The 60,948-nt window shown below is 50.1% G+C and overlaps 1 protein-coding gene across 1 annotated transcript; it reads right to left on the bottom strand.

The window, feature by feature from the left end:
* Nucleotides 1–1,253: 1,253 nt before the first annotated feature.
* On the bottom strand, nt 1,254–48,718 carry RNF165 (ring finger protein 165). Its single transcript, XM_037374251.1, has 8 exons — nt 48,553–48,718; nt 12,436–12,745; nt 10,260–10,385; nt 6,707–6,836; nt 5,589–5,693; nt 4,967–5,062; nt 3,657–3,763; nt 1,254–2,479 (listed from the first exon to the last, which is right to left on the bottom strand). Exons 1-8 carry the CDS (start codon nt 48,611–48,613, stop codon nt 2,362–2,364), a joined length of 1,053 nt encoding a protein of 350 aa, XP_037230148.1. The 5' UTR covers nt 48,614–48,718; the 3' UTR covers nt 1,254–2,361.
* Nucleotides 48,719–60,948: the final 12,230 nt, after the last annotated feature.

The following is a 60,948-nucleotide window of genomic DNA, read 5'->3' as shown; positions in this document are numbered from 1 at the left end:
CTTGTTCATTAGGCAAATAGTAATACTTTCGCATAGACTTTAAGAAAACACGCAGTTTGGAAGCAGTCCTCCTTCACTCCCTGCCCGGCCAGGGTCCCAGTCGCCCCGTTCCTCTCCCTGCTTCACACCCAGCTCATGCCTGGACAGACCAGACAGGCTTACAGTGTATTTTACCAGCAAAACCTTGCTTTGCTTGTCGATATGATTAGTAATATTAGTATTTTTAATGCTGCTTCAATCTGCTGCTGCTGGAGCAAGCCCCATAGGTATCGATGGAGCACTCCTTGACCTATGGACATCAGGGCTGGGACCACCACATCCCCCAAGAAGCAATTGCTTGTGCTGGGTGGCAAATATATCGTAGAACCACAGAACGGTTTGTGTGGGAAGGGACCCTCAAAGTCCCTCCAGCCCAGCCCCCTGCCATGGGCAGGGACACCTTCAGCTGGATCAGGTTGCTCAGAGCCCGTCCAGCCTGGCCTTGGATGTTCCCAGGGATGGGCCATCGGGCACCTCTCTGGGCAGCTGTGCCAGTGCCTCACCACCCTCAGCGTAAAACATTTTTTTCTTGCATCTTCCTCGTGTGCCACCATGTGTCCCCCTCCACTCCCTCCTACCTACATGGACACAGCAAGGACCCTCCTCCTCACAGGGCTCCCCTCTTCCTCTGCCCTTTCCAGTTGGGAAAAAAAAAAACAACCAAAAAACCAACTCTCTGGGATGCCTCTGGGACTCACAATTACTGCTCGCAGGAATCCCGCAGTCTCTCAGATGGCAATTTATGATTGTTTCTACTTGGAGAGCATCACTTGGCTCCAGTGAAACAGATACTCAGGGGAGACAAATTATTCCCTCCACATCACCATTTTCAATATATAATGTTCCTGACTAATTCCCCTTGCTCCTCTGCTCCCCTAGCATGGGGAAAAAAAAAAATAAAAAAGGGGGGGGTTGATTGTGAATGTCAGTTCTCCAGACGGTTTTCAGCTCAGTCACTGCGGTTGATGTGCTGAGTTCTTTATTTCAAGGAGAGCTTGGATTGCAACAGCTTGCTCCTTCAGGGACCACCTCCTAATTCTTTTCTGAGCATTAATGCAATTAAGTTTCATTTTAACAGCCACTGAATTCTCCCTGTGGGTACAACCTGAAACATTTACACAAACACACATGGGTGCAGGTGCACATGCATTGGGGCAGGGTCACAACCCAACCCCTTCTAAAAGCAGAAAACCGACACCCCCCCCCCCCCTCCAACCCCCCTTCCCCTCCCACACCGAAATGCTCACGGCCTCAGCAATGCCTTGTGAGCATCGAGTTTTCCCCCGTCCTGCTCTTTTGCATGGGCGAGGAGTCAGCAGCGTACATCGCTCAGCACCTCTCCCGCGTTACTCTACCGCAAAGCACAGCTATAGGTGCCGACTTTAGTAACCATCATTTTAGACCCTGGCTGGCAGCAGCTGCCGAAGCCAACCAGCCTCACAGCTCACAGGAGAAAGCATCATGGGCAGCGGCAATCACGAAGACAGCCCTTCCTTGGATTTTGATATGCCAAGCTACTTCATTAAGATACGGAAAGCAAAGAAATAACACCTACTCCAATATTTTGCCCCTACAGAAAGTGTCCAGCACCAGCAGATAAGCAGGAACGAAGCTTCTCCCTATTGCTTCATTCATTTAATTCCCAATTTTTATTATTTTTTTTAAGCTTCTCTAAATTTGCAACACACTGTAAACACAAGGAAAGGAAGCACACGCGGCTGAGGCAAAGAGCGCAACCCTTCTGACTGTAAACAGGATTTTGCTTTTTCGCCTCTTCCCCCCTCAAGGGTGGGAAAGGCTGACCTCTTTCTTGCCCCTCTGCAATGTATTAATCAGGCACCAAAATAAGGAATCTATGAAAAAATATTTGGTGCAAATTAGGTAACAGCAACATGTCCACCACAAGATGAGTAGGGCATCAAACACAACATTTCTTAAGCTAACATGCTCCAGCTGCCATCCATAGAAATAGCTAAAGGACCCCTAACATGTTTCTACATATTCGAGAGGTATATATACAATCCTCATGAAATGCAGGATTGACAGGCCAGACTATCACAACTAGTTCCTTCATGTTCAACACTAAATCTTCTGCAGCACGGGGTCTCTGAGCTCCGGGAATGCCAGCTCCCTTTCATCGGGCCCGTATCCTGCGTTATGTGCAATATCTCCTACCACTAGATATTGTACCGCCGCCTCCTCCTCACTAACGTGCCTGCAGACTTTTCCTCTCAATCAAATGGCTCAGAAGGCAAAAATTTTGCTGCAAGGGTTTATGGCCATATGACCTGGTAAGGAAAATGGTGTGTCCAGCCAGTCCTTTCAGCTGTCCGAGCCGAGCTGTGTTTCAATGTCCACCCTGCAAATCGGGCACTTCTTGCTGGTGGCCAGCCACTGGTCCACGCACACTTGGTGGAAGAGATGCATACAGGGCAACCGCCTGCAGAGAAAGAAGTACCACCCTGTTAGGATGGAGGAGGTCCAGGAGACCAGGAAGAGCCAGAAAGCAGCAGCCGGGGCTGCTTCAGACATGGGGAAGCACTGATGCAGTGACACCAGTGCTACCGAGGTCCTACAGCCTTCCCCAGCCAAGCCAGCTCATACAGGGCAGTAGGTCAGAGATGGTGTCCTTCTTGGCTCAAAGCCTTTTAGAAACCCCCACACCCTCCTGAATTGTTTTGTTCCAGTTATTAATTACTCTGCCTTCCTCTTTTTAATCTTTCAGGAGTATCAGTTTATACTCCAGAGCCTCTTGATTTTTCATCGTTGTGGCTCATTAGCAGTCAGGTGGGTCCCCACTGCTCCTATGTGGGTGGCTGCTGTGCCCCAGGGAATGTGGCTGCTCTTTGCCTACATCACCTTTGTTATCTCTTTGCTCACGCTCATGAGTTGGAAGGACCATGAACCACAAGGATCCACAACATGAGGATCAGAGTTTTTCTTGATGGTTTAAGGCAACGAAATGGCGAGGAGCAGAGGCAGGTAATACAGCTGCACTGCCCACCTGCAGCTCCTTCAGCCATGGTAGCTCAGCCCCTTGGAACTGCTTGTCCTCATCCCCTGTCACAAGCAGAGATCTGACCCAGACAAGAGCCTGGGGACATCTGAGGGATAACTGGGGCTTAGCTGTTGGCTCAGGATGGCTCATGGTGACTGTGCAGGCACAGTAACCTCACTTACTCTACAATAAACAGCTCTGTCCTGGCCGCAAGCCGAACTCCCCTGGCCTTCAAACCCACACTCCCTTTTATCATACTTTGGTCATCTGTCAAGCTCAAATGTTGACATCCCCGAGCTCCAGATGGCTGGCTGAGACTTGGGACCCATCCTTCTCTGACACTTGCCACCTGGCCCATTGGCACAGCCTTGAAGCAGGTGATCCAAACCTGGGAGATACTATAAAAACTTGGCCTTCCTCCTGCTGCAGAGTTCTTCGTACCTACAGCCCACACCAATGTCCATCTAAATAGCATTTGGTTTCCCAGACCTTGAAATAGCCCAAATGAGTTTGTCAGGACAAGAACAGGGACAGTCCCACCAGCTCACGGCAGTGTTAATCCCGATTAACACAACTCAGATGGCATCAAGAGGCAGAGGAGCAGATGGGAACATCGTACCTGACATCTTCTCCATCTTCAAGCATGGACAGACAGATTGTGCATTTCTCGTCGGTGTCTGACTCCTCTCCATCCTCTTGCTCAGCTTTGCCCTCCTGTGGTCTTCTCTACAGCAAGGTTCAAGACATTATTTGGTTAGGACTTGACTTTCTAATGCTATTGCAAGCCTGGGTAGTTGCAGGAAGGCAAATAACAAGAGCTTCGTCTATCAGTCAGATCCTCCGGCTTGGGGAAGCCAGCCCAGCCAAAACAGCCAGTGAGGGGAGGATGCCACCAACACGCTGCTGGTCAGCACATCTCCTGGGGCTGGTGGCAGTGTGGCTGGTGGTAGTGTCCCAAGGAGCAGCCAGTCCTCTGCTGCCCTAACACAGCCCCACACCACCTCCTCCATCCTCCTTGCAGTGGGGTTGGCCCGATGGTCTCCTTTGCTGGAGGCTTCTCCTGGAGACCCTAAATCATGTGGGGCCACCACTGCCAGGAAGGGCAACCACTGTGCCCCATTCCAACTTGACCACCGGCCCAGCCCCACGCTGCACCATGGGAAGAGCTGACAGGCTAAGCACTGCCCCTTTCCTCTTCCTCCCACACATCCATTCCTATTAATGTCATTTTTCTGGATCCACTGGAGATGCAGTCAGAGATAAGCGCAGCGGGAGTTGACTCACTTCCAACCTGGGCAATGCAACATCCTCACTTGTCACTGCTCAGCCGGGAATGACCAGCATGTGAAATCACTGCCCAGGCAAGCATTTTCCCCATTTTCTACTTAGCACAACCCAAAAATGAGGCACCCATCTCCTTACGGGCAGGGGATCGGCTCCAACAGAGGAGACACCCCTTGCAGAATGAGGGGAGGACAACCTCCCCCACGCCATGGAGCCAGCACCCTCACGGTGGGGCGTGTGGGCATCACCACTCGCATGCAGAACAGGGTGGGTTTGCATGCACGAAGCCCCCTTGGCATGTGCACTTTCTTACCAGGTGCAGACAGGGGGGAAATTGCACCCGCTGGGTGGGAGAAGGTTGAGACCCTTTTGAAAATTTGGCCCGCAGCTTCCTAGCCTAGAAGTGAGAAACAGCCAGCTGAGCTACACCACCACTTCGGCCCGGGACCCCCACAAGATATTAAAGCACTAATTCTGGATTTTACATTCCTCCCCCATTTTGGGGAATATTTTGATTGATGGCACCAGTTTGCCAACCCTGAGGACTGCAACCCACCAAAGTCCTTCCTTCTGTCTGCTCCATGCCCACAGCCCTTGGCCAGCTGAGAGGGGCTGGCAGCCATGCCACGGTTTTGGAGCACTCACCTTCTTGTACTTGTGGGGGAAGGTGAACCTCTCGATGGTGTTCTGGACGGCACCCCGACTCACACTGCCCAGCCTGTCCTCCAGCTGCAGCAGCTCCTGCAGCACAGGATCAGCAGCAAACACCATCAGCATTGCTCCTGGGGCACGAGGTCCCACCACCCCACCCTACCTGCTGGTGACCAAGGCTCCCTCCTGCCCTTTCCACGGAGGAAATATCCATGAAACCTAAATCAGTCATACTTTCATGATGGATCTGAGCCCTGGCACTTGGATCAATAACTAAGGGCTCAGGCAAAGAGTTGAGTATCCAATATTTCAGAAATTAGGATGGAATTTGAGCTCAGTTTGACAGGCTGGGAAACAAAACCCTGTAGAAATGGAGCAGTTTTCTCACAGACATGAAGGGAGACAGAGTCAATCCAAGCCAGATCCAGGCACCTTGGAGTAAACCAATTTCTACCAAACCCACTCAACCCCTTCACCTCCCAGCTATGACTAAAATTGCTGCAAGACTCAATGCAAGTGCCATGCCACAAAACAGCGTTACAAGGTTATGCCAGAACTCACTTAGATTCCCAGCACTTAAAAATTTAATAATAATTCCAGTCCCCAAGATACATACTTCATAGCTCTCCCGCACAGCAGACGTGTGCCTGCTTGGGTTCAGTCCCTGAAGAGCAAGTAACTGAAGCTGAGGGTAAGGGTAATTTCTGATTTCGTGAACAACCTGCAAGAAGCGAGGGAGAAAAATAAAGCTACCTGTACCTGCACATAGAAATCCATCGTGTACCCTGATCTAAATCTAGTGCTTTAAAAATTAAAAATGAAAGAGCAGACTGACACCTTCCCCCATGGAAGCCTTTTAATAACCAAAAAATGAAGTTTTATTAAATAGATCTCCTATAAATGATAACTGAGAACATGCATTTCTTCTGAATAAACTATCTGTTGTAATAATTCCTGTTGCATCTATAAAATTGCGGTTCCAAACTCTCAACATGGATTAGCTTAAAAAGAGATTTTATTTTATTTAGTTTGAAATGGGTGGGTCTGTCTTCATCTAAGCTTTGATTTCCTTAAGCCTCACTGCAGTACATGGGTGTCAGGGTATGTGACTATGGGCACAAGGGAAAAACACCCTTGTGGGATTTCTGGGGATGCTTCAAGGTTTAGGAGTGCTGGGCATGGCTCAGCTCCAAATACGGCACTCTGCTAGGAGAAGGGCCAGCAAATGACCCCAGTCAGACCATCTTCCTGTCAGACCCCATCTCCAGCTGTGCAAGAGGTCATGCAAAACCTTTATGGATGGCATCAAGGCTGATGTAGAGAGCAATGATGCGATGAGGGATGGTCCTCCGCTGGGCCCAGGGAAGGGAGTCACCTACTGCCAATTCTTCTGCATACAAAAAGTCCTGGAAGCCCACAGTTTGTTCCCGTATTAATAATATTTTCAGTAATAACTACCGAGTCTCTGCCATCCTGCCCAGGTTTTGCAGACCAGCTTGTGAGCGTGGTGCTGCACACCATGGACCGAATCTTTCCAGAGCAGCTGAGCTTTTCTTTCCTTTCCCTAATCCAGAGTGCAGTGATGCAACATTATCCTTTCAGACACTCCCTCCCACGGCCGGAGATAAGTGTGATTCACAGAAGACAGGTGATAGAAAGATAGCAGCCTTTATTTTGACTGCCTTCTGGCAGACAATGCATAAAACATTTCTCGGTAAAAGCGTTTTCACTTACCATCTGTGTCGAGGATGTGCTTCTGGGGAAATGGTGCATCCGAGGTGTAGCTAAGTAATGCTGATAGGGCTGAGGGACCGGCCGGACCTGGAACTGGGCGTGAGTCAGTCCTGCATCCACGCTGAGGTCCCTGTGGGCGTGAGGATGAGGACACAGCTTTGGTTGCATGGTTTTATTGCATGGCGCACAGCAAGTCAGATCATGCTCACGCAGCAACCTCCACTGGTGGGCTCTGGGCTGCGGTGGGTTCCTCAGCCTGGGGTGATGCTACTGCTTGGAAGGGAGTTTTCTCCAATGTGGGCCAGCACAAAGGAGTATGGGGTTGTTTTTATGCCAATTAGCATTTGTGTTAGCCAGGTCAAGAGCTGCATGGGTGCAGCCTGCTAATTTCAGAGCAAGAGTGTTTTGGTGGCTCCGATCGATACCCAGGCTCAGTAACTCAGCCCAGCCAGACCAGGTCCTGTCTGTGCTGCCATCACTGCAGACAGCTACATTTTGTCTTGAATATTTTGCAGGAACCCAGTAGAGGGAACACACAGCTGAACCATCCTGGCTAGCTGTTAGGAGCCAGCTAGGCACCATCTGGGGGCTTTTTGATGTGCCTGTGCTTTCCTTGGAGGTACCCCAGCCCAGGTCATGGTAGGAGACTGCACCTCACCTGAACCCAGCCTCAGGGAGCTCCAAAGCTGCTCTTTGTACAGAAAATAAAAAGGTTTAAAGAAATTTCTGCATGGGACTGCTGTAGGAAAGGGTGTCACACAACCAGCAGGCCAACACCAATGAAGCTGGACAACCCAAAGGTCCTGCTTGCCTGCACGCAGCCTGGCCTGGGCCAGCAGAGCTGGGGCTCTGCTTGGTGAGTTTGGGCACTTCTGTCCTCCAGGAAAATAACCCAGATCAATCCCAGGACTTGGCATGACCAAGATCCCGGCAAATGCCACAGCTGTGCCAGCGCAGCACACAAACTGCAGCCCATCCCCACGCCGTGTGGAGGGATGGGAGGAGACCTAACGCGGCATCTCCATTTATAATCCAATTAGCTCATCCCTCCTCTGTCCAGCCAAAGAGTCTCTCAGCAAACAAGTGCTTTGAATGTCATTCACTTTATCATGATTACGAAAGTCGGTGCTCTAGCAACCATTGTCTTCACATTTGCCAAAGCAAAGCTAATTAGAACACAGGGGTGGCTTCCCATTCCAGCCTCCAACTTCTCTTCCCCTAGGCGGAGGACAGTGGCAGCAAGCACCGCGGCTTGTTAGGAGCAACCCAGACGTAAAATTACTTTCGCTCAACAGCAGATAACGGATGTGAGGGAACGGTAAATGTAGAAAACCTTTACCCAGAACAGCCTGGGTACCAGGCAGCAGCTCTAGTGTTCTAGTACCCCCTAATAAGACCCCCCACACCAAGCCGAAGCAAAGAGAGGGACTATCTTTGCTGACCTCGTGCTAGCCATGTGCTAGACAGACAAAACCTGGCAGAGGATAAACCACAGCAGGCGACTGACAGGAACACAACCAGAGCAAGAATCTGCGGGGCTGGGCATTTTCCAGCCCCTGTGTCACAATTTTGGATATTTATCCAGTTGCTGAAGACTGTTCCCAGGTGGATGGAAGGCTCAACTGGAAATCGGGAGGCTTTGGGTCCATTCCCAGGCCTGATGCATGACCCTGACCGCTTCCTCTCTGCCTCCCCATGTTCCCTGTCAGCAAAATAGACATGATAATCAACAGAGTGCTTTGAAATCAAGGACTGAAGAGATCTCTCAAAGATGAATGGCCATTATTAACTTGCACAAGTAATTGTGATAACAGCAGTGCTGAACTGTTTGTGCACAGATGCATTTAGAGGCTTAAAATTGGATGTTGAGGCTCCTGAAGCAATGCTGTGGGTCTACAGAAGGGTGCAAAGCAGAATACTGCATGGAACGGTGTTTTCCCAGGGTGTGGGGGTGAATAAGCAGAGCACATTAGCTGAAGAAAACCAAAACCAACCACCCCCTTCCAGCCTGTGCTACATGGACAACTTGGTGCTTAGATATGAGGTTTAAGAGTTGTGATTGCTTACGGTACACGGGCCGCTGACAGCTGAAAAGTGAAGGATAAGGCTCCGGGTAACAGGTTGGATGGTCTTCACTAAATGCATATGCAGAAGATGATTTAAGGAACCAAATGGGAGTTTGTTTATTCTTCACCAGAAGATTTTAATCGAGGTTGAGCTGTCTAAGATGACTGATCACCTTCAGATCTTCTTTCCATCCCCATTTCCTGTGACGGTGCCTACCACCCACCTCCTCCGAGTGAGCGCCGCTGCTGCTTATGCGGTGGTAACACATTAGAGGAAAGTTTTTATATCTGTCACTGGGCAAAACTGTACATGTGCCCCGAGGGGAAATGAGTCACCCAAATATATATACACAGTATATGATTTCTGTCATCCCGGCTCCTTAGGTTTTATAAGGCTATGGAGAAACACAGGGTGAAAAGGGAGGGAGGGAGGAGGGGAACATAAAGTGATGCTTTATCAGATCTTTCTAATGATTATAATTAAACACTCTGCACCGAAAGAGAGGCAGAAAGAATGGCTCTATCCAGATGGTACATGAACCACTTTACAAACTGATCTAACAATGTCATCCCGGACAGATTCAACTCACAGCAGTGCCACTAACACCTGAGAAGAAAATGGCAGAGGGATCTGGCCACATTTTAGGTTGTATATTATTACCCTGGGCGGGGGAAAATCCCTCCCTGTGTTAAAAGGACTCTCCATTTGCAGAGTGAAGCACTCAGATGTTAGGAAATGCCATAATTAAGATTTCCTGTGCCATTTAATTTCAGTCCCCTTGTGCATACACATTGCGACTGTCTCTAATAACATGTTCACATGCTGGTTTTTCTGTTCCGTGCACAGAATGGACTTTGCTCAGCTAACAAGCAGCTACTCAGAAGCAAGCTTTTATTTTCTTATTCTTCCAAGTAGGGCCCCATACCTTATTCACTGTGCAAGAGCTCCAAACCTGCTCTGAAAATGAAACAATCGGTTCCCTGCTCCGATTTTCCAGGGTATCAAACACTGCAGTGGGATTAAGAACAAATAGTTCATCCACACCACCCTGCAGGGTGGGGCAGGGCAGGATGGTGCTTCCTAATATAGACCACAGGAAAAGCTGCAGCCACTGGGGTTTTGAGTGCCTGGTGGACAGCAGAAGATCTAGTTCAGGCAGAGATGTTGGTCTACAGGAAAAAGATCCTGACTGTGCCCTGAAGCAGGAAGATTAATGCTTGGCTGCAGTCTGCATCCATGGATGAAGAGTTATGGGCAATACCAATGCCTCGATGTTATCACATACATGCACAAAGGCTTTAGCACGCACTCATGGCCCTCCCAGAGATGATTATCCCATTGCACACTCCCCACTTTGTATGTGTTGAGATGAACCATTACCTTTCGCGAAACCATTGATCCATGATGACATCCACCAACCCTTACAGATTTCACAGGACTTTTTAAACACCTCATTTAATGCAGTAGTGCAATGTGGAAGACTTACCAGTCCGTCCCTTCGGCTAAATACCTGGGCTGGGGCCCCATGGGTTGTGGAGTCTGCAGTTGGTGGCTGAAGTCAAAGCTGGGGTGCAGACGGTGAGGCTGAACAGACATGCGCTCTTGAGCCCGCCTGCGGGAAGGAGACCGGCAAGCCAGTTAGCCACACAGTGGGCATTGGTACATACAGCTCCTGATCCCAGCCTGTGTCAATAAACCAGGGGAAAACCCAAGCGGCTGGGCTTCTGAATCTGTGTCCAAGAGGAAAGAGTCCCAGCAGGTGTCAGGGATGATGGGAAGAGGAACCCAGAGCTATGTCATGCACTCATGGTCACCACGGACATAACACAGACCTCCACTCTCACCCTCTGTGGCATCCACATACACTCAGTTTACAGGAGATGCTATTCGGTGGCAGCATGGAAAGAAAAGGAGGAAACCAAACAACTTCTTCCTTAGCAGCTTTGTGCCTTTCGCACTATTTTATGTTTCTCCACTGTCAGCCCCATAAACAACACACAAGATAAAAGATGTCCCTGCCTCAGCCATTATCCATCATCATAAAGAAGCTGCAGGTTGTCTCGTCTCCCCATGCAGTCCATAAACTCCTGGGGAACCTCATTCATAACAGGATTACTCAGGAGTAGCTGGAAGCAGAATTTACTCTTGCTGGCCTTTGCCAACATTTCTCTGCATGATGGACGGGCCAGGCTAGGATACAGCTCCTTTTCCCACAGCTCCACCACCTTGGCAGGGAAAGTGGTAGGGAAAGTGGTAGAAAATACAGCAAGGTTCTTCCAGCGGTTTGAGTCTTTTCTCATGCTTATTGCTTATTTGAACTGCTCAGGAGAAGAGCACATGCTGCGTGATCAGTGTCCACTTTTGGAAACAAGGTGGATGCACAAACAGGATTTGCATTACAGGATCACACCCCTTGCTCCCTGACGAGTCTTTGCTTACCAGTTGGAGCCATCACAAAGCAAATCTACAGGAAAACACCAGAGCAAACAAAGCAGGGAACTGCCAGATAAAGGATTTTTCATGCAGCCACAGTTCAGAGGCTTCAATTTTAAAATGCACGACCCAGATTCCCATTACTGGGAGCTCATGCCCCACACCGGTAAGGTTTCTGACACCCTCCTCCGATGCAGCTGTGCTTTCAGAAACAGTCTGTGGGACCGGGCAGGAGGTTCCTGCCCTTTTCCACATCACAAACCACTTGCAAATGTAATACCAACAGCATTTACCAAGCAGCCTCTGCGTGGAATTGGGCTGCGTGCTTTTATTTGAATTCAGCTTATGACTAAGAGAGAAACACTTGTGTCATTGGTGCATCAGCCTTGCACGTCTTTGCTACACAATTATTATCTAAACATTAAATACACCTAAAATCCAATTTATGCAAAACAAAACAAGGATGAGAGGAACACACAATTTTCAGACAGAAAGGGTATGGAAAGACAGTGTTTTCCCTCTGTAGCATTCTTTCCAAATGAAGCATTATTGCAAAGACTCACCCTCTGATTCCTGGTGCATGGGTACAACCCACAAAGAGCTTCCATATGTCTCCAAAAAAATCACTCCTCTCCTACGTGCTATCTAAACCCCTCTCTCAAGAAACACAATCAGGAGGACAAGGCCAGGCATCCATTTCCACCTCTGCTGAGTTATAGTAATTCTCTTGCAGTCATCAGCCCAGTTTGAATTTAGGCTGCTTTCCGTGGCTGAATGTGCTGCAGGTCAATGCCATCATTCCCTCACAGAGCTGGGAAGACCACCAAGAGGAGAAAGCCCTCCATGTGCAAACCTGATGGATACAACCTCTTACATGGTTTTGAAACAGCAGCTACAAGGAGGTAGCTCATGCACGAGGTCTGTCATGCTCTCTGCTGTTGCAGGACAGGTTCACTGTAACACCAAGGTGTGTCACCCTACGAGTGACAACAATAGGTGACCTTGGGATGCCGAGCACTGTACGGATCCCCATGGGAAAGGTACACCTGCAGGTGCAACCTTCCCTGCAGCCTCCCTTCTGGTGGCTGCATTTTGGGGCTACCCAGATGAACTTGTGAAGAAAACCCAACGTTACCAGCACTTATTGCTGGGATTTTGCAGGAGCTGCTTGCTGAAGTGAGGCTGAGGTAGATTCTGAGCATCCTTCTGGAAGAGTAAGATCCTCTTACCTGGGATGGGGCATGAGCCGGCGCTGCTGTGCCTCGAGGAGCTGCTGCTGGAGGAGGTATTGCTGGTGTAGCGCCTGAGGTAGGAAGGAGGGTCCGGCCACGTCCTGGAAGGGCAGGGCTGGCACCGGCGCCAGGGGCTGGTGCAGGGGGCCGCTGTGCTGGTGCGCGGGGGCCATGTGGGGGGTCAGCCCCGGCTGGGGCTGCACTGCGTGAGGCAGGGTGAAGTCAGTGGAGAGCTGAGGCTGGGGACCCAGGTGGAAGTGGCGGCAGGAGGTAGCATGGGGATGCTGAGACCTTTGAAAAGGAGCACCTGCAAGAGAGAAGCACGGCCGTCACAGGGGCTAGAGGTGGCCAGGGCAGCCCAGCCCTCTGGTTGCCCATCCGGGACAACAACTGGGCAAAGAGCTGTTTCTCTCTGCTGCCAAAAGGGTTAAAAATCAGAGAACAGGTCAGTTAATGCTGATTACATGGAAAAATGCTCATTTGGACTAATAAATTTTCTCCTCCAAAAACCATTGGAATGAAAACCTAGATTTAGATTCAAAGTGATTTTTGGCTCCAAATTGAAGTGTATACTGATGTAAACTGCTTCCGCTTGTTTGGGTTTGCCTGTTTTGAAGAGAAAAAGAACAAAAGTTCTGGTAGGGCCAGTAGCGATAGGACAAGGGGGAAAAGTTTTAAACTGAAAGAGGGGAGATTCAGGCTAAACATAAGGAAGGTGTTTTTTTTACAAGGAGGGTGGTGAGGCACTGGCACAGGTGGCCCAGAGAGGTGCCCGATGGCCCATCCCTGGGAACATCCAAGGCCAGGCTGGATGGGCTCTGAGCAACCTGATCCAGCTGAAGGTGTCCCTGCCCATGGCAGGGTCTGGACTGGAGGGACTTTGAAGGTCCCTTCCAACCCAAACTGTTCATGATTCTACGAAAAAACCTCAACCTTTCAGAAAAAAAGAGAAAAAAAATCTGTTCTATAAAATCTGTTTTCATGGGTTATGATCTCACCAAAGTTTTCAAAGCTTGCTGACTTTCCATGCAATTCAAGGTATTTCTTTGCCTCTCTAAAAATGTCTCGTAGGCAAGGAAATAATCTCTGCTCTAAGAAACTGTCTCTCACTGACTGTGGGACGTGAACGTGACACCTTCCACCTCTGAGAGCCAGGATTAAGACCATGCATCTTTGCTGAGGCCCTTCAACAGCCCGTCCTCACCAGCTGCACGCAGGGAGGGAACGGCTGCAGGAAGCAACACAGACTGCTATGAGACCAGCCATGAAACTGATGGGAACGAGGAAGAAATGAGGTGTGAAAGATATCCGTAGTGGAGGCTTTTTGCAAAACATCTGGCACTGGCTTGCACCTCACTCAAGATCCTTGCTTGAATGGGCCTTTGGCTGGATCCAGCACATTAATTCCTACATTCCTGGAGCATTTACAGGCATCATGGCAAAACTTCTGTCTCTTAAAGTAGGGAAAGAGTAAACTCAGAGGTGAAGGATGAGACTTCAGCTAGGCTATAAAAGATGCCTCTTTTCTGAGGATCAGCCCCAGGATAGGACATCTACCCCTTTATGCAGTCTTTTGGAGACCTCTCCTTCCTAAAATGCTCCTCTTTCTTTTTTAATTCTTGGGAATGGCACAAGATACCCAGGAACAACAGCACCGAGAGACATTGAGTGTCATCCCAAGACACATCACGTCTTCTTCACTGAGATCCCTTCTGCTTACACCTCCCTTCTGCTGGCAGGCAGGGCCAGCCCGTCAGAGCAGCTCAGGGAGCCCTGAGCACTTTCTGTTCATGCCCATATGGAAACAGAAGATGCACAACACAAGCCAGATGCCAGCAAGAGAAACAACGGGAGGGGACCTAACAGAAACGAATGATTTGCAAAACTGTGCATAAGTAATTACACACAGCGTCTCTTAAATACAAAATATTCCTCTGTAATGCCCCTCTGAGAGAGGCAGTGGGTAACAAACACGTGTGCCACCAGCAGCAGAACTTCTTAAGGTGTTAATTTCTCATGCTGTCACATAACAGCGTGATTTGACTTTGCTATTAATTAAAGCCAGAGGAGGTGGGATCAGACCCGCCATTCCTCAGTAACGGAGCTGCAAACCCAGAGCCAAGAGCCATCCACTTACCCCATTCCCCCAGTACTGCAGGTTGCACTTGCCGCTGTCTGTGTGGCCACAATTCACCGTACCCCACCAACAGGTCAAGGGTGAGTAATGAAATGGGGATCCTGTGCTGCCCTGGTGCATTGCTAAAGCTGAGCAACCCCATAATCATGGGGAGATGCCTCGTAACTGCTGTGTTTGCTGTGTACTTGCAAAGTAACTCACGGTGAATTGCTCAGCTTCTAATGGCCACGGGTCCTCCCAAGGGAAAACTGTTACAGCAAGTCACTGGTGAGTGGTTTTACACCTCCAGGTCTTCTTGGGGCCTGAAGACAAGGTGGGAGAGCAGGTTCAAGTGCTAATCCCTCTGCACACCCAAGCACACCAGCCTGTGCCACCAGCCAGCAGTTTAGCTGTATTTCAGACAAAGATGGCTTTGGGCATCACAGGACAGTGAAGATCAGAGATATTCCCCCACATTTACTGGGCTGCGTTTTGTAGCACCTAAGTAAAGCAGAAAATGCCAGTCTCTCGTCTTCTGCACCTCTCTTGTCTCTTGATGCCTGGCGCAACCTTTAGCTAAGGTCTTACAGCCTTTTGCTCCGTCCTGGGAGGCCTTAGTCTGATTTAGTGAAATGTCTGCAGGACCTTTGATGACAGAGCCATGACGAACTAGAGAGTGCAGGGTAGGCACATCATCTTGTCAGAGCTTTGGACTTGAATTTTTCCTCCCATACCAAGATAGTCCTTGTGAGAAACTTGGTCATATACTTCCCTGCAGCCCAGAAGGTGCAAACTTCTTCTCTGATATCTGGGCATAAAGACATGCAGAGCTAGCATAACGTAAAGTAAAAGCCTAACCTATTTTGTTTTGGTACAAAGAGTTGATTTGCTGTACTTTTAGGCACTAGTCAATTAAATCAAGCATTTTTTAGTATTTTTTCTGGTACCTATGGGTGCAATGATGCATTTCCCTCCATAGGAAAAACACTATCGAGATGTGACCAGGACCATACGATTAAATAAACCCCATCAATCTGTCTTAACATAATACACTGTCTGGGGTTGTAACTGTTCATTCCCTACAACTAATCCAATCGCTGATGAGGATTTTGACAGCAAAGCAAAGACTTTGGGGAATACTTCAGCAAATCTATGCTTATTAGCAGCCATCAAATTATACAGCTGGCATAACCGAACCAGCTTGCACAACAAAAGGCCAGTCCCTGCCAAGGATGGTACTGGTGAACCTCAGAGAGCCCTGGCAAACAAATAACAGCACAAAACAGAGCATGACATTTCCAAGCTACCTACTGTCAAATTTACCCTCCCCTGCTAATTGCATCCAGCTGCAAAGGGCCTTGCTGGAGCCTGCTTTCCAAGTCCATGAGGGTCTTGCATACACAAGGTAATCCCGGTGTCACCCGGCTCGCACCAGCTGAGCAGCCTTACTCCAGGTCAATCACTATGAGCAACACCAAAATCTGGCTCACAGGCAGTCACCCCTGTTCAACACAATGGAGGATCTCATGTTAGCAGCGTCTATAAACGATTGCTCTGCTAGGACATCTTCCTTCTCTTTCCCAAGCCATAGGTTGGTCCTAGATCACATTTGCATTGGAAATGACAAGCGTTGCCTATAAATGCTTCAAGAAAATTTGATTCATGTATTTAATCTGCTTTTTGCCTGGACAGTAATGTCTGCCCACAGCAGAGAGAAATCCATGACTGAAAATGAGTCCCTATACTGGATTCCAGCTTATAGTTTCGCTCCCCAGAACAAGGACAGGGCTGACATTTTCATTAGCTAAGCTTTGAGGACATTTCTGCAGCAAAGACAATGAGGTTGGAAAGTGTGCCTGTTAAGCTCCCAAGCCACTAATTGCATCCTCCATGAGCCACATGCCCACCACCTGCTCCAGTGGTGGCTGTGGCAAGGTGATGTTGCTCTGGGATCTGCAAGGCAGAGACCTTCTCCCAGCTCAGTGAGCTCAAGTTTTGGTCCTTATCCTACAGAAGGACTCTCCTCTATTGGGATACTTTGATTCTGCAGGAAGAGGGCTCTGCTAGCTCTTGGATATTTTTTATGGATTACCCCAAAGGCACCTAGCAGGTTTATCGGCTTCAGTGGCCTTTGCTGCAAACATCTGTCTTCTCCAGCTGAAGAGGAAGGGCGAAGCCCGGTGTCCTTGCTGTAGAGGCAATGCAGTCCTCACCAGCCCTGAAAGGCTTTTGACCAGGGGCCAATTTGGAAACACATGTCCCCATGTCCAGCCTGCTGGTCAGGTGGAGAAGGTCCACCTTGCTGTGTGAGGCTCGTTGATGTGCTCCTCCTGGCGGCACGAGTATCTCCAGCCATGGAGGACTGATTTCTCTGGGCTTACTGTCAGGCTTCCTACCAGCCAGAAATCCTTCTTTCCTCATCCTGTTGTTTCTTCCTTTCATTTAAACGCTGTTGCTGCGACAGATGATGATAGCTCAGAGCAACATCAGATCAGCAGCTCTGAGATGAGCAATGCATCACATCTGTGTCAGCAAAGCAAACAACTTACTCCAGTTCTGTGCAGTCTCCCATTAATTGGTTGAGGCCAAGTGCCATTGAGATCAGAGACCTCTGTCTCAGTGCAAGCGTCTAAACTGAGTTATTTCTCAGCAGAGAAGGGGTGTGTTTCCCCCCTCCCCTTCTTTGCATTTCTTCTCCTGCTGCGTATTAGATCCTCATGCTCTTCTGTTGACCGTACACATTTGCCAGGTCTGCTGTCTTCCTCAGCCTGCCCACCCACGCACCCCAGCTTGGACAAGCCTTGGTGCCCTACCCCCACCTGGCCTCAGCTAAGCCACAAAGGCAGCTAATGCCTGAGCTTAGCTAGGATAATCCAGGTCTAAGAAGTGCCTTGCAAATCTAAATTTTGCCTTAAAACATGGAGGCAAAAATGGGAACCAGTGGAGGAGTGAATCAAGTCTTGGGCAAACCAAGCTATCTGTGGGGTGGAAAAGGGGAGCTATGTGGTTCTCTGACATGCCTGGGGTCAAGCCTGGTCCAAAAGAAGATATGACATAGCTTCAGATGGTGTAGGACCTTGTGGTCACTGATGCCCCACCCGCCTTGTGCCTTTGGGTGAGCACCAGCAGCACCTCTCTGCCTTATGTAACTGTTCTGACAGCCACCACCCCACCCCCCTTCAGCTTCTTCTATCACATCCCAAAGCCAAGGTCAGCGCCAGGGACCAAGGGGTGGGAGAACTGGCGCTTCAATAATTCCTGCCGCTGCCAGAACATGAGTGCAGATCAGTAGCTGCCCCCACCAGTCTGGCTCACCTCTGGTACCGTGATGGGCACCGTGGCTTCACGCCGTGATGCCAAGGACCCACTACATAGTGGGTCTTCAGCTACCCAGCTTGGAGATGCCGTGCTTCTCCCTGCTTGCTCCGTGAAGACAACATTCAACTAAAAATCCCACTGGGAGGATTGCTTAACAGCTATTTACAAAGCATCCAAAACGCTTAGCTGGAAGGTGGTGTTACAGGCTGCAGTCTCAAACCGGGGAGGTATGAATTAGTTTTTAGCAAGCCAACAGATGATGCTGGCATGTGGATAGCTGAACCTGTTGGGCTGCTCGCCACCACACCGTTTCCACCCTTCGCTCACACAGGCTTCGAACACAGTGGAAACCCACAGGGAAACTCATCACATCCTCCTCGCCGACACTTTCTCACTTCCACAGCTTTTTCTTTCTTTCCCCCCCCCCCTCAGTTCTACAGTTATATTTACTGTTTCTATACATTATCTGAAGCAGCCTGGACTTCTTCTCATTAAAAGAAATGCTCCTGCTTCCTTCGCACCCCCAGGTAAACCTCACAAATGATAAATTCATTTATTTTTGCAGGTTAACATGTGACAACGAGTCACCAAAATGTACTGGTCTGATACTGGGTGTTTCTGACACTGGGATTCTCCTTTAGCATCAGTCAAGATTTGACTATGCGTGTGCGCATGCAAATTTATCCATCCAGCAACATTTCACCCAGGAAGGCTCAAGGGATCCACATGCTCATTAAACACTGACCCATCTCAGAGATGCAAAGCCCCTGGGTAATCCCTGCAGAGAGACAGGGGATGCTATGGGCTTCATGAAAAGAAAAACCCAGAAAGCAGAACAATTAATTTCCACCCCTTTTCCTTGTGGCAACAGTATTTTTGATGCAGTCAGGCTACTAGAAAGGGATGCAGGATCAGGCCCAGAGCTGGTGCTGGGAGTAGGTATCTCGAGCAGACCGCTGCAGCCCAGGGAGCCCAGCCGCCTTCGAAAGGAAAACAAAATCTGTCTTATGCTGTTAAGCTGCCTGCGATGCATGTGAATTTTTCCCTTGGGTAAGGCAACCTGGCTGGCTTTTCGAGGCATTCATGTTCTGCGTGCGAGCATGTGGGAGCCAGGGGAGCGGTGGGGAGGCTGGAGCTGTTTATACATCTTGATCCCATCGTGGTGGAGAGAGAGATGGCGGCTCCTGGAGAGCCCTGGCTTCACTCACTGACAGATTTTGCAGCCGCGGAAGATCTGCCCGTCACAATCGGCTGAGCTGGGGGCCAGAGCCATGGCGTCTCAGCCGTTTCGCCCCGATTAGAGCCCCCACAACCCCTCCGCCTCCTCTGGGAAGGCAGATAAACCCCATCAACAGGAGCCTCTCCAAACACCGAGCTCTGCAGAGAGCCTGCCAGGCTTTTAATAGCTCGGGAGCCCTGCACGTGCATTAAAATTTCCCTCGGAGACAGCAATGCAGTGGGAAGTTAGCATCAGTCCGACAGTATGCAGCGAGTAAAGGTTAAAATCATGGGAGCGGCTCCAGCTTCAGGCAGCACACCGAGAAGGACTGCCACAGGGACTCACACTGCGTTTACAAACAAGTTACTAACCACTTGGTGCCACCAGCCACGTGTTAACCCTTTGCAAATTATTTGTGAACATATCCTTATTAAAGAAGTTACACTGACTTACTAATAGGTGGCAATGCACATGGAAAACAAAAAAATAAAAAATAATAAGCTCCCAGGGCAAATCTCCTGTATATTCAGCTGCATAAAAATTTACCAGTCTTGCAGATAGGGAGATATCACAGCATCTCACTTACAGAACAGCAAATGCAGGGTAAGGAGATCGGGGCAAGGAGGATAGCAGAGGAGGAGGAAAGAATTTGAGAAAAATTCATCAGATGAGGAGAAGGAATCTGTCTCATATTCAGCACCTTTGCCAACAGCTTTCTCATTTCATTTAGCAAATGGCAAGAACCATGCCAAAAATAATAGGCAACCAGCTCAAATCCAGCCCAGGGTGCAGCCTGCCATCCCACACGTCTAGTGCTGTGCAGTGGGTAGCAGACCCAGCACCAGCCCATGGCCGGGCAAGGACCAGCCCCGGCACACATCAGCAATGGATGAGGATCATTTACATTTGCCTTATTTGCTTGGCCAGGCCATGCAGCACCAGGGACTAAGTCAGGATTGAGCCCTTGCAGTGGGCAAAGGGCTGGTCTGTATGGTTGGTGGAGCACGGTTGGGTCCTGGGGGGAAACATGAGGTTTGGGAGGTTTATCATCCTCCTGCTCAGTCTTGCACGTTTGATGGAAAAAAGCTGCAAAGGAGTTTAGGGGAATGGGGCTGAGATGGGCTTCCCCATGGGAAATTAATGACTTGATAGTCAGTGCCACCCAACAGCTCTTATTGCCCCCTGCCTCTATGGACCTCTGTGCAGGCACAGCGAAACACAGCTCAGCTTGTCCTGAAAAATACGTAAACACAGACCTCAGAGACCGCAGGTCGCCCTTGCCTGCTTGTACAATCCCCATTCAACATCCTCCCACCCTAAAGAAGCCTCTCATGAATTGCTGAGTGCCGTGAGCTGGCGTGGCTGGAGCAGAAGCTCATACACACACCCGTGGCCCCTAATGCTGAGCAGAGCATCTCCTCTCCTGCACACCGTAGGGAAACATGCACAGTCCTGATGCACCCAAAAAAAGCCAAGGCAGGACTCCTTCCAGAGCCTAGATTCAGCATTCAACAACAAAACCCACACAACTGGCAATAACCAGCATATTTACAGCAGGGGTGAAGTGATGCTGAGTGGTGGGGATGGGGAGCAGCAAGAGCTGGTGACAGGATAGGGCCAGGCAGCCCGGACCCATCACAGGGGCGGGATGGCTGTTTATACAGCACTGGATGAGGTTTTTTTTTCCTGAAATCCTTTTCCACTAGCTTCAAGGGAAAGAAAAAAAAAAGTTTTGTGGAAGATGATGTTTCACAGGAACGTGTTGAATTCAGCAATATTTTCCGAGGAGGAAGGAGAAACACTTCGGCAGCATTGCTACACTTAAATCTGTCTTTTTGCTTTTATACTTCACACTATGTTTTAATTATAGCTTTATTCTCATGTATGGCATTCAAGGGTGCATTTATGATTTTTGGATCATCACACACCAAAAAAAAAAAAAAAAAAAAATTCAAATTGCACTGAAAGAAAATGTTTTCTGAGATTTAATGGCCCCAGTTTCACTCCTCCCCTCCCAGGCTCTCACGTGCCTGGAGGGATGGGTGGCCCTGGCAGCCTGGCATGATGTTTCCTACCCAGCCCAGCTCTTCCTCCCCAAACTGTCCCATTTCTCATGATTCTGAGTCCAGCTTCATACATCTGCCAGGAAAAGGCACCGGAGAAAACGTGGCTTTGGAGATGTTGCAAAACCCCTCTGTGACTTTTTTATAACCCTTCTTGCTTCTGTTTGGACTGAAGGCATCGGGAAGGATGGAGAACCAATGGCCAACAGGAATGGCTCACCCTCAATGCCCAAGCTAAAAAGCAGGGGTCACATCTGAGGTCTAAATGACACTTTTGGGTGCTCAGCCCTTTGCAGGGCTTATGCCTGAGCAAAACCAGGGCATTTCCAAGGGCAGAAAGGGTTTGGCTGGTATCTGAACTTCAAAGCAACTCTTGGAGCTTTGCCCAGCAGCCATGCCACCTGATGTGCTCACCCATCCCTTCTCCCCCACCATCACCCCAGCCAGCCTCTGTGTGTAACCCAAGCCCATTTTATGTGCCATACAGTGGGGAAGGCAAACAAAATTGGAGCTTTTCCCAGTTTATTGGCAGGTGCCTGGGCTCAACAGCTCTTCTCCAGGGTTTGGATTGTTAGCTCAATTTAAAAAAAAGTTGAAAATGGAGTTGGAGGGGCCCAGGGGCCCCTTTGGTTAAAAGAGGGAAGAGAGCTCATCTTTTCGTGGTTATACATTGCTAGCAGGGTCTTACAGCTACATCAATTAATCCCTAACCTGGAAATGAGAAAATTAAATAGGGGAAGGAATTCATCCTCATTTTAAAAATAAACCTGACATGACAGCTGACTATGACTTGGCTCTGCCTGTAGAGAGCAACGGGGAAGCACTTGGAGCAAGCCCTGTCCCTGCCCTTGGGAATGTAAAACGTGCTGACTTGTGCACGCAGGAGCCCTGACTTTGATGGGCAGCGATATGCTGCAGCCAGTTGCTTGGAAAGGGAAATTCAATACTTGGGTTTCCAATGTTTCCTTGCTTTCACTGTGTCCAAAGCCCTCGAGATATTTGGAAGTGCTCAACACCTGCCTTAAAGCACTTTTAACTGTTCTTAATGACCGGCCCGGGGGCGGGGGGCTTGCAGCAGCTCCCTCCTAGCAGTAATGATAGGCTGGACATCCAGAAACAGGGGAAAAAACAAAACCATGAAAAAAAAAAACAACCCCGAACCACCACCAGCTAGACCTGGCAGGATCTTGGGTGTTGCGCTGCATTGTGCACAGACTCTCAATTCTGCGATAGCTCAAACCAAAACCCCCCACCCAAACACTGACAAACCTGGTGGGTCTGAAATCCAAACACAGCTCTAACCCTTCCCCAGAGAAGGTGTTAGGAAAGAGCCAATGCCCCCAGCTGTCTCTTGTCCCTGTTTAAGCCCCCTGGTCTCAAACCTGCATCTGCTCAGCATTAACCCATGCCACGCCGCAGTGGCTCAGAGGGGAGCAGAGTCTGTCCGTATGCCTGGACCTCATGGACACTCGGGAACCAGGGCTTATCCGCAGTCCTGGCACAGGCTGTCCTGCCAGGTTGTGGGGATGCAGCCACAGCACCCCAATCCTGTGTGGGCCCCAGCATCCTCTCCCTCCTCAGCAGCATTCGGTGAGGACCAGTGGCACCGATGCCAGCCCTTTCCTCTACACACATTTTATATCCCCTGTCCATAGGGATTTTCAGTGAAGATTTCCATCCTGCTCACCCCTTACCATCCAAGAGGGGCAAGATGCTTTTTGGGGCACGGTTTGCCTGACCTGCTTTAAACCTCCCTGCTAGAATGGGAGCAGCATGTGAAACCTGTCCTAAAAACACAGAGGAGGCTGGTTTGGGCAGGTTATTCCACATCAGTCCCATCCATCTCCATTTTGCATGCATTGATTTTTCCCCCTATCCTGTGTTTTAAGTAGGACTGTAATAACCAGATGTGTTTTCCTGGTGGATTTATTTATCTGCAGCTTAAGCCCGGAGGTGGGAGATCCCATCCAACATGTCTGCACAGCTTCAGAGTGAGTGGCAGTGATCTGGGGGGCGGGTTTAGGAAACTGGTGAATGTTTCACCATTTCTGGGAACAGCACATCAGATTGGATGGGGAACGTTTTGCAGTCCAGCCTTTCTTCTTTGCTGGCTCTCTGGCAAATCAGCCCCAAAGCCAGAACTTTTTGAGGCACAGCACTGAGTTTCATTTCTCCTAGCATCTGCAGAAATGTGCCACCAAAACCAGCTATCTGACCTTGTGGAGAGAGCACAGCGCTGGGGAGCAGCAAGAAGTCAGGCTGGCTATTAAAGAAAGGGAGGTGGCAAGTGCTGGGTGTGTTGTTAGTGCTGCTATTAATGCTGAGGGCTAATGAAGTTTGTAGTGGTGAAAGGATGGGAGTCAGGACATGGGACATCCTCTTGCAAAGCGACTGGTTGGTCCCATGTTGCAGGTCACCTGGATTTTATCTTAAACCCTGCAGACACATGCCAGGTAGGGTGCAAAGCATGTACCAGGGTGTGTGATTCCCTTAGCAGGGCCAGGAGGGCAGCATGTGTGGTAACTGCCACCCAGGGAAGCCAATATACTGTACAGCCCCCCTTGAGTTTTTTTAGAAACCTCCCAAAAACCACACTAAAATATGCCCCTCTTCACCCCACAAGGCAGAAAGCAGGAGCCGTTCAGCAGCAGGCATTTCTCAAAAGTGACAATATACAGAAGACAGGAGCATTTCACAATTGCTAAAGTATAAAAAAATTAAGATTATCTCTTAAAAGAGAGCAGAAATGTTCCCAGTAGGTGGCTTCAGGTGATGCAGCGAATGAACAAGTACAGGGGATTTACTAACCAAGGCTATAAGGTCCTATCCTGAGCCCACGAGCTCACCCCCCCAGCCCAGGGGCAGCCCTCGGCATGGGGGCTTGCACCTGTGGAGCTCCTGAAAGCTTCCAATCCCCACTGGTCTTGTCCCCTTCATTTAACTAACCTAAAGGACTCTGGAAGTTAAAGCATCACGGTGCACTGGTTGGAGGTGTCGTGCAGGGACCCGTTTGCACCCCCAGCATTGTGCCAGCAGCCAGGGCCACCGTCCAGCCCAAGAACTGAAGCTGAAGAGGAGGTGCGTGAGATGCGGTGGGTACTGACAGCGAGTGGGCACATGTCAGGGCAGCCCAGAGTCTCTTTATGCTGAGCTGACTTGAACTCAGGTTTGAGAAAACCCCAGCAAGTGTGAGTCCTGCCATGTCACAGCCTGGCAATTCCCCTTTTACGCTCCATGAATAAGAAGTCTGTAGCTAAAAGCTGAAGATCCTGGAAACCTGTTGCCTTATTAAATTTAATATCCTAGGTACATGTCACTCCAGGAGAGAGAGCTATGTTTAAAGTACAAGTAAAACATCAGTTTCTCAATGCAGAAATAGCTTTTACTTTACATTTCTGCATGAGATCCTGGCATGAGTTAGTGCTGCTAAGCCCTGCTGTAATAACACATAAAGGAAAACTCTACCCAGACAGCAAGAAATATGTATTTGATAGGGCTAAATGTAAAGTCATCTACCTAAGAAAAACCACACAGGTCCTATTCGCAGGTGGCAGAGTATCTGAGGAAAAATGGGGTTTGGTCATCAGCAAACCACGAGCTCCCAGAGCCCCAGCAGCATCTGAAGGCAGAAGTGCTCACTATACGGAAAGCAGGAGGGGGGGCGGCTGGGAGCAGTTAAGCCCCTTATGTCGGTGCCAAAGCCAGGAAGGAGGTCTGGGGAGGAGCCCAAGGGTGCCGTGCACACAGCCTGGAGGGAGGCACCGCACAGAGACCTGTGACTCCACACCAGAAAGAGCAAAGATGAAACAAACCACGGTTGAGCGCAGCCTAGAGCAGTGCCTGACATGAGCTGGGACTCATCAGCCCGGTAATAAGACCAACAAAACCCAGCGGTCTGGGCTGACCTGCAGCCAACACAGGCTGAAACAGGGGGCACCGCATACCCTCAGCCCAGACCCTGCCTCAGCACCAGGGCTGATAAAGCCCAGGCTGGATAGTTTCCTAAAGAACGTCCCCTCACTTGGGCAGGAATTAATTTTGGGATGTGGGATGGAGAAGGTGACAACAGCTGTCCCTTCCAGCATGAAAATCCACCTGCTCGTGGGGAATTTCCCCTCCTGCTGAAGTCAAAGGAAGCTGAGCGCATGTCTTTTCCACCACAATGGGAATAGGAAATCAAGTTCCTAACTTATTCCATCAAGAATATCCCACAGAGCTGCAGGTGGCCTGGTAGCAACCAGGTAGGATGCTGCAGGTATGACTCTGTCACAGGCAACATCTTATTTCCCTGCAACCAGCTTCAGAAATATCCCAGCAAGCATCTTGCATCCCTGAGAAAGTTAAGACGAAGTCAATGTTTCCGTCATCAACCTCATGTTCGAGGGGCTCGTAACCTTTGATGTTTGTGCTCTCATGATGCCAAAACTTGGCACAGAAGCACACGGCCAAGATGCAGTTTTATTTGGTAATAAATAGCTCAAATCTCATAAGCCTTTTTTTTTTTTTTTTTTGGCTTAAACATGTAAAATGGGAAAAGAAAAATGTGTGGGGTGGGTTTTTTTCTACCTTCTGATAGTTTTGGAAAAGCAGCTTATACTGAATAATGTCAGGGTTTTTTCAGATATACACAATGCCTTTTCTCAAATGCCTTGCCTTTTTAATATCTGCTCTTTAACAGGATCAATGTCCTTTGCCCAGCCCGGTGCCAGCAGCGCAGCCCAAGCTTTCCAGGGATGACTCGCAACACCGGATTACTTGGTCTTTGGCACATTAAGCCTGATGCTCAGGAAGAGTTAAAACGTGGCAAAACTCCACAAGCCCTTTAATCAATGTCAGTGACGTTTTGAGGACAGATTGCTGTTTTAATTGCGCCCCTGTGACATCGCACTTCTCTAGAGTTCAGGCAGTTATTGCAGCCCACCACTACCTAACCCGCCCCTGGCTGAGCACTGGGTTGTGTCAGCTATCCGCCTGGATTTCAGCACTCTCAGATTTGCCCCAAACTCAGACTTTGCTCTACCGAGGCCAACTGCTTTCCAGTGGCCAAAAGCCAAGGAGACGGCCCAAGCCCCTAGCCCAAGAGCTTGGCTGCCCTTTAAAAGTCCACCTCAGCTGGAGCAAAGGGAAATAGCAGTGATTTTGCTTATACGGTCAGCTCCAGACATCAGAGGGTCCCCAGTGGGACCCCAGGCTACCGTCCAGCTGGTGCCGTTATCCAAATGCTTTGCTATCTGCAGTACTGGAACATCCCCGGGCTGATGTTGGGGTCAGGGTCATGCAACATGGCCCAAAGAGGACTGTGCAAATGTTACCTTACGAAAATATCCTTTCCATGGAGTCTGGATCCACCCGTCGTCCACTCTAATAAGCCACATCTCTATGTGCTGGGAGGGATGATTGAAGGCAAACCTACAGGGCTGGGAAAGTTTCCCCCTAAATGGCTTCCCATCACATCCTCCATCTCAACGCCAAGCTTGCAACCCCGCAGAGTGCACAGAGCCTCCCCACACACTTGTTCCACATTTCAGCCTCCCCCAATCCCAGCAGACCCGGTAAAGAATTACTTGCAAGAGAGGTATGGGGAATTTTCTGGCTGGAAGCAAGGCAGGCAGCTCATGCCGAGAGCTCACCCCTTGTCCCAGAAGGTCCCAGCCTGCCGCCAGCCCTGTGTACATGTCATCTCCAGGAGGAATGGGGGAGCCCACGTATGGTATGGATTTGCACAGCATCCAGGTGACTCACTGAGGGAGAAGTGAATTGGAAGAAAAACTTCTAAATATACAGGTACACTTTGGGCCATCTGTCCTCGAGCAACACTAGCCATAAGCCACGTTACAAAGCACACAGGGGATGTCACTGCAAGAAGTCACTTATGGAAGTACCCTTATATGGCATAGCAATTGCACCCGAGGAAGAAGCGTCCTCCTGCTGCAACAAGGCCATTGCAGGAATTTTTAGGTGGACAGATTGCAATGCTACATCCAAAACTACTTCCAACCACAGCAAGGTCCTCCCACTTCCCATGCAGATAAGGTGTAACCCAAGTCCCACAGCTGGGTGTCGGGGAAAACACCAGGCATGATCCACAGCTGGGAAGCATTTGCTTAACATCGGGCTGGTGCCAGGAGTGTCTGCTGCAAATCCAGGCATGTCATCTTCAATCTGTCTGCAGGAAAGATGGCAGCGGTGGGTCTGCGCTCCCTGTGCAATGTCAATTAATGCCTTTTTTTCTTTTTCTTTTAAATGTAAAGGCAACACCGTACCAGTAATTAAACTAGTCTAAAGAAGCAGACCCAGCCACCTCAAACAGAAAAGCTGTTGCAGAGCCAAAAGATTAAGCCATGTGAATATTAAAGAGAAAGAAATCATAGACAAATCCAGAATGAGCCAAGCTAGGTGACAAGGGAGGCCCATACACAAACCTGCATCCCCTGGTTTTATGTCTTCTCCAACTACCAGGGGGTGAGGAGGATGCAGAGAAGGAAGAGAGGGGACCCCAGCAGCAAAGCCTGCTCCCTCTTTTGAGCAAAATACAACCTCTGGCAGTCTGCTCCCCATCAAATTAGTTCAGGCAGAGCTAATCTGAGCATTGCAGGGTGGAAAACTGGTCTGGGTCCAGAATCCTCACACCGCATCAACCCCTTGGTTGGACATGATGGGCACCTCGTGGGATGGAGAATGTTGGGGAGTTGCTGGGAGAAGAAAGTGCTTCTCAGCAGGGGACAAGCCAAACCAAGTGGCCTTAAGTCACCCAAAGGGAGGGTTACCAAGGCAATGGCAGGCGAGTTTATCTCACTTTACTGTTTTCTTTCAAAGAACTGCCTCCTCCCATCTTGTGTAGGAGCAAACCACCCGGCCAGGACCTGAGCTGACCTCCCGTTATGATTTTTAACATTTCCGACAGCAGTTTTGCCAAGCCTGCTCAGACAGAAATATTCTTCCTCTCTCACATGGATGCTGTTTTTATTACATCTACCTTGGAAACCTACAGGCTGCCGTTCAGCATAACCAGCAAGCCTGGCAGGTATACAGGGAGGCTACAGCATCCTTGGTCCTGCTAGACCAGCAAACCCCCTTGGAGAAGCCCATTAACAGCACCAGCTTGCCACAGTTATCTTACTTTCCCAAAACAGCCTTGCTGTTGAGAAACAAAGCTGACATTCAGAAGGAATTTGGCTCCCGGGGCTCCGGGTGTTGCTCTTAACAGAAATAACAAAATAAATAAAAGGGTTTTGGTTACAGGGTGCAGAATAACCTGAAAATTGTTGTTTATGGGGCTGGTTAAATGCCCTGTAAGTACAAATAGTGGCGATGACTGGAGTGCAGTGAGCTGTCGCTCGGGGGAGGAAGATGAGATGCCATGGCAGGGAAAGTGTGTGTCCCCAGGGCTTTCCGAACACTAGGCACTTGTAGCTTAACTGATACAGCCACCCATGTGTTTCCAGGACCCACCACATCAGAGGTAGGATTCCTCTCATGCTAATAATGGGTTATTTTATATTTACAGGGTGTCTCATATGGGTTTTTAGCAGTTTTAATGGGTGTGAGGTTCAGCTGCTGCTCAAACTCCTGGTCTTGGACCTCTGGAAGTTGTGGGACATCCAGTGTCAGACACCAGAAATTGGACTAGGGGAGAGTTAGGGAGCCCAGTTAGACCAGCTATCCACACATCAGCACAAGAACCAAGAACCTGGCTGGTTAATTAGCACAATACTATTAGGAGAAGGTTGGTGGCCTTGGGGAGAAGCCTGCAGCCTTGTTGAGCTCTTTCCACAAGACTCTAACCCCCCCAGTTTGCTTTCCCCAAATGAAATTCCTATGCAGTACAGTTCCTGCACCGGCAATTTTTATGTCAGGTGAAGCCTTTCAAGGACCAGATCTTCAAACAAATGCAGGATGTGGTGATCTATCTAAGAGAGAGATGCCCCTTGCCATCCCCAGGAGCCGGGATGGGAGGCTGGCAGATGGACAACACTGTTTCACAGCTGCTGATTAAACAGTGATGACGATGCTCAGCAAGACGCCAAATTAATTAGCGCTAGCCACACAATCTACAAGTCCCTTTTGGATTTAAAGAAATCTAAGAATTTCCAAAATTCACTTTTGTACACCTCACTAGCCTGACATTTTCCCTTTAATTTACTGTTCCCAAAGTTGTGTTTCTCTTTCTTAGGGGGCTTGTGCCATTTTTAGATGCCCTGAGTTTGAACGCGTGGCAGAAGGAACTCAGAGCCTTTATAGCGCTTGGCCTTTTGGAGAGGATGGACTAATCTTTGGCTGATATTTAGCAGAGGCTTGCAGCGCTGCATATGACCTCCTGCTTGATATTGTTATGACCTTTCAGCTTCGTTTGTGAGACCATCTGAAATTTGTTTGATTTGGGCTCCTCTGCAGGGCCTTCAAGCAGACTTTTTGTGCCGTGGAGAATCGTGGCAGGCCCAAATTAGCTGTTTCTGTACTTAAATGGCACGGGGGGAAGATGGCAAAGCATATGGACAGTGCAGCAAGAAGCAGCAGGCTGGTGGATGTACCCTGTTTTACAGAGGAGGAGATGGGAGCTGGGCAGAGGGCAGAGCTTGCCTAGGGAGCAGAAGGGGTGGGTGGTGGACCCAGGGCCAGACCCTCTCCTCCCTCTGCATATCTCCTGTGAAAAGGTGTTTGCACAACCGTGGGTTGCTGCCATGCTGTTCCCTCCCCCACTGCCTCCTGGTGATGCTTTGGGGACCAAAGCCACCTTTTCCCTATGACCAGCCAAAATCTCCAACGTCACCCCACACTTGTGGGGCATTTACAGGTACCACCCCACCCAGGGCTCCCACCAGTTAGTGTGTTACCATTGCGAGTAAGAAGAACCAAGGAAGACGGGGCTGAGTTTCTATCAGTAGCAACCTAGCAACCCCTTTTTTGCCTTGCATCCACCATTTTTCCCAGCAGCAGGTGGTTTTTCTGTCCTGCAAACCATGCACACGCATGACAAGGAGTGAGAATATGCATCCTGGAGGGCAGGTGGACAGCAGATTGACAGGCTGTAAGATAGACTCATAGAATCATTTAGGTTGGAAAAGACCTCTAAGATCATTAAATCCAACCATTAACCTGGCACGGCCAAGCCCACCGCTAACCCCTGGCCCTGAGCACCATATCTACACGTCTTTTGAAGACCTCCAGAGATGGTGACTCAGCTGGTTCCCTGGGCAGCCTGTGCCAGGGCTTGACTGCCCTTTTAATGAAGAATTTTTTCCTAATACCGGACCTAACCCTCCCCCGGCACAAGGTGAGGCCGTTCCCTCTCGTCCTGTCGCCTGTTCCCTGGGAGAAGAGCCCGACCCCCCTGGCTCCAGCCCCTCTCAGGGGGTTGCAGGGAGCCAGAAGGTCTCCCCTCAGCCCCCCCTCTCCAGGCTGACCCCCCAGCTCCCCCAGCCGCTCCCCACAGCACTTGTGCCCCAGCCCCTTCCCCAGCCCCCTGCCCGGCTCTGGGCACGCTCCAGCCCCTCAGGGTCTGTCTGGGAGCGAGGGGCCCAGAGCCCACCGCGCCATTCCAGGGGCGGCCTCCCCAGTGCCGAGGGCAGGGGGACGGGCACTGCCCTGCTCCCGCTGGCCACACCACTGCTGGCACCAGCCAGGATGCTGCTGGCCTCCTTGGCCACCTGGGCACACGGATGATAGCTCAGTTTTGTCTATATGTATCATTCCTTGCATCTCAGGGAGCGGAGACTTGTCCTTCCCAAAGAAGGACAGAGGACCTTTTAAAATGTCATGGCCCTAGACATTCAGGAAGCATTTAGGAAATCATAATTCAATCTTTTAGCTGGCACCATGCCAGCCCAGAGCTTCCTCCTGGCTCCGGAGAGACATCTTCATCTGCTCCAGACTGAGGAGGGACCACATTTTTCCGTTCCAAAGAGCCGGGCTGGTGGGCTCATTCTCCAATTCTACTTTTTCCTGCAAGAGCCCCGTGCTGGGGACCCCCTGCCCATACCTCGTCTGCCTGCCCTGCTGCATCAAGGGCCACGTGGAGCTCATGGGGAGAGGGGAACAAGTGATAAACCTGGTTGATGGTTCCAGCCAGACGTCTACTAGTACCTCTTATCTTTGGCACTCGCAGGGCAGGAACTGGCCAGTGCTGGGTCCCAGGCAGAGCCCAAAGCTCTGAGCCACAGGCAGAGGTTTGTGTTTCTTCCCACAGTCTCCAAAATCCCACGGGAAGGGTGGAAAACAGCCCTTGCTCAGCCCAGCTTGTGACTCAGCTGCATGGATATTCTCCATGGACAGCCTCACCGAGGGAACATCCCAAATCAGTGTGAGCTCCCCAATCCCCAGGTATATCCTACCCAATCAACTTGCTGCCCGCACGTCCCTGTGAAGCAAGGACTGCAACCGAGCACCAGGGATGACCACATCCACTCTGGGGCACCCACAGATTTTTAGCAGGTGACCATCCCCCAGGCCAGATGGGGACCAGAGGGAGCCCAATCACAGCAGGTAAGAAAGGACCCCATGGGGTGATGGGTGCATCAGGAGAGACCCCGTGGATGAGGGTCACAGGAGTACAGGACCTGTGCATCTCAGCAAAGCAAAGGAGACCAGGGGGGTGATGGGGATGGCTGTGGGGATGGAGTTGCATCCACCTGAGCAGGACGAGGAGCATCTCAAAATTTCCCACCAGTCCAGAGCAAACAGGCTGTACCGTGCTCCCCCTTGCAGGACACAAGAGCCTGCCAGGAACCTGTGAGATCATGAACTGGAAGAAAATACACCGTTTGTTTTTTTTTTAGTTCCACATTTGACCACTAGGCCCCAAGGATTTTTACTAATTAATAAATTTAATTTATTTTGCTGTTCTCAGGGCTAAGGCTTTGCATTGCTGGGCCTGTATTGTTTCTGTTACAACCTGCTGGTGTCCACAGAAACTTCAGATTAAATATCAGTAACACATTAAGGTCAGGCAGCTCGATTCCATTAACAGGTGGTGAGACTCAGCCTCCCTCTAATGAATGCTGCCCGCGCCTCCTAATGATAGCTGCAGAGGAACTGGGCAGCACCAGCACACAGTGATTGGCACCCCACTGACACCAGGGACCACAAAATTGATTTTAAAAGTCCATTCAACTTCTACAAATCATGGCTTAAGTTTTCCTGACCTGTGACAAATCTGCGCGAGCAGCTGCAATTGAGAGATAGAGCCAAGAAGAGGAAAGAAAGAAAAAAAAATCCACCAAAAAAACCCTGCAGAAAACCCCCAAGCAAGAAAAAGACTTCAGCAGGGTTCCGTCTCAGTTTCCAGCCCTCAGCTCCAGCTATGTATTTCTACCCCTCACGTTATGAGCAAGGTTAAAGGGGTTTTTTATCCCACTGCCTGCCACAAAGAGGGTACAGAGGATGTGAAGATGCTACAAGGTGTTCCCTATTGCTGGACTCATGGACATTGGGTCAGGATAAGTCCACCCCAGTCAGACCTATTGGGCGCTAGCCCCCATCTGCTTTTCATAGCCCAACAGCCACCAGTGCTGGGACACCCACCCCCCACCCCCTGGCCAGGAAACAGCTTTCAGGAGCTGGCAATTGCATGGGAGAGCAATGAAGGTGTCCAACCCATCACCTTCCCAACCTCTTCCAGCATGGACCCGTGGCCAGTGCCTTACAACACCAGCCTGCCTCTGCAGTAAAGTGATATAGCTACTCCCACCCACAGGCAGAGGAAGACCTACAAAAACATCAGAAAACACTCTTCCTACTCTTTAGCACAACTAATCCAAAACCAAGGGTACAGCCAGCTCATGTCTCTACCAGGCCAGTACAAGCTGCAACTTCTTATAGAGCCTTAATTTACCCAAGTCCCCCTCGGGTATCAAGGTGAGGATGTTCTCCACCATGTAACACAACAACGTGGAGAAGAAGCTGACTTGGGCTGCAGTCAGGAGCTGCCCTGCTGAAGCAAGGTGACAGTTTTAGTTGTGTGTGACTACCCAAGGTCTAACCAGCTGTTTGCCCAAAGTATCATTTCAGAGATATTTTGAAAGTGTAATTGGGGTGAGGAAGAAGAGGAGGTGAGGATGAAGAGGATGAAATAGGACTTTAAGGCACTACTACAGCATAAGGAGCAGAGGTTTCAGGCTGTAAGCTGTTACGTCATTATTGATGAGGCATTTGGGAGGTTTATAGCTCTTCTACTCTGTAAAATTCATCCTTCCTAAAGGAAAACATTTATTGCACTCAAGTGCAAATAAGAGTTAAATACAGGGAGATCAGTTTAATAGCATAGTTATGCCTGTTAAAGCGACTGTAAAACCAACATCAAGGCATTTCACATTAATTCCCTCTCAGTGACTCCAGATCTGATTTGCTTCGACAAATCCCCTGCTATTGAGAAGTGTCCACAAGTCTCCATGGCCCTGTATCAGCTGGCTTTGCAAAAAGCTGCTGTCGGACTCAAAAAGTCAATGTTCAGCAGCTAACCAGGGAAACCACACCTATTGAACAGAGCAGCTAGATAAGGAAGTCGTACAGTTAGTTGTCAGCAGCCAGGTTGTCCTCCAGACCATTATTTTTAAGCAGATTTCATAGAGGAGATGGAGCCCAAGTCACTCGTCTCACTATTGTAGTGGGTGACCTTGGGAAAGTGCTTCTTCTTGGATTAGAACTGAGTAAAGTTAAAACCATTCTTTAAAAAAATATATATTTTTTTAATACATATGTTTATGACACTTAAGAAAGAATTGACGTTATTTTTCAACCAAAAATCTCAGCTTTGTCATTTCTGTTTCATTTCTAAATCTAAATCTTTCCTGAAGAAAGCAGAGAGATCTGAGCAAGTTTTTAAGACTAAATACAATTCTTCAGACATCTCTTGTAACACATTTCCTCAACAGTAACCACAGAAAGGAGGATGAAAACCAGAAATCCACTTTTCCCCACCCACATTCACATTTTACCAGGAATTTTACCTATAAAGGAGCAGAATCATCTGCATTTTCCTTGTTTCCTGAATTTTTATATCCAGTGGTCTGTGAGATGGGCACTGCTGCATTGTGCAGATGGAGAAATGAAGGTGCAAGACCAAAAGCACTTACTTAACCTTAGGGAAGACCAGAGGGTCCAAGTGGGGATCTGTGGAGCTGGGGGTCAGCATGCTGTGCACGCTGCCCACCTGGACCCACAAGTGCTGTTTGGGTAAGCAGGATATGTCCAGCACTTTGGGAAGAGCTGGTTTCTGCTCCAGGTGTTGGACACAGCCCAGCTTCTTGGCCTTGGACCAGCCCCGTGGTGGTTTGGGATCTTCCTCATGCAGATGTGGCCAAGGAAGTGGATCTTCCTGCCCATGGAAAATCTCCTTGTTTGGAGGGGACAACCCCAGTGCAGAATGGAAGTGCTCAACACCGAATTTTCTGGCAGGGGAGAACACATCTTCACTCCTGTCCACACCGTCTGACTGCCCATCCAGCCCTAGGAGTGGGTGGACCCCCAGGGATTGCTGACCAGAGAGCAAGCACCGCTGGCTGTCATCTCCATCCTTGAATATATCCCAGACTTGGTGGGACAAGACCCCGAGACACTCAATAACCAAGCTCTGCCCTGATCAGGAGGCTGGACTGGAGACCTTCAGAGGTCCCTTCCCTCTGAATTACTCTGCAACTCTATCAGTCAGTGGAAGATGCTCTTTTGCTTCTCTTCCCGCCCCCCCCCCCCCCCCCCCAAGAGCATCTTTTGGCACAGCTGGGTATGTGCCTCCACATTACAACTCTGAAAGCACCACCAACATGGAAAAAGTCTCCCCTACCCTTGCAAGGGGTGTGCTTGTAAGTGCACACACGCATGCACAGAGTGGTGCAGTGCACAGCACTTCTGCATCACAAGGAGTGCAGGTTTCATTCAAAGACTTGAATGAAAATAATCCTAGATGTGCGTTTTCCATTTATATTGTCAGTTCACAGTGTAACTGAACCTTTAGAGAAAGCAGAGAACGATTACACGATTTTTCACAGCACTAACTGCTGAATCCAGGAGAATACTTCTGCCTGAGTTGAAATAACACAGCAGGAATAACACTAACCCATGTAACGTCCGTTGGACGGTGGCTCTGGCAGATATCAAGTAGAAGAGAGAAAAGCAGCAATTACAAAGGTGTATTTCAGATTCATCTCAGCTCTTGGGGGAGGGAAAAAACCCCAAAAAATAACTGCATCTGTTCAAGCCGCAAAATCTGTTGACTCCTCAGAGCTCCCAGTTACAAACAGAAAGGAATTAGAGTTGGGATCTGAACTTCTCAGTGATGTTAATTAAAGCCTGGTGCCTCTGGAACACCAGCGGAGCTGCACGTGGCATTTCTAAGATTTCTCTCGTGCTTTTGAGAAAAATGCTCTGCAAAGCATCTGACAGTGTTCCTCCATTCGGAAGAAGCATTTTGACCAAGCAAACCCAACCAAGCTGCGTTAGAAGGTGCTGGCTGGCTCAGAAGTTGTCCAAGATTTGGCAGATCTGCAAATATCTAGCCCAAAAGAGATGCCTGCAGACCCTCACAGGGAAAGCTGGATGGGATAAATCCCAATCCCTGACATTTTACAGTGGGATCATTCTTACTTTTTAGAGAAACAACAGCTGTATGTGTGGCAAACTGAACGGCAAAATCCCACACCCACCCAGGACCCCTGGGCTGAGGTCATTCACTTTTCTGCTCTGATGGAGTACATGGATTCCTGCTCTCTGTGTTTTGGGGTAGCAGCACAGTGGTGTAAAGCCCCACGAACATCAACCTGCTCATAGTTTTAAATGCAGAGATGCCCCAGTATTACAGGTGCAGCTTGAGTTACCACACGCCCGAATTTTCTCGTGACAAGTGGTGGCTCATTCAACCAGAGCGCCCAGCCCTTCAGAGCAGCTCAGCTTGCTCAGCAAAGGTCTCTTCTCTCTTAATAGTGTGAAAACCAGTCAAGAACCACCCCTAGCCCCTGCCCAGCTTGGGTGTGGTGGAGACCCACAGTTCTCCTACCCATTATCAAGCCACACTGACAAGAACCCACAGCCCATGGTGTGGGATCTCTCTCCGTGTTGCTGCTTTTTCTTGACTTCCTGGTCCACCACCCGCTGCCCCCAGATCCTTCTGGGCTTCCTGCTGCATGTTGCCATCCCTTCTCCACCATCATCCAGAACTTCCACACCAGAACTCAGCTAAAAGCTCTCCCACAGATGTAAGTTTGCCAGGAATTTTAAGCCTTGCTCTTTGGAGAACGCAGAACACCAGAGATGAAAGTTATCTTTCTCACCATGGAATGCAGTATGCACGTGGACATGCAGAGAAAGCAACTCCTACAGCTTACGGATTGTGCCACAGCCAACCCCAAACCCCAGGAGATGCAAGGAACAGACCCCTCATGGCAGGCATCAATAAGAACAAATGACCTTTTCTTTGGCTTTTTGGTGTCTGAACTTTGGCAAACACTTCGCATTTTCATGTTACTGTTGTGCACTGGGCTTTTATCCCTTTTTCCTATTTTTTTTTTTTTAAATCAAAAGTCTCATTATATTTGTTGGCTTTCTCAAAACTCCAGCTCCCCAGCATGATACAAAAGTGTTTGTGTCACAGCATCACTAGAAATGGGCTTGTTCTTTACACTGAAAAAAATACCCAAAACCCAAAAGCAAGCAGAGTCTGGGTCTGTTCATGGGCTGGAGAGGAGCGTTTCGGCTCGGGGACAGGGTTCCAGCTCTGCACACCCACCCATTCCATTAAACTTACCTCCAACAAGTTGTGCTCAGAGAGGACTCCCCAAAGCCCTCTGCAGAAGCAGCAGCTCCAAGCAGGGTCAGTTGTTGGGTATCCTGGTCCATCTCTCCTCCCGCGCACCATCCACCTGCCCAGCCCTGGCTCACAGGAGGGTCCCAGCACCCCTTTGATGCCCTTTGGCTCTCACATTGGCCTGGATGTCACCTCCCCCCCCAGGGGATGCTGCCAGTGAGTTGGGTTTCTGCAAAGCACATCCATCCTTCCGTTTTCCATTTGAATTGCAGGAAATTGGGAAGGGGCCCTTGCTGCCTCCCCATTCCCATCATGGGGCCAGAAAGCCGGGACCAGTTGTGCTGGTGCACCAAAACCGGGAGGTGGGGAGAGCCGCAGGAGGTCCAGGGAGCCAGAGGATGGGTCTAAGCCTGGGTCTGCCAGCATCAAAGTCAGCCCAGGCAGAAAAAACCTCCTCTCATTGCTTGGTTTCTGGTAGGAAAAGGTTCAAAGAGAGACGCTGGGCTGTGGATAAGGAATCCTAGGACAAGGACAGGGGTTCCCACACAGTTCGGGTGCATGTAAGCCAGCATAACGTATCCCCAAACCTGCTATCAGCTTCCTGGATGTTTCTGAGGTCTGGCACTTGATTTCATTAACGGGACTCAAAACTGCTTGTTATGGGAAGACCAGAGTCACGCTGGACACCTAACGAACACGCTTTGGCTTCCCTAACAGCAGCCCAACTCCTTTCAGGAGGAACTGCCTTCTGCCCAAGGGACAGGGAGGGGAGCTACCTTGCCTCGCTTCCCCTTGGACCATGTCCTATTTTTCTAAGCTTCTAACTACCTCCTGGCAATATTTTCCTTCCCAAGGGCACCTCTTCACCCTATAGAAGGAGCACCTGGATGGCATCACATGCCATCTGGATCTGGCACTACAGGACTGTGGCTGCAATTCCTGTTCGAGACCTCAGCTCTCATTTTCATTTGGGAAACTGTCTTTGGTCCTCACAATCCTGGAAACCCACCCTTGTTGCCAATAGAGGTGAGGGGGAGAGGCAGGGGCTGACATGACCTCCCTCGTTTTATAAAAGGCCAACGATATTTTGCAACCTTCTGCCCTGAGAACACAGTCTGCTTCTCCAAGACTCTTCTCAGGCATGAAAGCACTTTCTGTTGATTAAATAAATTCAACTTCTGCACACACTGAGGTCACGACATGGTTTCACAGTACAAGAACACAGAGGGCTGGGGCAGCCTGTTCCTGATCATTGCATGATTTCCAAATGAGTAGGAAACAATGAATCCATCTCTCAGATATGAAAAATAACCCCTATGTCTAGGTGAAACGTTTCTGTATGAAAAACCCAACTAAAAGATCATGATGAATTGGTTTTATTCCCTGCATCCAGTTGATGCTGTTTCATTTTCTGCCATAAGACAGGATTTCACTCCGAGGTTGTGGCCTATTTCATTTCACTTCAAATGAGACACTTAAAAGAGATTCCCACCCCCACCCCCACCCCGTTTTGGTGAAAAACTCAAAGACTATATAAACCCAGGAAAATAAATTTTCAGCCAGTGAACTGGAAAATAGTCATCACCATCAAAACTAGGTATCTGTGTTTTCACATAGCTCTAGTCCCTGGCAGCTAAGGTCAGGAGGAGTGCCACCAGCTGAGCTGCTGGTCCACCACCCAACACTCAGCCATGCACACCCCCCGCAGCCACCAGGACATGACAGCCCTTGCTGCGGGGCCCAATTCCTGGGCAATACTGTGTGTTTAGCTCGCAGCTTCATGGGCCAGCCTCAGAGACAACAGTCCGGCCACGGCCAGTTAATTTAGTGCAGGAAGGAGTCACGCAGAGAGCTGAGAAAGAGACTGAAGATGGACGACGGGTTTTGCTGCTGCTTTCATAAAAGCAGGGAAGTACAGAATCGTGAGGTTGGCAAAGGCCTTTAAGGTCATCAAGTCCAACTATGAAACCAGCGCTGCCAAGTCCATCACTAAACCATGTCCCTAAGCATCTCCATTTTAAATCCCCCCAGGGCGGGTGCCGCCAGCCCCCCGGGCAGCCTGTGCCAGCCTTGGCCACCCTTTCCGTGACGGGATTTTCCCTCATTCCCAACCTAACCCTCCCCCGGCACAAGGTGAGGCCGTTCCCTCTCGTCCTGTCGCCTGTTCCCTGGGAGAAGAGCCCGACCCCCCTGGCTCCAGCCCCTCTCAGGGGGTTGCAGGGAGCCAGAAGGTCTCCCCTCAGCCCCCCCTCTCCAGGCTGACCCCCCAGCTCCCCCAGCCGCTCCCCACAGCACTTGTGCCCCAGCCCCTTCCCCAGCCCCCTGCCCGGCTCTGGGCACGCTCCAGCCCCTCAGGGTCTGTCTGGGAGCGAGGGGCCCAGCGCCCACCGCGCCATTCCAGGGGCGGCCTCCCCAGTGCCGAGGGCAGGGGGACGGGCACTGCCCTGCTCCCGCTGGCCACACCAGTGCTGGCACCAGCCAGGATGCTGCTGGCCTCCTTGGCCACCTGGGCACACGGGGGGCTTGTGTTCAACCCAAACTGACCCAAGGGATATTCCATACCGTATGAAGTCTGCTCAGCAGTAAAAGCTAATAGAAAGGAGGAGGGTGCATGTGTTATGATGACCTTTGTTTTCTAGAGCAACCACTACAGGTACAGAAGCCCTGCTTCGCAGGAACCAACTGGACATCGCCTACTGATGGGAAGTAGAGAATACATCTTTTATTTTCCTTTGCTTCACTAACCTACCTTTATCTTGACTCATGAGTGCTTTTCCATCCTATTTTCTCCCCCTCTGCCCAGCTAATGAGGGGAGCAACCAAGTGGCTTTGGTGGGCACCTGGCAGCCAGCCAAGGTCAACCCACTACAGGATGATACTGAAGTTTCCCACTCAAGCCAACGAGGGCTGAGCAAAACCAGCTCATTAGTGCTTTTGGTAGAAGACAGATAAGATTTTCTCCATTCAGCCTCACAAAGAGCTGCCTGCAGCCCATTGATCTTGAAGGAGGCTGTGCCTGAAGGAGCAGTTTATGGAGTGAGTTTTGCTCTGTCAATGGGGTTTGCCGGTGACCAGTGTGGGAGGGGACTCTTTTTAATAAGGGTGCATGCAACTGAGACATTTGTTATTTAAAAAAAAAAAAAAAAAAGGCTCATAACCCCAAGCCCACTCATGTCATGCTATCTTGGTGCAGGAAACCTCCTTGGTCCTTGTCTCAGTCCCTGGAGATTTGTGGGATATCACAGACAGTGGCTGGACAAAATAAGGCTTCTCCCAACACACTGATTGCTCCCAACATCTATAAAGCCTCATTGTGATGGACCTTGAATGGACCAGTGCCTGGGGATGCTACATCCCATCCATTTTCAGTTCAACCCTGCTCTTTTCCAAACGTTTTGAGCAAATATGTTGAGGGGGTTTTCCCTCATTTTCATGCCTTAGACACTCATCTCCAGACCCTACCAACACCCTCATCTCTCATCATGGAGAACACAGACCAAAGATGCTCAATTTTAGTGAAGCAAAGCTTCAAACACTCCCAGTCCCTTCCAGGTCCTAGTGTTGAGGGAACTTCTTAATTTCAATTAGCCATTCATGCAGTAAACCCCCCCAAGGAGGGGGCAAGCTATCAGGATCCGACCCTCCAGGGCTTCCCACCGTGGTGATGCAAAACCAGGCACGCCGGCAACAAGATGTTTATAGCCCAATGATTCATAATACTGCAGAGTTTGCAGGAAATGTAACACCATTCATGATTAAGAAATGCTCTTGTTTTCTGCTAAATATATAAAATAATCACTCATCCCCTGAGAACCAGATGCAAATTATACATAGTACTAGCCTCATATGCCAACCGCTATAATTCCGGTGCAGCATGAAGCCGTTTCCCAGGGCTCTAGAAGTCCCTTAATCTGCCTTTTGACGTCAAATGATAAATTTCTTGCCTGGGATCATTAACAGGATGACTAATGAAAGCTGATAAGTGAATTTATAAATGAAATTAAAGATATTAATATTAAAGGCCAGGCTACAAGAAAGAGAAACGTGGATTTAGCAAACCACAACAAGAAGCCCAGTAATCTGCATGAGATTTGCAGCTTCTTTCCTGCTGGGTAAATCAGAGATGTGCTATTTTTCATCTGGAGGTTGTAGAAACAGCCAAGCTTGACAGACACCTCTCCTGAAGCATTAGCACCTCCACTACTTTCAGATGCTACCCGAGATTTAAAAAGCTCCTGTTTGAGTTTGCCAGCAAATGCCATGCCAGGGCTGAAAACACGCTGGTGGTCCTGCAAAGATAACTGCACCACCGAGCCCACATGCAGACAAAATACCTTCAGTCTGTGGTCAGTTTGCTGACAATTACTTTTTTTAAAAAAAAAAAAAACAAAAAAAAAAAAAACAACACACCTCACCTCAAACTAGACTCTTATCTTACTCATCCCAGGATAAATGCCAAGCAACTCTTTTAAAAGCTGAGGACTTATTTTGGATTCATGCACAGATAAACAAGTTCAGACCTTTGCAGCTTGGTGCCTCATGCCAGGTCCAGGCAGCTTCACCATGAACCCACAGCTCGTTTCTGACTCCAGCTGCTCCTCACTGAGGTTTGGGCTTACAGGAGAGTCTATTTACATCTCAGCTCCCACCAGCTGATGTTGATCAGCCTTGAGTGGACCAGAAGAACACCCTCCACTGCCTCAGGTAGCACAGGCAAATGAGACCTTACCCAATGCTGCAGGGCTGTGTGCGAACAGGCACCTCTTCTGCTATTAAAAAAAAACAAAAAAACAAAAAAAAAAAGGAGAAAATTCCTTTTGCCTGTAGATGCCCAGTTTTCAAGCAGATGTGTTATGGAAACAGGTTGGTTGGGCAAGTGCTCATGAGTGGTGCTTCCTCACGTATCCACAGCTTTCAAAAAAACCAAGATCCCTTTGGGTATGTCAGTACCTTGACTTAGCAGTGTGACTGAAGGAAAAGTGAGATGCCACCAGGAGTGTAAGAAAGCCCAGATGCACAGCACTAAGCACCACTGGGCAGGGCTCGTTTGCTACAGGGTTGTTTCCCAATCCCACCCTCCACTGGAGGAGCCTGGCGTGGGGCAGCCACAGCGTGACAGATGCCCAGGGGACCTCGTGTTTCTGAATATCATTCAGAGACCCTCGCAAGCCTGAAGAAAAAGATGAGAGAAGGTTTTCAGAGCAGCCTCTAACTCAGCCCCAGGGTTGAGTGCCTGACTACTTGGCCTGGTGGGCTGTCCAGTTCCACCAGAGACCTGCTCAAGGTCCCTGCAAAGAAGTCCCAGAAGGTATCCATGGCCTGGCTTTCTCCTCACTTAGGGGAAATGGGTGCTCCTTGTACCATTTGGGGAAGAAGGTGGAGGAGCAAAGCATGGTAACAGCTCCACAGCACCACTTGAGCTCCCCAGGGAAAACCAGCAATGGCTGGTGCCTCCATCTAAGCTGACCCACACCTCAGGGTGTCACCTCCAGGCAGGGAAGCTGCTGCAAGTGGCCAGGAGTGGAGGGATGCAGTATGAGACACAGAGACGTCCAGGTCCTTCTCCAAGCTACCGAAATCCCCATCCAAACATCTCCCTGCAGGCATGTCCTCCCTTGGAAAGGTCCCAGCCCGTGGGTACCAAGCTGCCCCTTACTGCCTCTCCCCATAACCTGCGTCTTCACTGCTTCCAGCACCTGCTTTGCTTCTGACCCTGCTGGGTTGAGTCTCTCAAACCAAAACAGTAATGTTCATTAAAGAGCTACAAGCCATACACATGCAACTTTCCTGCAGGCACATTTTACAGCCTTTAAAGGGAGGGAGAGAAAACAGCAGCGGTTAAGGACACTTACCAAGAGGGATCCACAACAGCACGCGCCAACCAGCCCAGCCCAGCCGGGGCTGGGAAATGTAAAGGACCAGCAGGCAGGAAAATGGGTGAGAAAAGGTCCCGGGAGACTGCAAAAGTGAGCAAGAGGAGGAGCAGAAAGGGTTAAGCAAAGGTGGTGGGGAGGCATGGAGCAGGCACGGGTTTGCTTTCCCTTCCTTCTGGCTGCTGCCAGCTCTCCGGTCCCTGACGCTCTTGCTCTAGCTGAAAAGTGATTCGAGGCTTTTTTATTTTACAGGGAGAATTTAGCCATTCCCAAAAGACCCAGTTTTTGCCCCAGGAAGGTTTAGGACCACGCAAGGATTTAACTGGGGGGATCTCCCATGGGGTCCTGTGCTGAGCTGCTCAGGAAACCACAGCCCCTCTGCCAAACCTGACTGCAGACCAACCCACTCCGTCTCCCAGAATTGAACCCAAAACCATTGGAAATTTATCGTTTTCCCCACTGGACGTCAGCCCCCCCTCTCAGTGCCCACCTGCAGGTCCCTGCCCTGGCCCTGCTGCAGCCACACATCACCCTTCCCCTTCCCAATCCACCATGTCGGTTGGAAAACCTCCCGAGTGTCGTAGCCGGAGTTTCGAGCACCAAGTTTGCCGTAAGCAGCAGTGTGAAGCTCTATTTTGTCTACTACCCTTTGATCAAAAAGCCTTGTCTTAGCGCCCGACTCCAGGCGCTGCAGGTTTTATGCAGAAACACCCAAGTACCATGAGAAGTCCAAGAGTCATAAAATTTGGCCATGCCATCACACTTTTCCTCATTGCCAAACCAACTTGGGTCTTGGAGGTTGCAGGTATTGGAGATGATCTAGCTGTAGAAGACCTTTTTCAAAGCCTCCTCTCGCATTTCTGTCACGTTTATTTAATGCTTCCCAAAATGAGGGCTCCCATGCTAAGGGTGGGAAAGGCTTTTCTCTGCTGAGCTGCTGCAGCATCTGTCTATCCCCTTTTGAACATCCCTAGAGGCAGGGACTTTCCAGCTCTGGCACAGGACAGCCCCAGCGTACGGTTTGGGTTTGAACCAGCATGTAAATGGGCAGGAGGGGATGCCCGTGCCCTCGCTACCCAGCATCACGCCCCGCAGAGCCCCCAAGAAAGCCATCTCCACCTCTCCTTCCAGCCCTGCACCTCCAGCGGTTGCAACCATCTTCCGTCTGCTCAGTGGAGAGGGATGAGCCGATCTTGCATGTCCCGGGTGCTCCCCGTGGCACTTGGCGGGTGGGGGTTCTCCTACAGGTTTGGGAGGACGTGGCTCCCACGCCTGCCCCAGCAGTGCTCCATCCTCCCCTTTCAGCTAACGAGGTGCTCCCCAAATTATAGGCAGGGTTTAAAACAATGACAAAACAAGGAAGCTCAGACTTACTCTAGGACAGTCCTTCCAGGAGGTTCACGGAGGAGGACTCTGCGCAAGACCGGCGCCTCGGCGAGGACCGAGGCCAGAGGCGGTTATGGTAGCATCCCGGCACCTATGGATCCTGCCCCCTGGCTTTGGCACCCCACACTCTGTCCGGGACTCACCAAGCGATGCCAGACTGTGTCCCTGCTGCGCCCCACCGCCTCATCCCCCCCCAGCTGGAGCAGCTCCTGGGTTTTGTGGTAAACACTCCCCCAAGACCCCCTGCCCCAGCATTGCTGCTGCATTTGCATTCTCACTTGGGCACCAACTCACCAGTTCTTAAATAACAAACTTCCACGGGGCCAGATCCGCACACAGCGAGGTAAATCCAGATCAGCTCTCATTAGACTTTGCTGATAATTCCCAATATGAGCAAAAGGTGACTGCTATTTGTTTATCTTTTCCTTTAAAATGATGGAAATTGTGACACTGCCCCAAAATCCCCGTGTGAGAGACAGATCGGTCCAGCTCCCGTTCGGCATCGTTAAATGCACGCAGATATGTATAAGACCTTTACACAACCCTTATATAAATGAATCTCAGAGCCTGTTTTGTCCATGTTTGGGATTATCTGCCTCCCTGTTATTGAAAGAAGTTATTTAAAGCAGCCCAGGAAGACAGGTTGGTGCTGGAGAGATGTATAGGCTTTATAGAAACCACTGCATGGGCCTCCACACCCACAGCAGCACCACCAGCACGTGACTCGTCTTGGATTTCCTCAGCCCGCGATGCTAAAATAAAAAAAGATTATTTTCTTTGTACCAGGTGGCTTTTCAAGACTCAGGAGTGTCAAAGGAATTAAGTCATTAAATTGCGGATGTGTTTTTGATGGATTATGAGCTATGAAAGCCTGGTGGTTACTGGCTAATAAGGCTGGGAGGTTGATGGGGGTAGGGGGGTGGGGGTAATGTTTCCTGATGTAAGAATGTGTTTCTAACAAGACAGGTCAAAATACGATGCGGATGATAAATCGCTTAGTACAAGTTGCCATTAACCCAGCAGTTTTCCGTATTATTAGATTACCAGGGTACCCTCAGAGTATATTGAACAAACAGTTTTGCTCTGTATTAGCGCTAATTTGCAGAATAAGATGGGGGGGTTATCATGCTCGCTGCAGTGAATCCGCCACTCCAAACAAAGGGGCAGCTGCCGGCAGGTGTCTGTAGCGCGAGGTACATTTCGGAGGGGACTGGGTTTATCCATGTCGGGGTTTCAGGGTAGGGTTTCGGGGAATGCAGAAGGGGAGGGATTTCATTTTTTCCCACATCATAACCCAAATCTCATTGTCTCACGTGTGGGGGGGGGTTGAATTATTAAAAAAAAATAAATTAAAAAAAAAAAAGGAAAGGAGGGAGGGGATAATAAAAAAATCATCACATTGGAAAATGATCAGCCCCAACAGGCATGCATGTCTCCCTTCATGCAAGCGAGAAGCACAGCCTCCCTCCTCGGGATGCGTACGGGGACATGTGTCACGCACGGAGCTCAGCGCTGGCCCGGGGCGAGGATGGAGCGAGAACAAAGGGCCACAGCATACACTACATCCAGGGGGGAGCAGGGGGGGCAACCTGCTTGTGCTCATACAAGGTGGGGGGGACAGGATGGCCAAACAGTCATCAAGATACACGGAAAAGGAAATATGGAGAAGGAAATCATAAATAAATGTTTCAAAAAAACAACCAAACTCAGGATCAAGCTAGGAGGGAGGTGGAAAGGCACGGCCTTGCAAAATGATGCGTCTCTTCGAGGGATGCTGGGGTAAGGCAGGGCGGGTTGCTGGAGCCACTTGCTTTTGTTTTGTTTGCTAGCGGCTCCTCTTGAAATTTTAGCGGTGGGGAACCGACCTGCTGAATTTGTCTTCCTCTCATTAAAGACAAATAACCAATCCTTGTGCCTCCCCCGCTCCTGTGGAAATGCAATTAAAGACAAGATGCTCCCCCCCTCCCCACTCCTCCCCAGCGCTATCTTCTGTTTTTGGGAGCCCTGACTTCCCTCAGTTTCTTGTGGAACCCCAAGCCAGAACTGGGGAGGTTTTAAAACAGGACCATTTTGCAGACCTGGGAAAGGAGGTCTGGCACAGGAACAAGGACGGGTGACCGGTATTATTATCGCCTTGCAGCCGCAGCAAAACTGCTCACTGACCGCAATTGGGTTGTCCATTCCTCCCTGCTTCCAATATTTTAAGGTTCCCAGTGACTTTCTCCCAACCCCCTAGTTTGCTTTTTTTGACCAAATCGGGTTATTCAGAAGATGGTGGGCCTGGAGGCTTCAAGCATGAAAATGTAGTTACAACATTAGCAGCTGGGATGGTTTTACGAGCCCTGCTTTACAGGGGTCTAGTGAAGATATTTATAGCATGCCAGTCGCCGCGGGACCAAGGCACGGCAACTTCTCGCCTAGCAGATGGTGGGCAGGGTGCTCACATATATGCATATGTTTAAATATACAGCTAATAGGTTAGACGGATTTTTTTTTTCTCCAGGTTCATTTACCTCTTGTTAATCAGGTGTTTTTGGAAAAAAAAAAAAAAAAAAAGGATAGCTCCCCCCCATTCATCTGGAGGTCATCCCTCTCATTTTAGTATCAGTCTGGTAAGGAGTGTGCAATGTTGTAACTAGAATGAAATAAGCAGCAGACCCTTCATCAAATATCAGGGTTGTTTGTTTGGTTTTGGGTTTTTTTTGGGTTTTGTTTTTTTTTTGGGGGGGGTGTTGGTTAATAACAAGGGCTTGGATTTATACACCTTTTTCTTTTTGCTGTTCTGCAGTAAAACAGAATTCTGCATCGGCACAACAGTAATACGGACTGTGCATCTAGGGAGTATGGATACACAGACTAATGCTGAGAGTAGATATGGGATAGGAGGAATAAAAAGAAAAAAAAACGTATTAAAAAGCCCCCATATCTGCACTACTGGGAAAAAAATCCACTCACTCAAACCTCACGATGGGGGAAAGCAAGGAAAAAATCTAAACAGCAGGATACGACAATAAATGGGAAAACAGCAATAGAAAAAGCACACTAGGTTAATATAGGAAAACTAGTTTCTTTATTGAGAGATTGTATATTAGTATTAGTGGAATTGTGTGTAACAATGTCATCATGCACACAATACAAAAAGGCAAGGCCCACCATGCTATGGAAGGGCAACAGAACAAAAGCAGCGTACACTGAGCAGATGTATAGGCTACAGCACATTACATTTCAGCAGGGTATGTCTCTACAGAGAGATTTACATCAGAAACTAGGTAATGTAAAAAAATACAGACCATGCTTTAGTTTTAGTACAAGAAAAAGGTGGAGATACACAACCAAAGGATATTCGATACAGAAAATTACCCACAAAATAAGAACAGGAAGTAATTTAGCACAGCAGAAAAAATGTTATCCCTGTTTAATGGAAAACCATTTTGCCAGTCGTTTCTTTTCACAATCAGAATTTAAGGGTGTGGGGGGGTGTTGGCCACATCGGAGGTGTGCTAATGGGATGGGACACTTGTGGCTGACAGGGCTGGGGCGATGGCGCGTGGGGCCGGCCGGGCGAGCGGCTGGGTGGGCGCAGGGCCAGCTGTCAGCAGCGGTGTCACCACTGCCGGGACTGGGATGCTGCACCCCACTGCGGGTGGCTCTCGCCAGCACGCTCTGGGGGTGGGGGGTGTGTGTGTGGTATTTTAGCCCCTGTTGAGCCACAGCTCTTACTCTCCACCTCCTTTCCAATTATATCGTTGGAATTAAGGCCAGTTGCTGGATTTCCCCTCTTCAATTTGATTTTTTTTTGGGGGGGGAAGAGGGGTGTTGCCCGTAATTTGGGGGCGTCTGGCCCGCTCGAAGTCCCCCAGGAGACTCTGCGCCCAACGACCACAGCAAAATGAATCCACTTAACAGGAATTTACAGTGCAATGTACTCAGCTAAACAGGATGAAGGTACAAAAATGGCTGTTATCGTCTACAGCTACGCTGAAATGGCCTGGTGGCTAGGCTACACGGCGAGACGGGGGGGGAGTGGGGGGGTAAATTAAAAAATAAAAATAAAGATTAAAAACTAAAAAAAGGCAAATGGATCTACCGAAGCACGGGCTTGGGGGTGCGGGCGGGAGCTGGGCAAGAGGGGACCGGGACCCCCACAGCGGGTACTGCTGGGGGGGGGGGGGGCGCGGAGCCCTGCGCGCCTGCGGAGCGAGGCGGGCTCGCCCCAACCGCCCACCTGAGCGCACGGCGAGACCGCGGGGAGGGCCGGGGGGCGGCGCCCTCCTCACCGCGGCCGGGGCACCCGCGGCCCGGGCCGAGCCCTCCGCCCGCCCACACAGCAACCCCGCCACCCCCCCTCCCTCAGCGCGGAGCGGCCCCGGGACGCGAACCCGCGGCCCCCGCGCACGGCGCGGTACCTCTGTTGCGCACGGAGCCGAAGACGGGCAGCACCAGGTAGCCGACGTGCACCAGGACCATGCTGCGGCCTTTGTGGCGCGGCGCGGCGCGGCCCGGCCCGGTCCCGCCGGCCCCTCCGACGCGGCGGCGAGTGGCGGCCGCCCGCTCCGCCGGCACACAAAGGCGCCCGCCGCCAATGGCAGAGCGCCGGCGGCCGGAGGCCCCGCCCCTCCTCCGCTCGGCCCCGCCCCTCTGCCCGCCCTGCCGGCCAATAGGAAACTACAGGAGGGCGGAGGGGGCGGGCCGGGCGCGAGCCCGCGTCGGGCGCGCGGGTGCGCGGGGGGGGGGTGTGCAGGGGCGGGCGTGCACGCGCAGCATGGACGGGCGCACACGTGCCCGAGGGAACACATGCGTGTGCGCGCGTGTCCCGCAGCACGTGCGCACGCAGGCACGCAGGCGCGGGCACATGCTGTGTGCGCGCGCGCGGCACGCGGGGACACGGTGCGTGGGCGCTGGCGCACGTGCACGGAGGGACGTGCGCACACCGGCGCGCGTGCGTCGGCACGCGGCCACGCGTCGGCATGCAGGTGCGGGTGCGCGCGCAGGCACGTGGGCACGATGCATGGGCACCGGCACACGTGCGCAGATGCACACACGCGGGCACGCGCGCGCAGGCAGGCACAGGCACACACAGATGCAGACAGATGTGCACACACGCATGCATGTCAGTGTGCCTGCACACGCCCACAGGCATACAGCTGCACACGCACACTCAGGCACGTGGAGACCGTGTACGGGCACTGGCACACGTGCACAAAGGCACATGCATACTCGGGCACATGCATGCAGGTCAGCATACGTGCATGTCAACACACATACACACAGGCATGTGGGCACAATGTGTGGGCACTGGCACAGGTACACAACTGTGCATGCATAGTCAGGCACATGCATGCGGGTCAGCATGCACACAGGCACATGCACACGCCACATACCCACAGCCCCACACACACATGCAACCGCAGAGGCACGCGTGCACACACACATCCATGCAAACGGCTGCGCAGCTGCACATATTCCCATGGAAAACCTGGGTGTGTGTGTCCCCCCCAGCCAGTGCTGTGCCCTGCCTGCAGCACATGTGGCAAACACACGTGGGGCCGGGCCCAAGGCAGGGGTCACACCGGCTCGCGTAGGGGGCTCGTCCCCCTCCCCACGGGTGACACGCTGACCTGTTGTGCTGACACCCCAGTCACCGCCAGAACTTCTTCGCTGGGGTATCGCTGACCTCAAATGGCTGAGCCCGCAGGGATGCAGAGAGCGCCTGGAGACCCCCCAAGCTCGGAGCCACCCTCCTGGTGGGGCAAAGAACCCGTGTGGCACAAAGGACAATCCCCCCCACCCCCAAACCCCCCAACCGGCAGCTCATCCCTATTTACTTCCAACTACAGTAACAAAACCGGGAAAGAACCCGTCACACCGGAGGGGGTCCTGGCAGGGCGCGGGGGCCTGGGAAGCATTGTACCCTGCCGCACACCGCATTTTTGGTAGCCTTGCTCCCCCGTCCCCCTTGCTTGCCCCCCCAGTGCCAGCCGCTGCCCCGCCGTGGGGAGCCCCCGTAATCCCCACTTAGCTTTATCCCTCCCGTGCATCTGGCAGGTTTAAGCACTCGGCAGCCTCCTAACCTATATGTGCCATGGATTTGTTCGCCTGGATTATTGCATTGGGTTTGTCACTGGGTTTATTTAATTTCTTTTTAACTCCCACCCCCACCCCCACCCCGATCTGAATTAAAATGAGGGGCTTGGCAACCTGGGTCGGGTAACCCTTTCCCTCCCAGTCTTGCAGCCTGAGGGCAGATGGATCTGCAGACAGCGGGGACAGCTGCCAGTGCACACTTGCTGCCTTCTCCAAAGCGGCGGCGGCCACCCAAAAGGGCTCTTTTGGGTAAGTTTTCACACCACTGCTGCACCAAGCTCCCGTCAAACTGCAGCTGAAAAAGTCCCAGGTCCCCACTGCCTCCAAGTGCCCACCCGACTGCATCCCAGTTGGGATTTTCTTTCCTGCCTTGCCCCTCCTCAGTGTCTCCCAGGGGGGTTTATGGCAGGGGAGTGGGGAAAGGCTGGGCCTTGTCCCCTGCTGTCACCAGGCTGCTCTGAGAGATGCCCACAGCATGGCTTGGCCAGCCCCTGATCTGCAGAGCTCAGCATTTGCAGGTAGCACGCATCGTCCCACCAGCACGACTGTTTCCGAGGAAGGAGCAAACTTAGGGTTTGGGTTTTTTTCCCATGCTTTTGCTGTAACAAAACGCTCCCCATGCCCCATTTGCGGTGCAGCATGGAGGAACTGCCGCTTTCCACCCATTTCTACCAACGGTGAGAAATAGCTTCCAGCAGCGAGGCGCGATCTGCTTGAGCTCGCTGCATTGAACGCGTCCGACGAAGGGAAACTGCTTTAACCATGGTGGCTGCAGGATAGGCTCTGGGGGACTCCCAGGACATGCCAAGCACCCCAGTGTCCCCTCCGTGGTGCCCTGTGACAGCCTCTAGCCCCAGGCTGGGGGCTGCAGCCCCGCTGCCAGCTCCGGTTGCCTTGGGCAGCTGCTCCGGTGTCCCCCAGCCCCGCTGCAGCAGTTGTTGTGGCTATTTCACAGGGCTCAGCCCCTCACCCTGGGACACCCGATAGGTTGCTGAGGCTTTGTGTGTCACACAGATGCCACAGGCACAAGTCGACGTTAAAATTAGCCCTTGGCTTCCTCCTGCCCACGTGGCCAGTGCCCATTGGGGTCCCCACAATGCAGCTTCTGAGGTCCCAGCACTCCCAGTTTGGGGCAGCTTCCCACTTTTGCCCCAAACTCCCCTTAACACTGTGAAATTCTTCTTCAACGTGATGTTCTCCAGCCTCATGGCTGTCACATGTGCCACCATACCTGTCAAGTAGATGTTTTGGAGATGCTGCAGCACAGGCATCGGGGCACTGGAGATATCTCACCCCTCAGTCCTATGGGAAAGGTTTTTCCCCTCAGCCAGCCACACATGGAGGATATTCAATAAATATAAAGGCGATACAGAGCAGCTGAGAAGTTCTGGGGTACATATGGCATATCAGCCACCGTCCTTGGGCAGGTCTGGAGGTGACCATAACCCTCAGCTCACTGACAGACCTGGCGCTCACCCTCTGCCCACCTCAAAGCCCTGGGTAATTTAGATTTCATACAGGATTTTTCACCTTCTTGAAAAACTGAGCTGGGTGAAATCCTTCAGGCAGTCAGGATAGGATCAACCAGCTAAAAAATTGATGAGCCAATTTCCTTTAAATTAGGCGTGGGGGTGGGGGGGTTGGCAGGCCTCTGGCAGGGTGGTGGAAAAGCCCCAGTGAAGGGCTTTTGCCAGCAGATTTGAAGCCATGGTTTGCTCAAGAAGGACATCTCACACCCCCAGAGGCCGTTACATGGCAGGATGGGGAGCGTGGGATTGATGGCAGGGAAAGATCTGATGCCTCACTCCTTGTAGGGATGAAGCACGAGGATGACATGATCTCTTTGCTAGATGATGGTCTGAGGCTTTGATTATTTTCTGATCTTCAGCTACTCTTCGGATAATGATTTCCTTGGCAGGTGTCTTGATGCCCATGGTGATGCAACCCCATGGCTGGATCTTTGGTGGGGCTTCTAGGGCAAGGGTGGTGGGAAGGGTGGTAGGTCTAACAAACCCTATGAAGAAGAACAGGTCTGGGGGTTTTGAGGGTCTCAAGTCTTAGATGGGAGGGAGACAAAAAGTCTGTTGGGCTTGGAAGATCAGCACCGAAGAGAACCTCCAGGGAAAAGTGACGGTGGAAAAATTAAAGGCAAAATTAAGAACAGACAGAGAAAGGGTGGAAATGGAGGAGAAACACACAGCAAACACTGTAGCACCATACTGTGCCTGGGAGCAACCCAAACCCAGGTGGGGAGCCCAAAAGTGGGGGGCTGCTGGTTCGTGAAGGGGCTTTATTGGAGATTTATTTACACTGACATTTAATACATGCTTATTTTACTCCTTTATCTTCTGCTTCCCTGTAATTTTCTCTCTTCTGCTTTTTACTCCCTTTCTTTATTTTCTCAATCAACAAAAACAAACAAAAAAAGACAAGGTAGAGAAGATGGTTATGCATTCACTTAAAGGGAAACACTTCAGCATTTCAATTTTCTAGTTTTATGCGAGAAAATAAGAAAACAGGTAAAAAGCTCAGACCCAAAGAGCAGCTGTTTGGGAGGGGAGAAGGAAAACACGGTGCTGCTATTTTGCCAGAGTAGATTTGAGATCTGTGGACCAGAAGTCTCTCCAGAGGAAAGCAGGAGGCAGTTTTTCCTCTTTGCCCAAGACTGGGTGTTTTGGGGAGCTCACAGCTGCTCAGAGGGACTCAGCACCCCCCCAGGTGTCCCGTGCCCAGAGCCGGGCAGGGGGCTGGGGAAGGGGCTGGGGCACAAGTGCTGTGGGGAGCGGCTGGGGGAGCTGGGGGGTCAGCCTGGAGAGGGGGGGCTGAGGGGAGACCTTCTGGCTCCCTGCAACCCCCTGAGAGGGGCTGGAGCCAGGGGGGTCGGGCTCTTCTCCCAGGGAACAGGCGACAGGACGAGAGGGAACGGCCTCGCCTTGTGCCGGGGGAGGGTTAGGTCCGGTATTAGGAAAATTTCTTCACTGAAAGGGTTGTCAAGCACTGGACCAGGCTGCCTGGGGAAGTGGTGGAGTCACCATCCCTGGAGGGATTTAAAGACGTGTAGATGTGGTGCTCAGAGCCATGGGTTTGTGGTGGGCTTGGCAGTGCTGGGTTAACGGTTGGATTTAATGATCTTAAAGGTCTTTTCCAACCTAAAGGATTCTATGGCGCCCCATTTACGTCTCATCATTTTGCTAGAATTGAATTTGCTTCGAGGAATTTCATCCTCTGTTTGCTGGGGTATGGCAGCCTACAAAACAAAGTCATTCTTCTGACGTGTGATAGTTGTTGCAAAATGGGAGCCGTGATGTTTTGCTGCACTGAGATCAGAGCAGGATAGCGGGGCTGATCAAATGCTTCCTTCGAATTACACTTCTAAGTACACATCCTTGACTTAGACCCTCTGACCCCCTACAGAGAGGGCAGGCATTGGGCTTTAGGATATTTCCCATCACCCTATATTTCAAGAATGGCCCCTAATTCATCCTTTCTCTTCTGGCCTAGCCATATTTTGGGGGAGCAGATGTTCTGGTGTATTTTGATTGGTGGTCCCCGATGCTCTCTCTGTTCCAGCATCCCGTCAGCTCCCTGCAGCAGTGGCTTTGGGATGCAACCATGGCCGGTATGAGAGCCCGGGTGGAAGGAAAGCCCTCTTCTGGCAACATGCTTAGCAGCAGCCTTGCTGCCAAACCAATTTCTGCCACTAATCAAGGACTTTGCAATATTTTATTTATTAAATCCGCTCCTTGCTCTCAAGGTGGCTTTGCATGAACCAAAAATAAGGCAAGGTCAATAGCGCCTGTCCATATTTCCAGATCCCAGGCTCAACACCTGGAGAAACAACCCTCAGTCAGATTCATCAGTGGTTAATTACCTTGAAATCACAGCTGGGTAATTTAATTTCAGCATTATGTCCAGATGATTTGATTTCTTTTACTCCTCCCAGGGCCTGTTTCCCTGCCATGGGATGGATGCTGGCTGCGTGGGCAGGGTCTGGCCAAGTCGACCCAGTCTGGCATGCTTAGGAAAACAAAAAAGATCTGTCTTTTCACATCCACAAGCCCTGTTGCCTGTTATGGGGGGCACTTTCCCCCGTTCTGGGGGACGCAGGGGAGGATGCGATGGCAGCCCGGAGCCCGTATCCTCCGGCTTTGGTGCCATCTAGTGCCTTCCCACGGGCTGCTTCCAGCCCAGCCTTTCTGAGCTAAAATGTCGGTGGCCAAATCGCCTTAAAAATCATTTAATATTACCTCTTTTGCAGACTGGGTGCTGCTGAGAGCCCTCGCCTCCACCCACACAGCCCCCCTACAAGCCTTTCCATGGGGGTAGGGGCAGGTCAGGCCGAGCCTGGAGCATCAGGAATCAAGGAGATTCTTCCCTGGAACACAAGAAAGGGGAAGATGTAGGTGTAAAGCTAATTTTGAAGTATTTGGAGAACTTTTCTGAGCATTTTAGAGTTTTGCTATACCCTGCACAAGCTGAGAGTGCTGGTCCAGGGCAAGACCTCACATTGGCCATTGAAAGATGGAGGAGCTCAGCATCACCCCTCCGAAAACTCGGCTGTAGCATGTAGTGCTGCCGCTGCTTACCAGGCTATAAAGCATTGTAACAACACTTTTTTGGCTGGCAGAGAGCTCATACCCTCCTGGAAAGCATGCTTCCTACCTTGTGCCATGCCCAGGTGGGACCGCTTTAAAAATTGCCCTAATTCTTCCTCTTACCAAGCAGCTGGAGGAAGGAGATATTGCACAAGGAGCCAGTTGCTCCACAGCTCCAAGCAGGCTGGGGTTTTTTAATGGCCTGAGACTATGTTTTAGTAGTATCCCAGCCACAGAAGAGGTCCTCACATGCTCTCAGGTGGTGTGGAGGGACTGTCAGGTGTGCGCCAGGGGCTCATCCTCCTTTTGCAGTGGAGATGATACTAAGCAATTCTCACTCAACAAGCCTTGTCTGAGGCATGCTGTGAGCTGCCTTTTGAAGTTATCCCTCTTTTCATTAGGATTTTCTCACCCTTTTGTCTTCTGCTGCGGGTGTCTTACTCCTCCACCCTGCTCTTCACCTTCCTGCTGTTGACTGAATGGCTTGAGTCTGCACTGGGTTACCTCAAAGGCCACCTGCACCCATCTCCCCACCTCTGCGGGGGACAGGGGTCTTCAAACCACGGGGGAACCCACCCTGACTGATGGAAAAAAGATGGAAAAAATAAACCCCAACTGAATGAATAATAATATTGAGACCAGTTTTGTACCTCCCTGCAGCAGCAGAAGGGCACCACGCTGCTCTCCGGTCCCTTAAGCATGTCCCAAACTTCATATGTCAGGGTCTGAGGTGGTGGCATGGGTTTGGGTCACAAGAGGGGTCCAAGGGCTATGTTGGGGCTGTCTGATGCTCACAGTCAAGAATAAATCTACAAGACACCCATGGCAAATGGGTGCATCAGCACAGGTAACACCCAGTCTTCAATTATTCAAGGGAAGGCATCTGCTTACTCGCTGCAGCCTAAGTAATGCATGATCATTTGAACAGCTTCACACCTCCCCTGCAGCCGACAGACACCAAAAAGCCCCATGACTGTGTAAAGTGTTGAGGGATGGGTCAAGTGTCTGGTTAGTGCATCCTGGGGTTGTTGGTGCAAACCTCCACCTGCCCCTGAGTTCCTGGGGAAGGCTGCACTGTACATACACCCCCGCCCCAACATGCTCCTGGCCCCCAAGTCTGGCTTTTCCCAGGCCAGACCTGCTCTGTGGACACGTGGCAACTCCCAGTGACTGGATTTTTCATTGTTTCAGGGACTTTAAAAATGAGAGTTATTTGGGAGGCTGGTTGGGCAAAGCACAGAAATGCGGGTGTTTCTGCAAGCTGCTGCTCCCACATCTGTTTGTCCAACAGGATTTTGTCCAGATAATCTCTCTCTCTTACCTGTTTGGAGCTAAAATCCATTCTCTGAAGAGCTCCGGTCCTTCCACAGACCGGGGGTAAGCTCCCGTCACTGCTTGTCCAGCCTAATGTTCATGACATTAACAATCCAAGAAAAGACCCAGCACGCATAAAGAACCATCAGAAACAAAATCTGAGTTGACAAAAATACCCAAAACCTGTGGGTTTTCCTCCTTGGGATGCATCTCAGACAGGTAGGACCCATCTCCCACTTTTGCTGAGGAAATCAGAGACGATCCCTACCAGGGATGGGTTTACAAGCTGAGGTTTTGGCCACATCACCGTGCTGACCCTCCTGCACAGTGGCTGGGGATCTCCTGCAGAAGCAAGAGGCAAAGCTTCTTGGAGGAGCAGTTCAGGAGTCACCTACCAGCTGCCCTCGATGACACCCCACTCCCGTGGGTCCCATCCTTGTTGGTACCCCATGTTGTGAGGATGCCTCCATCATTCCCTGCTCCCATGCAACGGAGATGGGAAGCTGAGCAAGTGCCGTCCCTCACCTTCAAGAGTCAACCCCAAACGCTCAGAAAACCCACTGCTTTGCCCAAATCTATTCATTAACCCACATCACTGCTTTATTTAAGTGCTTTCACGCACTTTCTTTATCACGACTTTCTTAGGGTGTCCTTCCCTCTTGCTGCTCTGAGCAAGAGAGATGCGCAGGGGTATCCTCCTCTCAGGAATGTGCTGCTGACCAGGAGAAGGGAAGCCCAGCCAAGAGGTGGTTTCCAGCGCATTGCCACATTGCAGAGAACTTCACCTTGGCTCTTTGTGCGGATGATGGATCCCGTTAGAGCTGCAGGAGGGAGGTGTTAGTGAGATGTCAGAAAACAGATCCGAGGCGCTCGGCCAGCAATTTGTAACTGGCAGAGCTCTTGCAAGGGGTATTTTTATTTGGTGGTTTTGTCACACACAGTCCAGTCAGAGTGTGAATAAATGGACCTGAATGGGAAGTGCAACCGTGTGGAAAAGCAAGAAAATTACTCTTTCATGAATCTGTCATATCCTGTGCCAGGTGAGATGAGCTTTGAGTGAGAACACGTAACACAAGTGACACATTTCCCATTAGAATCTTAAAAGCATCACTTCAGCCCAACCACCTCTGACTTGAAAGCTCCTCTTTGGGTTTATGGGACCACTGTCAGCTCATAACACCACAGATAAACATCTCCTATGTGTCTACAGCCCCAGAGCAAGAGATTTGAACACGCCCTGCTTCAAAACGACAGCCTCCTCTGGAGGTCCACGCTGCCAAATGTTGGGGCATCCAGAGGGCTAGTGGTGTAATGATGGAGGGAAAACCAGCAGTATTTTAGGATTCAGATAATTAAATCTACTGGTGGTAACATTAGAAAAAATGCATTTCCAAGGAAGCAACAGAAAGCTGTTTTTTTTTTTTTTTATGAGTGACTTTGGCACATCAGGTTGGAGATTTTGATTAAAAACTGCTGATCACAGAATTGTGCAGCAGCACTGTCAATACTGGAAGGCGTGGATGCAGTTGGATGAGCCTGAGTGATGGATGTGGCATTGGAGTTCAGCAATGTCAAGTTTAAGGTAGACACACAAGGGCCTGGCAGAAAGGAAATGGGAAGGGTTTGGATGTCCTTGGTCACAGGCCAGACAAAAGCTGTCAATGCTATGAAACCATGGACAAAGCAAATGAGATCCTCAGCTGTGTGAGGTGGCATTTTGTCAGAGGCACACGCAGGAACCCCCCTGGAAAAGCAACAGTCCGGCTCCAAGAGTTCTGCAACCAATTTGCATCACCTACAGCAATGAAAACTGGATTTGACAGGGGACTCTTTACTTGCTTCTTTTCCCAGCTCTGAAGCAGTTGCCCTGGATTCACCCTAAGCTGCTGCTGAAGCTAGTAAATGTAGAAAGTTATCTGAAATTAGACTTTCAGAGAGTTTTCCCCTGCCCACTCCAGCTTTGCCCCGAGATTTACTGTCTGAAAGATTCTTCCTTCTCAGTAGCTGGCACTGAATTCTAATTTTAAACTGAATTACAAATCCAGATGACTAACCAGCTCCAGGAGAAAACTTCTAAGGGGCATTTATGAATCAGTAGTCGTAACGACTTTCAGAAACACGTTTACTTTTCATAAACTCCCTGGTATCAAGATAAAGACCTGGGGGGGGGGGGGGGGGGGGCTGGATCCTTGTTGGCTGTTTAGTTTCAGTAAAAGGAGGATGTTCACCTTACTTGCACCAAAGACAAAAATAAATGCAGGGTTTGTCTGTCAGGAGTTTGCATTTTGCAGGCATGCTTCTCCTTTCCTCTGCAGACAGAAGGGAAACTGCATCCCTGTGATGCTCTGGAGAGAAAGCCACAGCAGCTGATGTGCACATGTGATGACCCTAAAAAGGAGAGGGAAAAACATGTAGTCTTTCAGCAAACTGAGGTGATGCATTCGGTGAAGGACACCACTTACAGATTCTCCAAGGAACTGGGGAACTAATCCACTTAGCAAAATCCTTGCAGTCCTCATTTTAAGGCAGACAAACTAAATTTTCAGCCACAAAATTACTCTGCATTGCAATGAATTCACTGGGGAAAGCAATACAAAGTCTAACCTGTTTGGCTACTTCTTGTCTGTTAATGTATCGTCCCAGAAATGACAATTCCCACACAGCCAAGTGGTTCCTACATAAAAGCAAAGCATCCCGAGCCATGAGGGATGTGCCGAGTGCTGCAGGAGGAATTCCAAACTTTCCATTTGGTATATCCTTAAGTCTAAAGACTCTGGGCATCTCTTGCTGATGGAGGTGCGGTGGGGGGGAAGATTCAGGACATACCTCAGCTCTCCTTTTCCCGCACCTACACCAAACTCCAAAGCGCTGTTCTCCCTCAGCTGGTGACAATACATGAAACAAAACCAAGTCCGGTGACCACCTCCACAACCACCACCAGACCCAGAATTTGTATTTTCAAGCTTCACAAAAGCCAAGAACTCAGTGGGGCTGAAGGACCGACCCACTTTGCTCTTGGTATCCATCCTGACATTTAACATCCACTGATAAATAAGCTCTCCGTATTCGCACCGAGAGCCTTCTCACATGACAAAAACCATCAGAACTAAAGCAAACTCCCTTATTTGGCTGGAAGTGTAATGGATTTTATGATTATTCCCGTTTCCATATCGGCTATGGAGAAGACTGGCAGTGGGACCCTAAGTTTAGCACAGTACGTACTTACACTCACCATCCCTCTCTTGCCTTGCGGCTGCCAATTCCCCAGCAGACTTCAGCAGCTCTTTAAATGCTGTTCAGCCTGGCACCACCTCTCATGCTCTGCGAGGACCTGCCCAGAGCTTCACAGGTGGTCTGATACACAGACCAAACAGCAGCAAATCTGAGCTTGTCAGCATTTCTCCAGCTGCGTGAGAAAATCAGAGTGTAACATTGGTCTCACTGACCAGCAGAAGACAGCTGTGAGGATGTCAGTCGGAGAAATATTGGTATGAAGGTTCTCAGACACGTCAAGGACAGCATCGTGTTGGGGAGATGGAGGCTGCGCAGAAACTGCATCCTTAGAAGGGATTCTGCAGATCATGATGGGCAGTGGCTGCTCGTTACTGCTACCTGCGCATCCCCCACCAGTGCTGCAGGCAGCAGAGGTGGTCCTGCCCTGGTCCAGGAGATAAAACCAAGCTTCTGCAGTCAGGAAATCACGTTTACATTCTGGATGTTCAAAAAGAAACATGTTACACCAGGGAAAACTGCTGAATTCAGGCAGCTGTATCCCATTACCAGAGCTTAAGGTTTTATTCTTGAGATGTGACAAACAGCAGCACAATTAATGAAAGTGGAAAAGAAATCCCCAACAAGTTTATATTGCTTAAATAATACACTTTATTTTATTTTGTCTTAAAATAGTTTAACCTTTATGCTACAGACTTGTTTCAAAAAACAGAAGGTCTCATCTTGCACCAAAAATATATAACTTTATATATATAACACTCTGTTTTATTATTATTTTTTTCTCCAAAGACCGTTAAATACTAGATGGAAAATGGGAACTAAATAGTGAGTGTCGAGAAGAATAAATTTTTTTACCTAGAGTCGCACATTTTAAACATTTATATTCTAAGAAATGATTTGTCTTCACTACAGAAGATCCCGAGTTCCAGCAATTCAGTAACTGCTAAACCACGAAGGGCTTGAGCCAATGCACATTGAGGTCAATGGAAAGCCCCGCACCAACTCCAATGGGTTCTGGATCAGGCCTCAAGTGCATTGGTTCTTAGCCATACTCCTCTTTCCTGCTGAGAAAAGCAAAACCATCCAGGCAGCTTTTGCTCTCTTAAAAAACAACAACAACAAAAAAATACAAACCCAAAACATAACTACATCCTAACTATCCAGTGATTGCGGTTTTCAGATCACTACCCTTTCAAATTTGTTAGGAATAAAGAGAAAACATGTAGTGTTTAAAAAACCCTGCATCAGACTACAATACGTGAATTGTTTAAACAAACAGTGCACAATTGGAGGAAGTTTGGTTAGGACGCAGTCATTTTTATATATACATGGAAGTCACATCATATACAAACTGAAAAACAAGAGAGTGAGTTTGCATTTTTCATGGAAGGACTACAAATGGGTCCCTGCAGCTTTCTTCAAAACTGATCTTTTCAAGACTTTGTGAAACAGGAAAAAGCAGCCACACAAAGTCACTGTTCCGAAGTTACCTTTACACAGCATGTGTGCTAGCCCACTGAAACAGCAGCCGAGCCGCATGACTCAAATACAAGGAGAAGATGATAGACAGCCACTGCT

The sequence above is a fragment of the Falco rusticolus genome, chromosome Z, assembly GCF_015220075.1.
Source record: "Falco rusticolus isolate bFalRus1 chromosome Z, bFalRus1.pri, whole genome shotgun sequence".
NCBI lineage: Eukaryota > Metazoa > Chordata > Aves > Falconiformes > Falconidae > Falco > Falco rusticolus.
The sequence above is the reverse complement of the archived record's forward strand: the minus strand, read 5'-3'. Positions and strand labels throughout refer to the sequence as shown.

Bases quoted from the DNA above. Each gene is read 5' to 3' on its own strand.
- RNF165 (XM_037374251.1), bottom strand. From the start codon at position 48,613: ATGGTCCTGGTGCACGTCGGCTACCTGGTGCTGCCCGTCTTCGGCTCC. The intron at 12,746-48,552 runs GTACCGCGCCGT...TCTCTCTTGCAG, and splicing joins CGGCTCCGTGCGCAACAGAG to GTGCTCCTTTTCAAAGGTCT. The intron at 5,063-5,588 runs GTATGTATCTTG...CCTGTGCTGCAG, and splicing joins CTGTGCGGGAGAGCTATGAA to GAGCTGCTGCAGCTGGAGGA.